The sequence below is a fragment of the Thunnus maccoyii genome, chromosome 11, assembly GCF_910596095.1.
Source record: "Thunnus maccoyii chromosome 11, fThuMac1.1, whole genome shotgun sequence".
NCBI classification, from domain to species: domain Eukaryota; kingdom Metazoa; phylum Chordata; class Actinopteri; order Scombriformes; family Scombridae; genus Thunnus; species Thunnus maccoyii.
Window position 1 is genome coordinate 25,277,368 of NC_056543.1, and position 60,948 is coordinate 25,338,315.

Below are 60,948 nucleotides of genomic sequence, written 5' to 3' on the forward strand. Positions count from 1 at the left end.
TCTTTGCCATTTCTGCACCAGTACAGTCTAACTCCTAGATTCACACAAGCTCTTTTATTCAAATAAAAGGTAACTCTATCTATCTGTTACTGAAGGCATCTACATGGCTAATTTTAAAAAAATTCTTAAAACATAATTTTTTTCTGAAAGTTTGTAATTCTTTGGAAACAAATGTTCTAACAAATGGCACTGCAGCTGACGCCATGCTGTGAGTATGCTTGTCAGAATTGGGCAGCAGAGTGACAGTTCAGATACATTTTTGTTCAACGAATTAGAAAAACATTTTATATAATGTGTCACTGCCATTCTTTGACAGACTCTCATCACTGTAATCACAGGTCACAAGTCTTAAGTTAGTCTGTAGGCGAAGTAAATGCATATTCAAGTGCTTGTCTCTTGTTTCCGGGATTCAGAATGAGGTTTGACTGGTACAGGTGAGGCGGCTGCTGTGCCTAAAAAAGCAAACAAATGATGGTGTAAAACATGCGTGAAGACACACACATTCACACAATGTTTCTAAGAGTCTGCAATGCAATGCATGTTGACATTACTCTCTGAAAAGGCACACAATGACACTGAGGTTTAAGATGGATTAACAGGGTTGTCAGAGGAATAACTGGACCTCTTTTTTTCCCCTATAACTTAAACTGCATTATGTGTATTTAGAATTTAATTTCCGGTCTGCATTTACAAATTCATTTTTTATACATACATAAACACATGAAAAAAGAGACAGATACTTAAATAGAGCAACTCAAAAAAGCAGTACAATAACCGGAGTTTTTTTTCTGCAGTTTGAAAAAAAGGTGTAGGCTGAAGCCACAGCTTATAATGAATATTCTCTTAAAAGACGTTATGTTAGACCTCGAAAGGTGACTTCAATCAACCAAAACAGAACAATCAAAATCAGACAAAAGAAAGCAATCAAAAAAAATATCAAAACAAACAAAAATAATTAAGACAAAAACAATCAGAGCAAAACAAACAGAACAATACAAATCAACAATTTACATATTCTGTTCTTCTTTGCCAGTCTTTCTTTCTGATCGTCCATTTCATATTTGTTTAATGTTATTTTTAAATGTTCGTTTAAACTTACTAAATGTTTTACATGTTTTCACTTCCTCATTACAGTTGTTCCATAAATTAACTCCTTTGACTGTAATACAATATTTTACATCAGTCCTCACTAATTGTTTTTTGAACATACAAATTCCTCTCATGTCATGTTGACTTTCTCTCATTTGAAACAACTTTTGGATACTTTCAGGTAATAATTGATTTTAAACTTTGTACATGATTTGAACCATTTTAAAAGTCAACCAAATCTTTAAATTTTAGAGCCTTTAATTTAATAGAAAGTGGGTTTGATGGTTCTCTGTAAGTGGTTTTGTTTACAGCTCTCTTTTGAAGGATGAAGATTGGATTAGTGTTTGTTTAAGATGTATTTCCCCACACTTCCACACAGTACCTTATATATGAGACTATGAAGGAACAGTATAAGGTGTATAATGAAGCTTGATTTAGAAGATCTTTAAATTTATATAATATTACAATTGACTTTGATATAATTTATATGTGGCTTCCAGCATAATTTATTATCCATTCACTCTAAGAAATTTAATTTCAGACATTCTTTCTATTTCAATATCATTTATCATGACTTGACCTGTTTGAGTTAGTTAAATGATTTCAAAGATTATAAATGTAATTTTACTTAAATTTGGTGTTAGTTTGCTAGAATCAAACCAAATCTTTTGCATTTCCAGTTCTTTTCCACTGTATCCAAAAGTTGTCCCGAATCATTACCAAAATAAAATAAATTTGTATCATCTGCAAATAATATAGTTTTTGACATTTTGGAAACCTCACAGATATTATTTATGTACAAAATAAACAACAATTGTCTCAACACTGAGCCATGGGGAACCCCAAAAGTAACTTTAGTAGTAGTGTGTTGAGTTACAGTTATTTATTTGAACATATTGACACCTATTTTCCAGGTAACTGCTTAACAAAGAGAGTGCTTCCCCTCTAATTCTAAATATCTCACTCATGCCTCACAGGTATAAGATGCAGCACAGTAAATAGGTGCAATGTTAAACCTGAGTTGTAACTTCCTGGAAAAGGTCTTAAGTTCTTTTTAAGGGGTTTCCCACTGAAATTTCACAGAAAGAGAATAGAGTAGGATTCCCTTTCTAACCTCAGTCCCAACCAACAATCACCACACCAGCATATGGTGGAGTTCACCTGACAGTGAAAGGACTCTGACCTGGTTTTGAAACAAAGCTAGAAATGAGGGAAATCCCTAATATGGAAATCAGACACCTGTGCCAGAAAGCTTCAGGAGCTAAGGTGAATAAAGTAATCATTCCAAAGGCTGCGTGCCACACACTCCACCTGCAGTTTGCCCTGTGTGTGTGTGACTTATAGTCATCATTACCCAACCGTTACAACTCATTCCAAGTCCGTGACAGGGCAGAAGTGCAAGCTTTTGGCTGAAGTCCACAGTCAGCGCCAGCCTTCTACAGTACCTTCAACAGGAAGGAAAGTTGGTTTTTTTTTTTCTCTCAGAGTTGTAGTCCCTGGAGTCGGCAGGCAGCTTTGATCTGCCACCAGTGAAACTATATCAAAGGACACACAGGTGATAAAGCAGTGCACAGTAATGTCCCTCCCCTCTCAGTCTTCTCGTCTTCCACCTTATCAGTGTGGCCTACATCACACAACTTTCATGACAAGCCCACGCATGGTGTTCTGGTATACTGCACACTGTCAAGGAAATGTATGTGAATAAGTGCTGAGCAGCACTTTAAAGCATTCAGTCTTTCTGGGTAGAATGTCCTTGAATGTGATATTTACTTATTAGCTACCATTAGACCTCTACCAAAAGAGCAGGGTTCAGTCTTCACCATGAAAAATATAATATGTGACTGGACTGTAGAGCACCTGCTTTACTCAAAATCATTCAATAACATTAAAATGATAAGTCTTTGCTTCTCTTCAAGAAACACTTTTCATCCTGTAACTTTTTCTAGCCTCTACATTCATGTATAATATCATGTGAAAGGCACTTTCATGTGACGTAAGCACAAGCCGTTTTCATGTGCTGTATGGCACTCTATCACTGATAAGGATCGAGACATCAAATGTTTTTCATGAGGTAACTTAGCAACCCATGAGCCGGGAACAGTAGGCTGAGATTTGAGGCTAGCTAAAAGTTCGACCGTCTAATTGCTGACATCAAAGAGGACTTTCACAAGCCATGTGACATCACCCTGCGGTACACTGGTCACACGTAGATGGTATTGACCTAAGCTACATAACCTCCAAGTACTTGAGGCCAAAATAACAGAGCAGCCTGTGCTGAGCATGGTTAAGGCCAAAGTATGACACAGCAGTCTGCTGTGAATCTAAAGGAGAAAAAGAAAAATTTGGGACTATAATGAAACATGTATAACATTTATTTTTATTTTCCCTCTGCAGACAACTATATTCATAGAGTAAATCAAATATATATCCTTCATATATACAATATGAAAAGTAGAATACAATCTCACAGCTCTAAATGAAAAGAAAAACTCGAGCTTTATCTGGATGGATTTTTTTATGTCTATAAACCCACTGCCTTTCAAGGCAGGACCTTGAAAACACAAGTGTCTTGAAAGGTCTTTTTCAGAGGCACAAGGTCTCTTTCTGCTGTGGTTTTGTGTTGTGGAGAAAAGCAGTGATGGGAGAGGGAATGCTTCAGCTTTTTCCTCTAACAGAAAGTCACATATTTCTAAATGAAAGGCCTTTCGCAACAAGGCTGCAATCATGTTTCTCTGAAAAGCCTGTCTGCCCTTTGGCCTCAGATATCTCTTATAGGCAAGCAAGAGAAGGAAAGCAGAGGGAACAAATGAGAAAAGGTTTATTTACAACCTTTTCTTTACTCCTTTTTCTACACCTCACCTTTTCTTCCTAATATGGAACCTCTGTCTGTCTATGCTCTGTCTCCTCTCAAGGCCGTGTCAGCGTGTATCAGTGTATCCATCCATTATCCATCCAGCCATCCATCCATCTCAGGTATTTGAGCAAGAATTAGCTGGTAATGCTAAGGCATTGTTTCCCACGCCGAACATTGAAGGGTTAACAGAGTGGCGTAGGAGTAGTTTCGATCCGTCAGGTAGGTCAGGTTTCTTTTAACATGACTGCATACCTGTGTGAGACTGTGTGAGTATGTGTTTGTGTGTGTGCACATGTGTGCATGTATTTGCATGCTTGTATTGAGAGAGACATAAAAAGGCGTAAGAAATCCCATCATTCTTGGTATGGCTGGCCCAGAGAGCAAACGTAATTAGACAGCCAATCAGATCTGTGCATTTGCTTCAGCGCTGTGTTCACAGATTCACCCCATATAAGAGACTCCAATTCCTCAGTGACCATCAAACCAATATGAAGCATTTAACATGGCTGTAAAATCATTAGTATCCTCTTACAAGGACCAGACAAGAAAACATTTTAATATAGAAAGTTTTTTTTTTACATGAAAGTTCATTCTTGGCCTTGGAAATAGAAGTTTGGACAAAAAATAAATGAATAAAATTAAAAACTCAGAGTCCAAATAAAAACCTAGTAAGTTGGCCTCGAGTCAAGATTTTTTTTTTTGTTAGACTAGAAAGTTGTTGTATTTATCCTCAATGAAATACATTAGAAAATAAAGAAACACAATGTCTTGTCTAGATCATTGGCCTTATGGTATAAGAAGCATAGAAGCATACTTGAATGAACTGGAGTATTCAAAGGAGGAAATACAACAGAGATGCTGAGAGGGAGAGAGCGAGGTCAACAGCAGATACTAACATTACTGTGGTCTTGGTCATAAGCACAGATGTGACTTTGGAGTCAAAACTTGGATTTTTTATTTCCTCCATCCATCAACAGCATAACACGAGATCTGAAGGGAAAAACTGGAATTTCTGTCCTGGGACCTTTACCTGGGATTTTTTTTTCTATTCCCAGGTACAGAGCACTTCATTTTCTAACAAAAACTTCATACAAGTTGAAAGACATGGAAAGTTATCAGTTGTTTACAATACCTAAGGCCTCTGCCTTACACGGAACTACTCTCCAGAGACTGAAAATGAGATTGCTGTTGTTACTCTGGAGCCATTTCTAAAGAACCTAATGTGCCCAAAGCCTTCATGGTGTGAAACATATCACCACACAGTGTGGCTCACTGAAGTGTTTTTAATAGTTTTTGGACAATAATGGAGGTCTACGGGGGAATAACATATATCAGGCTGTGGACACACACACACAATACTTGTAAGTAGAATCAATTCATTGTTGGTTTGGCTCTGCACATGAAATTTGGTAGCAATGAGAAAAATATAGCCTCATATCCAAGGAAAATCCTTATGCTACAACATACAAATATAATTTAGACAAAATTTTGTTTCCAGATTTGTGGCAACAGTTTATGGAAATCCCTTTCCTGATTCAACATGACAGTTCCCCCTTGCACAAATGTAGATTCTTAAAGAAACTGTTTCTTGTTGAAGATCTTGACTGGCTCTTAGACAGCACTGATCTCATCCCCACTGAACCCCGATGTGACTTGCAAACCCAGCCTCATCACCCAACATCAGCGCCCGACCTCACTAATGCTTTTGTGGCTGAATGGGAGCAAATCCTTGCAGCCAGGTTCCAAAATCTAATGGAAAACAGTCCCAGAAGAAAGGAGGCTATCATTATGGTTTTGGAATGAGATGATCAAAAGTCACATTTAGGTGTAATGTTTAGGTGTCTACATACTATTGTACATCAGCTGCATCCCCTTGAGTGCATAGTTAAGATTCAGCCGCACACAGAGAGGCATGGCTAAGAGAGATACTGAGATTGTAGAGCGTATTTTTTAACACATGCATACCTGGAAATGCAATGAAGGCACCATGTATTTTAAAGCATCCTTGCTCTGTTGCCATGCTTTGTGCAAGGCAATGTGAGTACGAATTCAGTCTGTTTCACACTAACACATGCATGCATTAATGTCTTGTACTAAATATGACTTTAGAGCAAGTGACAAACATCAAATTTCTTCAGATAACTTCACTTGCTTGCATGAGTTTAACTTGTTATATAATTATATTTTGACACAAGTGCCAATATATTTTAAAAATTAATTTAAAAAATGTGCCCAGTACCTGACTCATAAGTTATTAGCATGGGCATTTTTTGCAGTGTACATACATATATAAGCACACACATGCGCACACACCTTGTTTAATCCCTTTCATGGCGGGTGGCTGTGCAGGCGGATGCTGTTTAAACAGAGCGGGCCCTTGATGTGGGGCCTCTAGGGGCTAGGGTTTGTGTGTGTGTCTTTCACCCTGGATGTGTATGTGTGCCTCTCCGAGTTTTCTGGCCATGGGAACAATGGTCCTTTAGAATGTGAGGTTACTGGTGCGCTGACCCCTGGCAAATAAGAGCCATGTTCTGGCATTCCAGGCCTGATTGGCACTTTGAGCCTGCAGAGAGCTCAAAGGAGACACAGGAAATGTGACCAGTGTAATTGGTTATATATTAGCGGAGCATTCTCCCCCGTTTAAATGATGGAACATTCTTCAGTGACACTTAGGTGGATGGGGCTGGGATTCCACCAGCTATGGGGAGAGACGGGGGGGAGGGGGGGACAAACAAGGGGGTAAAGAGGGGGAGATGAAGGAAGGAAAGAAAGGCGAGATGTGGGCAAAAGGAAAATGGAAAGGTTTAAAGATTTGTTCCAATCATCTTCAGCGAAGCAAGATCTTTTGTGAAGGGCGAGGAGAGAGACCATGGAGAAAATATTGGGGTGGGGTCATCTCTCGTGCACCCTGTGTATTTACCCCTGTGGTGGTGAATGGGGCTGTCAGGTCATGATATGTTCAGTACTCTCCCTCTGAAGCGTGGCGAGCGGGGAGGGCTCCATGTGTGGATAGGGTGGAGCGTAGGCCAAATCAGTAGCTTGACCTTTGACTTGGGGTGCTTGGTTGCAGTTCATAAAGGCTTCATCTCACAACCTGTGTGTGTGCCTGTGTGTATTTGCGCACACATACGTGTTCTGAGTGCTATTGTATTTTGAATCCCAGCATCCCATTCCTCAGAAAACCCATTTGTGCATAACAGGTATCTGTCAAAATAACAGTACCCTTATTGACTGGTGAAAGTAGCTTGAAAGCCCATGCATAGATTTGTAGCCGTGTGTCAGAGCGTAATGAGTTATTATCCTCTGAGGCTCACCCGGGGGAAGTCACAGCACCACCCTGCATTCCTTCCTTATACAATGACTATAAAGATGGGTACAGATGGGTGATAATGTATTCACTAAGGCGATCCTATCTAGATCCTGCCCATTCAAAACAAAAAGCTTGTTGGGGTAGTTTAGATAACATTAGTCTGGCAGAAACCCCCACAGCTCGCAGGCACACTGGATGAATGTGCACGCACACACACGCAAACACACACACACACCTTGGTATGTGGCCTTAGGGTAAATGCAGAACACACAGATCTGGTTGTAAACTAACTAGAGGTTGTCAGTTTCTGTCTGTCAGGCCACTAAATCCTATGGGAACCATGAGAATCTTGTCAAAATGGACCACCCACTCCCATCAACACAGAGACAATCTTTGGATTCACTGAAGTTCACATAAAGCCGATGACAGGAACAAAACAGTTAGTGAAAGTGAAGAACATCTCGATTATTACAGTTCACTTTCACGGGCTTTTGACTAGAAAAAAAGTCATGAAAATGTGTTGAAAAATGAGTTTATATTGTTCAACTTGAGATCATTTATTTATTTAGAATTTAGAGAAAGTATTTTTTCTCTAGTAGCATAATTTCTTCTTTTTTGATTTGAAGACATTATTCATTTTTCTAACTGACTGGATAATATGGTTTAAATCAATATTACTGTTAAAAATAATGAAATGAACTGTGTTCTACTATAAAAAAAAAACAAAAAACTTAATTGACTGATTTTTATCAGTTAACTGCAATTTGCTTTGAATCATTAATTTGGACCAAAGAAATTTGAAAATAACATTTATTTTTTGAAGCTTTATTTATACAGGGTAGGTTGGCTGGGCATACATGCTATTTTACAGTGATAAGGAAAGTAACAAGGATGGACAAACATATTCATAAAAAAGAAATTATACAATATACAATGTGAAGGCTCACTGAACGCATGATCCTACCATCAAGATTTGATTCCTTCAGAGATAATACTGAATTATCACGGGTGGAAGCTGACACAAATTCTCATTTTATCACGATAGTTGAAATAATATAGTTGTTAATAATTTTGATAAAAAAAGAGAAACAACGAAATTACAGCACCACCAGCCTCCACCATCTTCAAACCCACATCTCGATCCGTTTGCCTAATGTGCCCAGCACGCATACACTTCTACATGTATCTGCGCTGCCTGCACAAACAAGCTTATTTTAACAGTTCCACCACATATTTCTGCTATACTGTACCATAAACACTGTCCTCATTCAAATGATGACTATCAACACCCCAACTATTTTCTACTTCTATTCACCAATGTGCACACATGCACACACTTTCTTCATCCTCCTATGGGCGAGTTGATTCATATCCTGGGTTGTTAGCCATGAGAACCGAAGAGCATTCCTTTGCATTCCATGCTGAGGTGAGCACCAGGGTTGAGAGGAAGAGACAGGCATGTCTGTGGAGCTCACTGACTCAGTGTCAGGCTGCTTTGGATCCTCTTTATTCAAAGGGGCCGCTACAGTTGGCACTCCTAGAAACTTGGTCTTGGACTTTTTCATCTTCCTGTAAACCCCCCCAGGGTGCTGTATTTCAAATGGGGAAAACGTTGGATGGTGAGATTTGTTGAGAGTATTGATCTGGCTGAAGGAGGTTGCCCCTGGCTTTAGGAAAAGCTTGCTGTTGAGTGAGGTAAACCTTTAGGCTGTGTGATCAATCAGGTTGATCTGATGGGTCAAGACAAGATGTCTCCTGAGTTACCGACCTAAGGATTACACACATGCACACACCGACATGGCACTGGCAAAAAAACGGTGAATAAAAACACACTCGCAAGCACAGACACAGGGATTACACAGACATTTAACAAGCTCTTTGTGCGGGTCAAAGTTGACTGCAGGCCCCTCAGGAAAAAGGAGGGGCGGAGGGCGGCTGGAGAGGCAACAGAGGGGAGAGCTGGGGAATGCAGGGGTACAGGGGGAACAGAGACACTGACTGAAACAAATAAATCTTAAACAGACACGGTGGATGAATTTTACTCTTCCCTCTCTAACATCTTTGTTTTCTGTGTTACCTCACTGCCGTTGATACCTTCCCCTAAACTTTAAAATACTTAGCTGGGAATAAAATCGAATAAATACTGGTGTGTATGTACATATCTTTATTTTCAATCATAAGACAGAACATTTTCATAGGTTAAAGAGAAACAAAATTCTGTTATACAAAACACATCTGAGAAGGATCAAGTAAAAATGCAGTAGTGTAATCTATCATGTTTCATCCTGTCAAAGCAGCTTTAAAGAGGTATAGATAAGACAAAGACCATTTCCATTTAATGCTCCTGAACTGTGTAATAGATTGTCAAGAGTCCAGGGGTTGGGACCACCCAGGAATGCTGGACCCAATATGAACATTTATCTGACAGGGATAAATGCTAATCTACTAAAAAAAAAAGATTACTTTATGTATATATACATACTGTATATGTTTTGCTCTAATTTATGCTTTTTTTCTTTGTAAAATATTGAAATGATCAGTTTTCTGGCTTTCTATGAACAAATGAAATAAACAGAAAATGAAATAGTTCTGTTGTTGCATGGGCATCTCTTAATTTTACCGCAAAAAAGATTGAGAACCTCCGTCACAGAACCTTTATGTGGTCATTTTCAAGTCATATCCATCCTCTCCCTGCTGATTTATTTGTACAAAGGTTTTCCGCTTTTAGAAGACTGAAGCGCTCTCTCAAGGACATGGAAAATTATAAACCATAGTCCACTAAATTGCTGAACAACTGAAAAACAGGTCTTTGAGGCATGACTAATTTATTTCTTCCACTGTACAAACTCTCATGGACCTGTACTAAAGCAGAGATGGCTACAAAAAACCTGCTTAGAGCAGACATGCACGAACAAGGAACAGATCATTTGTAGAGTTCAAAGAATGATCTGTAGTTCTCTTCAAAAGCTTTTCTGACCCAGTCACAACCATTAAAGCAAGCTTAGTCATACAGCCCCATTAATTAAGCAAATTGCCATTTAATACGGTAAAACATAGCTGAAAGAGTATCTAGAAATTATCTTCAAAAGATACACTTATATATATAATAATTACCCAGGTTAGGATTTGAGAAGGTCTTCCTGAGGAGCCTTGTAGTTATTTAACAGGTCACTCCAGGTCAATGAGGAATTACTGGACTAATGGCTCCCTCTTGTGTCTACATGTCATTAAAGGCAATATTTACCATGAGGCAAGAGTCTAATTCTTAGTATCACCAAGAGGCGGCAGGCTACTCATAGCATTTAACAAATGGTCATTTGGGGTTTATCTGGCCGGGGTCAAACTGAAGCTGTAACTGGAATGACAGCAGTAATTGAGTCAAAGCCCAGCAAGGGCCACAATGTGTTTGCTAATTGTGGCCAATAGATGGCAGTGTTGCATATTTTACTCACAGTGGCTCTGCCTTGAAGCACATGCACACATAAACAGACACGACTATGTGGAAACAAAAACTGATGTATCCCAGTTTTCAGCAGCACTTACACCACAATGCGCAGTTTCTATGATCAAATCTAACTCTTTTTGAGATTAAGTGGATACAGAACACTTAATGTTATGGACAATAGTTCAATTACTATGACCTCACTTGTGGCCTGTGAGTAAGTGAACAGAGAATTTACCTGCAGAGAACAGCAGTGTATATTATTAATTATGCATGAATTTGTAGCACTTGTGTGTGTGCGGTGAGAGTGCATTTACTTGTGTGTTTAATTTGTGTGAATCTTTGTGCGCAGCTATACCGCACACTTTCTTTTCTCTCTGTGGCTTTTCACGTTTTTATTTTGAACACGTTCTGACCTCTGCGTCTCAGCAGTGCATTCCTGTGGTGATTGTTTCTGTGAAAAGAAAACAATCTTCAAAAACCTGGTGCTCCCAGTCTTTGCCAGTGCTGAAACCTTTCAGCATAAGTTCAGGTGTGTGTGTGGGTGTTATGCTTGCTCAACTATTTCAAGAAAACAAACAGCCAGGAAAAATATTCTGGTAAGCAAACAAGACAGACTTTCTTTATGCAGCGTCTCATTGTACAACATGAAAAATGGTTAAAGAAATACTTTAAAATGTTGGGAAATCTGATTATTCACTGTGTTACCAAGAATTTGATGAGAAGAAGATCAATTTTATTTCTGTGTATTCAATTTATAGGGTGCTCTGTCATGTCCTGGCTTAACAAAAACACAGGAAACAGAGAAAACAACTAGCCTCACTAAAACATTACAAAAACAACAACAAACAAGAAATTAAACCCCAAAATCCAGTAACATCCAAACTCTCTTATTTACAGGGTTTCTTATTCGCCAGCAAACAACTTACTAATACAACAAAGAGCCAGCTGTGTTTTGTTCAGAGTTGCCAAACTCTGTGTATGTCCAAGTGAAATCACATTTGGTCATCCCTTTATGTAGTCAGAGATCATTTCAATTGTGTGTTTTTTAAATGTATTATTTCTGTATATTTTTTTGTTTTTTATTATTAAAAGGAAGAATAAAAGGTCTATAGGGAAATATTAGAAATGCTTGTTCTCCTCTCAGCCACAGGAGGGGCGTGTAGGTGTCTGTGTTTGATTGACAGCCACTGGCAGGCCAAAGTGTCATTTGCAGGTATGTTTACATGCTGTTTAAGCTGTGCTGCAGCTGAGCAGCTAATCAGCCTGCTAACTGACATAAGTGGTGCACTTTTCCCCGTTGAATGTTTGGTGGCTCATTCAACAAGCTAAGGTGCAGGACAAGACGTGTTCATGTTTGTAAGTTAGATAAGAAGGAGACTTTATCAGGAAAGCTAATGTGGAGCTCTCCATTTTCATAGAGAGACACCAGATGGTATTCCATCAAATTAATGCAGATAAACAGTGTTAATAAGTTTCAAATTTAAATTTCTCCCTTTTGGTTTCTGATTTCTTTTAAAGGAGAACACAGGACATGTGATTTAAAGAGCAGATATTAATGTTGAAGCAGAAAAAACCCTGCAATTTAATTTGGACTTACAATAGGCTAACTAGCCTATGAGAACAGGACCTCTGGGATGCTGCTAGCTGTTTTGGAAAAAGTAGCTCTAATGTGTCTTCATGTCTGTACATTGAATACACATACAATGTTGAACTAAAACAGCTTAGCAGTTATTGAAACACATTTTTGACAAAGATAGGCTGGTCATTTTCCTCTGCTTGTTGGTACAAACTTCCAACCTGATCTGCACTATAACATCACACTACTTTGTTTGTGACAGACCTCAGTCATTATTCACACAACCACAAGGAGGCCTTGTCAAAAAATGTTAACATTTCCCAGAAGTGATGAGAGAACAGTCAGTCAACAACCAAGAAAATACTGCTATATAAACTTGAAAATAGGCTTACAGTATGTTAGCCTTAGTCTGTGGTATAATTATTGATTCCCATAGACAGAAATATCTTCACAAGCTCACAGTTAGACCTTTTTTAAAGATCCAATCTAGACATGTTTTAAAAAATATAAAAATATACTGCTTTGAATAATAATTCATGTCTGATATGTTTTGTCCACAAAAAAATAAATTACCTAGTCAGAAATGCTCCTTCTCCCTCATTAAAAATCCAATCCATTTTTAAAAGTTGAACTGCTGGACACTACTTAACTATAAAGTCCATTCTCAGTGTTTGTGCACTGGAGGCTTCAAGTTTCAACATCACACTTGTGTAAGTTATTCATGGGACCAGGATTGGCTTCAAACTAGTTGTGATGTCACAAATCATGATTGTAGGCTCGCCCCTTAAAATCAGATTTTCAATGAGCTCAGAGAAACTTTCCTCTTTCAGCAGATGAATGTGAAAACAGCCTTCTAGTGTCGAACTCCGCATATACATCACTCTGCTCAGTGGAGCTGAAACATCCAACTGAAGTAACAAGAAAAAAACAAATTTTTGAGTGGAGGTGGACTTTAAAGATAAAAGCAAACACAATTTGCTTTCTTGACTTGATAATGCTTAATGGGGGATAATAATAACATCTGATTTCTTCAACAGAATTTCCCTGCCTCATGGGTTAGTACTGTAGAAATGGAATTATTTAAGCAGTTGGAGTTGCAACATCAGGTCTGTGATCACTGATCCGTAGCACACTACAGGGTTCCAGGCAACAAATGGTAGCTTTCATGAGTGTGCAGTGGCACTTCATAGCTTGAGGATGCTGTAATAGTTCCGTTCACTCGCCCACATCTGTCTGTCTGAGAGTTGTGTACGTACGGTGACGTTAGTGGAAACACTTGGAGGCAAGTGGCTGTCAACTGATTCAGCTCTGTCTCAGCTGGGGCTCGGAGGCCATGGGACTGGGATTCCTGAGGTGGCAGGATGTCTGCTCGTAAAAGCAGGAAGCCTGTTACTCACATTAACTGTAGATATTCATGATGATGTCACTGCTGTAGGAAAAACTCAGTAGAAAATGTGTGTTAAGACTATTAATGTTTGGTTAACATTTCAGAGGAATAGTTGCGTTGATAACTTTTGTGAAACTGTGTGACGACATAAATTTACTTCATCATTGGAATATACTGGAGCAATGAGAAAGGCAAGTCATACTTCTTCCCTAACGTGTGGTTCTCCTTATGATATAAGCAGAACACCCAAATTCCTTTGCCCATTCCAAACAAGGAGGGCTTTTTTCGAAAAGTACTGAGAGCTTTTTGGACACAGGCCTGTTTCAACTCACAATGGGGAGAAATAGCCTTTTCCTATGTTTAGCCTTGTGTTTGTTTCCAACACATCACAGTACATGCATGTGTATGGTGTGTACCCTGTCCAGATTTGTTTTTGCAGGTTTTACACATATAGTCCAAGTTCTGTTGATTCTGCAGATTAAATTTAGCTCATGGTCTCTAAAGACCAGGGTGTCGCAAAACCTGAGCTCAAATAGAAAAGCAAATGCTTCAAGCTGCTGCATACTGCAGGTTATAGAGAGTGAACTTGGAGACTGGGAGTCCACAGCCATGCTAGCGGGTCTATGAGACACTTTGTTGTTTTGAGCTAAATGCTGTGGTCACACTGACACTGCTGATGTTAAGCAGGTATAACGTTTTCCATGTTCATCATCTTAGTTTAGCCTCTTAGCATGCTAACATTTAGTACTAAACAAAAAGTACAGATGAGGCTGATGAGAATGTTCTTTCTGTCATTTTGGACAAATTAAAAGATTTGACCTGATGATGATGACAATCTATCCAATAGTTATTGAAACAATTCACTAAAAAACACAAATGTCAGCCTCATGGTGACACTTGAGGAAAAGTCAAGGAATCACCAATGTCAGTAGGATTCATTCTCTGGGAACCATGAGTGTCAGTACAAAATTTGATGTCAATCCATCGAATAGTTGTTGAGATATTTTATTCTGGATCGGAGTGGTGAACCAACCGATCGGCCGACAGATGGACATTGCTGAGGCCAAACTGCCAGCAAAAGTTCTTCTATTCATACAGTCCAAATGTTAGCAATTACTGACATAATGTTACTGTTCTAAAACTTGATCACAACACAGTAGATTAGTCAAGACCTTATCAGTTTTTAAATACTTTCAGACCTATTTTGAGACCATCTTTGTGTGTTTCTTGCTTCAGTTTCAGCAAACGATCGTGGCCATCTGTGCCATTTATGGAGCATAAAGCAGCAGAATCAGCCAGAACCATCCTCCGCCTCTCCTCCATCTGTCAGTCCACAACATGCAGTCCCATTATTGAACAGTTCTCATAGCTCTCATTTGCCAAACCAGCTGTGGGACTGGCTTACTAGTTCACCAAGATTTGAGTCAGGCACAGAAAAGACTGTGTAGAAAGCATGTTGAAAACTTCAGTTAACTTATTGGACCTGATTTAGGAGCAATTTTTGATTTTATTGTGGTGAAACGCTTTTCCTAAATATTTCCTCCCATGATCAAAACCGTACTTTTGTGAGACACTGTTTAGGCTCATCTGTCTGTAGTACCCTGATTTTTCTGTTTCCTGTCCACTTGTTTATTGCATGTCACCCATCCTTCCTAAAATTTTCCATTTCACCAAGACATTACAAATACTTCAGGTGCTTTTTGTAACTTTTTGGTACCAAGTACTCTAAGCCTTACCTATTAAAGCACTTGATTGCTGCTCATCTTGGAAATAGAAAACGTTTTCTGCTGCCACCCCCTCCTATCTGTGTGCTTCAGTGTTGAGCCCTCCTCATCTCAGCAGACCATCAGCTCCAGACTGCATTCTTTCAGAGATGGATGCCTGGAAGAGAGGGATGAAAGGCCAGGAAATGACTGTGAATGGGAATAACCCACTCACTGGTGCCACTCCATGAAATCCATCCTCAAGAATCTTCTCATTCAAACTAGAACTGCTATGTTGTGCAAAAATGAGGACCTTGAGGGGATAGTTGAACTGGATCCACTGCAAATCATTTAGCACGGTGCTTGAGCAATCTCAAATGACTGTCAGCTAGTTACGCAGACTTTTGTCTTTGTTGGTTCGAGGCCTGAAAATAGCTTCCCCCAATTTTCCCCATCATGCACTTTGTCTTTCTCTCTCTCAAAAGTGCTCCAATACTGGCGGTGAGGACCACCACGCTGACCACTTTTCTATAAGAGACTTAAATTCTCTTCACATCCTTTTTTTGTATGCATACATTTACATATCAAATTTGCACTCAACAGTGTTTAAATGACATTTTTCGGCAGTTATTTGTGTAATTGTGTGAGAAAGTTACAGTCTGTGATGAAGGGACTTTGTGCCCGTTTGATCCCTCTGTATACCAGTAACACTGCTGTTGTCTCTGTGAAATGTCAACATTAGTACAACGCAGACTGTCTGCCTCTCTGCTCCACAATGGGACTGTTGTGTCAGTGTCAAAGACACGACAAAGTATTTAGAGGTGGAACACTTGGGAAAGCGTAGCTTGGCTCTGTTTTGGATTATGCCGGTGTTTTGTAGAAAATATAAAGCAGCAGCAGCAGCATCTTACATTCTTTCCACCAATAACCAGTCTCTCCTTAGGTATTTACCATGTCCTAATTTCTCTGCTATGATTGCTAAAATGTGCTTCACGTTTACACGAGAGATATCAGATAAACACGAAAGAGAATTTTCGAGCCTTCTATCCGGAGATGTTCAACAACTGATAATGATTATTCAGTTATACACACCCTTCTCTTCTTTTTCTCTCACGCACATCTTATTGCATGAGGGTATGACACTGTACTTCTTTGAAATCTTGTTATTGAATCCAAGCAGCAGCTGCATCTCGTGTTGTGTCTCTCAGACTAAGACTAAGAAGATCAATGGCTAACCTGAAAATGTTAGCCCACATGTTTGATATTAGGATTTTGTTTCCCGTATTCCCATTTACATCTCTACATGAAGTAGGATTCATCTCCTCCCTGTACTACTTTGATATATAAATTGCTTTTTAAGGTCTTTTTAGTGCAGGAGAGTACCTGTTTTTTTTGTGTGTGTGTTTTTTTTGCACTGTGGATTTTGTTTCCCATCTCTCACGTTGTGTCAGGGAGGGATCGCTTCTCAACCAGTATGGATAGGATGAATATTCACCAGTAATTTTCTCAGTGTACATATGGGCATGTGAGTATTGTGCTGTATATGTCTGAACCTATCCTTTAAGAGCATTTTCATGTTCCACTGTCACACAGTGTGTCTCTGTTAAAAGAGAGATCCTGTCTCAGACTTGATAGGTATTTGAGGTTGAGGTTGAGAGAACAACGAGGCATATTTATCAAGCTTTAAGCTGGCACTCAGATGACTGAGGAGAGAAGAGTCACGCATTCTCCGACCTGCATGCCTCTCTGCCAGTCGAGCTGCTGAAGTGACCGCACATCCCTGGCACCATGGTGGTTATGACTGTAGCGCTCTGATCTACCTCTAAATGAAAAATGTGCCTCTCTGCCTCTTCATCGCTTCTCCAAGCACCACAAGGTAAAGTAGAAACTAAAGGAACCATATTTCATATAGCACAGTGTTTTTGTTCCTTAGCAAACTATAAAGTTTCAGTCTGCCATTCACTCCATCCTCTAATTTCAAATTCAAGTGAATTAAAAGTGAAAATCAAAATCTACTCAACAATATCTGCACAATATTTACGTTACAAAACATTAACATTTCAATATCTGTGGTGTAAATATCTTACTCTGCCAGATGACTGGAACCTGCCACAAAAATAATTCAGGGTTTTCGATGATGTAAAGGGTTTGTCTACATCAGTAATTTTTCTAGATAAATAAGGATTAAAACAGGCAAATACATGTTTTAATTATACTCACTTAAGAAACTTCATTTGTAAGTCACACTCTTGCAGTGAAGGCCTGAGGTTTGTTTCCCAAATGTTGCAATTTGTTATCTGATTCATTTCAAAACATTTTGACATGAACTGAGTGAAGCCAGTTTAGATACTATACTTCACTCACACACAACATGCTCTTATTGCAGCATATACTCAACACACACAGAGCCAAGATGCCAAATATTAGCATATTTTCCTTTCTCATTAAAATCCATTCCACATTAGTTGGCTGAAATGTCTGTGTTGTGTCTAAACTTCAAGAAACACATTATCTTATAATTACCACTATTTCTCATCTTAGATAACTGATTTATTTTAAGGGTTGTGTTCCAAAGAGAGGGAAGAGGAATGTAAACAGTGGTCCCTGCTTCAATATTACAACAGTTTAAATGAAAATGAACGTGCACACACACACACACAATGGAAAGAAATGTACTATTCTTCAGCTTGTAATAAACTGCACTCATTTGCTAAGAGTCTGACAATTAGGAGTCTGATAATTTGCTCATGTGGTTAAGCAAAACAACTTAATTCTAAGTGTGGAACAATTTTCTAAAACATTTACTCATCATTACAGCTTGGGAAGAAAGACATTGCTTATATTTAAGCATCCAACTCCTAGGTGCCTTGCTGCCAGTGTCTTAGGTAATAAAAACCTTTTTTTACAGGATCTATGGTACAATTTCTCTGTGGTCTTTGGCTGAACATCTAGTTTTGACTGCTGACCTCTTTAAGTCCATGTGCGTGTGAGCTCAGTGTGTGTGTTTGTACAGGTGTGCCTGCAAGTCTGTGTGTATGCGTGTTGTGTCGAAAGCATTAGCGAGTTTAAGTCTGCCTGGGAGTCTGATCTTTTATATGATACTCAACCTGGTATTAGGGGTCTATTCAGCCCACTCCAGACAACAGAGATGTTTTGGTGCCCAGTGTTCGTCTGTGCTGTTAGCCGCAGGGAGACTTGGCACCAGGAGACGTCGGCTGGCGTGAGTGGAGACACTGAAGGACTCTAGCCATACTTGGTGAGAGCAAACATTCTCATCCTTAATCCTCCCCAAAGTAAACTTGACCACCAGATTTGCCCAGGCCTTAGGACACTGTGCACCAGACAGGATGTTGATTGCCCTTTCTACTTCCTCAGATAAGTTAATGGAACTGGAAATGTTTTTCAGCTGTTTTTTAGTGGAGAAATTGTTGATTATTCATTTCCCCTTGTGTAGAGGTTGCAGCATAGGTATGGAAAGATTATAAGTTCATACAATATGTCTACTTTTACCATATTTGTACAGTTTGTATCCGTGCATGTATCTAGGAATGTGAATGTGCATCTTGTCTGTGCAGCTATGTGTATTTCACACAATATGGAATCATGCAGGGCCAACGTGATGCAGCTGAGATGGCCATGTACAGCTGTATGTTTTTTCTCCTCCAATGACAGTTTTTAAGGTCCTGAGCAGTGACCTGGGTGGAGCATGCTTGGAGCAGCAAAAAGCAAGCTATCACAGAGTCACATAAACTGGTGATATGCATACAGAGGAGAGCTATGATTTTGCAGTTCTGTTCCAGCCACCATCTGTATGTCATTTGGGGTGTGATAATAAATCATGGCACAATATGTGAAAATAATGCAAGCAATTTTACATTTATTCATTTGGCAGATGCTTTCGTCCAAAGAGACGAACCACTGTGGTACAATCCACGCCACAGTAGATCAAGGAGAAGCCTTTGAAAATAAGTGCCTGAACACTCACTTCCATGTTGCACTTGACACAAGTGGCACAAGTCTTAAGGATGCATGAAGTAACATATACTGTACACTCAGCAAGCACTTTATTAGGAGCATGTGTGCAATCTAATGCAATCCAGTACAACAGCTCAGAGCATTACATTGAAAAGTGTTCCGAATATTTTATTCCCCCTTCGTGTATGTTAATGGGGTGGACAAAATATTGGGAACACCATTCAATATAATGCACTCCAGTACACCATCACACATTACAACCTCAGTAATAAACATAAAGTAGAATAATCACCTTTCTGACAATGTCAACAAAAACTGAAAAGGTATAAGTAAAAAGTAGAATTTATGGCAGAGCTGTTGTATTGGATTGGATTGCATTAGATTGCACAAGTGTGCCTTATAAAGTGCTTGGTGAGTGCAAGTGCCTGGCAGATTAGAGAAATAGATAAAGCACATTAGGTGAGTAAGTACTCTTGGAAGAGTTTGGTTTTTTAGGACAGAGAAAGATTCTGCTGACCGAATCCCATTAAGGTAACTTGTTCCAGAGATTTTCTGCCTCACAGTAACAGCAGGACTAGTCGGCGTTCATCTGCGGATTGTTTTGAACAAGAAGATGCATAAACCTGAATGAGGGAGTTCAGGTAGGTGAGTGTTGTATTAGTATACATACTGTATATACTAATACATTGCAAACAGAACTCAACACTTGACAAGTTTTTTTTTTTGTTGTTGTTTTTTTTTTTTACCAAATCCAGCATTTGTTTGGAGAACGGTTAATTTGCTTTTCTTAAAGAGGACATTGAAATTTCAATGTTTTTATTTATCAGTTTACAGTACATTTACACTCAAAAAAGTGCTGGGTTGTTTCTGTTTACACTTTGATGATTATGCTTGGTCATAATTGTGGGTTGTTTGGGGTACTGTAAACACACTGTTGGGTTGCTCATGCTGGGTCAAACGGTTCATTCGCAGCTGAACAGCTAGTTGGGTTATTTTGAACCAGCTACTGGTTCATTCATTTTCCTGCTCATCCATTCACTCTCTGGATCCATCTCTTGTGGTCAAATGTTCGCACAACACATAATGGGCAGGGTTTTATGGTAGGTAAATATGAATAGGGGAGAACGGGGTAAATCAAGCCGGTGGGTAAAATGAGCCACCCCTCTTATCTAGGTAACCATAAACAAAAGTAATCATGTGACCACAAATTAAGTATAGTTCACGTTACTTAATCCATCTTGGACTCAAGCACATGGAGAGAGTGGTAAGCAAAACAAAGCAAAAAAAAGGATTTTTGTCATGCCAAGTGAATTCATCATGTTACTAAAGTTATCAGTCTTGTATCTTAATTAAAATAGATGAGTTTTGGACATTATTACACGTTAATTTAAGTCAGTGTAAACTAAAAAACAAGGTCTAACTTAGCATAATTGTGAATCTGAGCCACTGTATGAAACAGTTTTGTCAAAATGGAGGTTGTGGGGTAAAATGTGCCAGTGATGTTGGGGCAAGTTGAGTCAATGGTTCATTTCCCCCCCAAAATTATTTTCTGATACTCTAGAGACTAGAGACCCTGTTCATGTTCATGTTTGATCACTCTTACAAGTGTTACAATGTTGATGAATAAATACCTAATTGCTGATTAATGTTAAGTTTAAGCCACACACAAACATGCTGTACATACAAACAGGTGACAAATTAAAGGAAAAACCAACATAAAGTATCTTAGTAAGGTATTGGGCCACCACATGTCGACCGAACAGCTACAATGCGCCTTGACATTGATTCTACAAGTCTCTGAACTCTTGTGGAGGGATGAACATCATTCTTCCTAAAGATATTTCCTCATTTGGTGTTTTAATGATGGTGGTGGAGAGCGCTGTCTAACACATCAGTCCAAAATATCCCATAGGTGTTCAGTTGGGTTGAGATTTGGTCACTGTGTAGGCCATAGCATATGATTCACATCATTTTCAGGCAGCGGGATCTTATAGTAATATGTCATAATCTATATAAAAAACTAAAAGACAGATATTTTTGAAATTAGACTGTATTTCAGACTTCTCTTACACGGTATCAATTGGTGAATACAACTTCAATGTTTAGCTCAGTATTGTTAAACTTGTTGCTAAAAATTGGGCTGTGACCTACCCGGAGCATTTGAGCCTTCCATTAAGTAGCTCCAAAAAATGCCACTAAATGTCATTTTTGGATTCACAATGTCCAGTCTTTACTCCATCATCCTTGCTGCTATAGGTTACTGTATGTCTCCTCTGCTTCCCTCTCCCTCTCTCCTTTTCTCTCCATGCTCTGTCTACCTCCAACTCTCTTGCAGTTCCAAACTTATGTCCTTCATACAGGCTAAGTAAAGTTTTTACAAATTCAAAATAGTCCTCATGAATGTAAGCACTTGGCACTGGGTATTCACTATCAGTCATTTTACCATGATAAAATAAAAAAATTAAAAAGCTGAAATGTCTCTGGCTTGTTGTCTCACGTCCTTTTGAAAGTAAGCCCTCCAGTGGACAGTGGACAGCAGTCAGCGTGGAACAAATATGTTACTTTTTAAATTTTAAACAGAATTTAGTCCATTATAAGATGTTACAACACTACCTGTGATTATAATAGGCTACACAATCAACACACTTGTAGTTACCAATTGACACCAGGGCAGAAATGTCAAAAATACTGCTTCAGAAATATCAATTGTTATATAGCATTCTATGTTAATGCAACACTAGGTTTTATGCTCAAATTGTTTAGTAGCTGAAGGTGAGAGAGTTTTGAAGGTCCTGCCAACCTTGCTTCCCCCATCTATCTACAAGAGAGACCCATCTCTGAGGAGTCCTGCAGGAGGTCATTTATTGACATGCAACCTGTAAGTTTTGCTTTAGTTTTTCTTCTTCAGTAAGGGTGGACGTTTTTACTGCTTGATATGTTTGATAACTATGAGGGTTATTTATGGCCAGAATGTTTGAAAAAAAAAATACTGTGGATGTAAAACGAAACCCATAAATGAAAAAATTAAACTGTAATCGTAAAATCAAACCTGTAAACGGGAAAACCAAACTGTAAATGAGTCCAAAAAAATGTAAATGGGAGACCACAACTGTAAATGAGAGAATACTACCGCAACAAAAAGAAACAGAAAAAAAAAACTGTAACCGAAGAATAAAATCTAAAGTAGAAACAAGACAAGTGAAATCAGTTGTCCTGTTTTGCTCTTTGACTGCTTAGCAAGTGATTGACATGTGACTTTGGTCATCTCCGATTCACCAGTTGGTGGCAATACAGAAAATCAAACACAGCAGGTGGGTAACTCTTTAGCAGTGTTTTCTTTAGTACATGTCTGACTGCCATAAGCTACAGTTTAATGAATTATATTTTTTATGTTCATCTGTTTCACGGGAAATAAATAAAACAGAGCATTTCATGTTATCAAGTTAGCTAGTTAGCCGCTAATTATTAGCCGTGAAAGTGCAGCCCTACGTGGCTCGCCCAAACATAAAAACAAGGCCAAAAAGTAGAGATCGAGAACATTGACCTGAGAATGAAAGGATTGAACCGAAAGCAAAGAAGGATCCAAGAGTGAAAAAAGCCTGACCGTGTTACATAATCATAACAGGACAACTGATTTCAATTGTCTTGTTTCCCCTCTAATATTATTCTTCAGTTACAGTTTTTTTGGTTTGTTTCTTTTTTGTTATGGTTGTGTTTTCTCATTGGTAGTTGTGTCTTCTCATATACATTTTTTGGGTTTAGGTTTAGGTTTATAATTTCATTTTCTCATTTATGGGTTTACAGTCACAGTTTGTTATTTTTTGCTTCCAAACATTCTGGCCTTAAATTACCTTCATTGATAATCCTCTGGTGATTACTGGAGTTCGGTAGCCAACTACTTGATTTGGAGCTGATTTTTATGACAGCATGGCCTAATACTCTTATACACAGGGGCATGACTGAAGTTATTGATGGCTAAATTGGTTTGGTGTTTTATCTACAGCCCTTCTAATTAGCACCAGGGATGTTTATCATATCCTGTGTATTAATGAATGGGAGTTTCCAAACAATGAAATTTATTCACATAACACTATGTAAGATCTGATGTGTGCAAAATGTCTAATGACTGAGGTGTAATTAACAGTTGAGGATCAACATGGTTGAGTATTTACAAAATGCAGAGACCAATCAACCGTTCCTGCACATTTTGTGCCCCTGGGGATGAGATGACTACGTGCCAGGCCTTCATCATTGTTTCAGGCCACTCCATCGAAACAGACTCTTTGTCGGGGCTGTAGATGTTTGCTTTCTTCATGTTTGACATCAATTACAGCAGTGCCCCCCACCCCCCCACCTGGGAGTTTCTCCAGCATGCAGTGTATCATATTGATGGACATGAGTCCTAATCTCAGAAGTTTTTGAGGACAATAGTTTTTTCAGCCCACATTGTGTGTATAAAGGTTTTTTTGGACATGTGTTGAAGGATTGTTACATTTGTTATTTTTTATATAATTATGTTCTAAAAAGCTGTTCTATAAACTGGTGTTTTTATCTACAGTCCTTCTAATTAGCACCAGGAATGTTCATAATACTGTATGTATTCATGAAAAGGAGCTTTCAAAAAATGAAATGTTTTTTACTACACACTGGTTTGTGCAGGATAGCTGGTGTCAGGCGTATGTGTGGAGTAGTACATTTGTATTTTTACAGTAGTTTCTGTTTCTATGATTATGGGAAATTATTGTAAATTACACAACAATAGTTATTATATATACATATATTATTATTATTATTATTATTATTATTATTATTATTATTATTATTATTATTACTATTATTATTATTATTATGTAATATAAAAGTAGCAAGGCAATGACAGGAAATGACCCAGTGCATGGGTAATATTTAACCCAGCAATAGAGTTAATTTCACTCACTAGGTTGGGTCAAATGAACAAGCCAACATTCTGGCTGTAATGGTAAAACCCAGCACGTGTTCTGTCCCAAAGTTAATATGCAGTGGGGTTAAAGTTTGGTTATTTTTTAACCCAGCAGTTTTTTGAGTGTATGTACAAAAGGTTCCACATGTCTTTTTACATTTGGAAATCTACCAAAAAAGCAGAAAAAAATAAGGAATCCTCCAACTGTCTACTTCTTGAGTTCAAGAATATACATTATGGTGTGTGTGAGTGTGTATGTTCTTACACGTTGTACTGTATTAACAGAGTGGACACATGATTGTGTTGGTGAACATACTGATCATGCATGTCCTATATGTGACTGTACAGGTACAGTGTGAGTCTATAGGCTTGGATCATTAACCAATAGGGCACTTGGAGTTATTTGTACCAGTAGCTGTGCATGAAGGGAATGTTATTCTAAAGCCTGACTGTGGAATGCACTACTCAAACACTATAGTCTGACCCACGCACTGTACTATGTTCCCTTCACATGCTGATTGAAAACATCAGTGTGGCACCTCAGTGGGATAAAATGATACCCTTCATTCATGTCCTCTCATATGTGTTTCTGGCACAAGTCCATACAGCGAATGAAAACATCACAAATGCCTGGAAGTGTTTACCTACCATTAAGTCAAAAAACATTCATGGGCATACATATTCATGCACGATGATAATAGCTGTCAAAGACAGATCTGCACAGTCTGGTGCACCCAGCTGTCAGCTTCTGATCGCTGCCACATATGGGAGTCTTGTTTTTATGATAGACGTCTTTCAAGTGCTGAGGATTTTTGGAGTGTTTTAAATTCTCTCTTGAAAACGTATCCATTTTTAATCCCATGCAGGCCAGGAGTGGTCAGCTCAGACCTGAAGGCTGGATGAGTAAGAGCATACAGAAACAGGTGTTGTGTGAGGAGGTGTTCATGCACTCAAACACTTCACCAGATGACAGAAAGACTGTTATGTAAAGCTAGCAACAAACTCTCTTTAAATAGAAAGAGAGACAGAAAGAAGGAAAAACAGAGAGAAACTGGTGACTGACAACACTCATAAATTCCATTCTTTTGCAACTTTTTAATTTTTATTGTTGTAGTTTTTGTTTTCCTACATGTTGTGATTGAATGTTTTTCACATATTCATATTTTTAACCATATCTTTAATCGCTAAGTCCTCATGAAGCAGTTACATCATTTAAATGGGGTGCAGGAGGGCAAACAACACAAGCGATCACACAAGTTGTAGACAAACCCTAACAACAACATCTAAACAACTTAATTAGAAAAGAAAACATTGGCGAAATTGTTATTAGTCTAACCCTTATTAGATTGTGCAGAGTTATGGTGCTTCCTGGTATAACTTTGACCGGCCATACAGTTTGCAAAAGATGCTTATAATGGACATTTTTGGGGATTTGTTTTAGACTTCACTTACAAAGACATGGTTAGATAACAGAGATCAACTTCATTCTAGTGATTTTAACACAGCCCCACATCTAAGCACTGATACTATGAACAAAATACTATCATACCAAGCACAAAAAAAAAAACAAACTAAAACAAATCTGGAGTAGTTCTCTTCATGAATGTGAAAGCTACAGATTACTTTTCTATCGGCATTTTTGTAATGTATATATAGGACACGATGCACAGGTTAAGGAGTTTTTCTAAAGTTGTTTCCGACACAGGGAATGTTCATTGTTATTAATTTATTTAAAATGTACTGAGGCACGTTTCTGTTGGATTTATTGATTGACGGGTCAGTATCCTTTGATCTTGACAACTTGAAACTCACTTTAAAGTCAAAAATCTATTTTCTGAACTTCTTCAGTCTTCCACTTAAGGCCAGTTTGAGTTTACATGAGTGTGTGTATTATTTAGTGAACATTACAGTATGCTGACTAACTTAACTTTTGCAATATGTGGGTTTCTTATCTTTTGCAGCCACATCCTCCCAAACATTCTCAGGGTGAAAGCCAGATCCTGCTTTCAACACATTGGCTACATCTCAGGTTGGGAACTTTCCTGTAACTCACGGTGAGAGTAGTATGGAGGGTTTTAAGGGACGAAACTAAATATATAAATACATAAATGATTATATAATTAAAGGCTTAAATAAATGAAAAAATACATAATGATGTAATTTAATGCTCAATTGTCACCTTTAATAAATAAATCAAAAATTAAAGAGACATTAAATATATAAATGTAAAATTTGTATATATGTATATAAATTTGTACTTCATCCATCAAAAGTCAGGGGGCGGACTCTGCCCTGTGACTGGTGGTTGAATGTGAATCTACTGCATTTAATTATAGAATTTTTTTATGTACTTATATATATAGTTTCGGCCCTTAAAACCCTCCATAGAGTACAGTGTGTTTAACATCTTGCTTTAACTGTGAGTTTGGTATTTCTCTCACACTTACTTTATTTCAGTAAGACCTTGTCCTCTGACCTACAGCCCTCTCAGCTCAGCTCAGGGAGGTTTTCTCTACACTTGGTTGACCATGACCTGCACTATAGTTTTTCTACCCCCTCTCCCACTCAGAGAAAAAAATCCCTTCCTCAAACAGAAGCATTCATGGTTTGGTTGTTATTAAACCCATAGGAGAGACAGACAGCTTGGAGCTAGATCAGCGCAGAAGGAGAGCTCTTTGGCCAGGAGGGAGAGTACAATATGATATAGTGTTGCATGTGTTACATGGTGTATTATGTTTCAAGGATATGTTTATTTTTATGAAGAATGACAGCCTCAGGGGAAAACCTGGATATCTCCTGGATACATCCGTAAAAAAGATATAACCTTTGAATATTTGTCATTTTGACACTGATGTTCGCATTCTTTTACTGAATACTTGTTGAATTTTTTGACAGAATTATCATTTGAACATGGTTAAGTTTCCCGTGAATGTCAAAAACATACACACACAGTCCAGTTTTTAGTTTTTGAGAACTAAACCATTCATAGGTATTTATTAAGGATGTATTTTTTTTCATAACTTTAACAATAACAATAACAGTGATTGTTGCTTATTTAAGCATGAATATTTAATGTTGTAGAGAAATATGAAGTAAGAAAAAAATACGAAGTTTTCTGTGCCTTTACTGTAAATGCCAATGTGGCTAAAATGCACCTGCACTTTTATTCTGTAATTAGAAAAGATGCATGCAAGTACAGATTGATCCCAGCCTTCACTTAAACCTGCATGAGTTGTCCAGTAAGTATATTATACCATATCTATGCAGGCATTATTGTAATCTGGGGGTATTGTAAATGTCTTAGAGTTCATGAGACTGCAGTGTGATGCTGAAAGACTTAGGAAATCAAAATTGCTTGTTGTAATGAAAAAAACAAACATGATTAGATGAGGAAATGCTTTTTGATAGTTTTATCTTTTAAACAAGCTGATATCATAAATTATCCAAACAACGAGGAATTATTGAATCAAATTTAGGAAGAGGGACATTTCCTCCTCAGTTAAAGTAATTCAAAGACTTAACAAGCTTAGAAGGCTAACACATTTACACTTATTAAAGATGCCTATCAAGCATGATCAGCCTCAAAATCCAACAAAAACATCCGCTGTCCAGCCTGGATCTGATTGTCATCTCTGGATCTCTTTATACTGCAACATAGCCAGATTTTATTATCATCCTCATCTGTGCTTGATTATATATCTGCTATTTCCTTCCACAAGGCATGGGATTTCTATTTTGATATGTGTTTTAGAAATGTAGAGTTACGTGTGTGTGCGTGTGTGTATGTGGCTTGTAGTCAAGGTTAATAGTCCCACTGCTCTCTCATCATGGAAATCTGCAAGTCATTATCCAAACTGCGCTGTAGTATAACTAACAACAAGACTCCTGAGTACGGAAATGGCACATGCAACTGATTTCCACACATTAAATACAGTATATATTTCATATTTGTGGTCCCTTTTCTCATCATATGTAGTCTGCATTTGTTTCCATTCTCTATTCTGTTTCTATTATCTCAGTAGGTTTTTATATCTATGTGGGGGCTATTTGAAATCTCTTTGCCACGTGGATTCATGTTAACACTCTGTTTGTCTTTGCTGTATCCTGGTATTTTTCACCACTGAGATGACTCAGTTTCCACATGGGATTTATTAAAGATTCAACGTACTGTATCTTAGGATGACCTTTTTTAGGCATGAGGCTGAATAAAACATTTCAGCAGTGACTGACAAACGGAATTTTCAGCTTGTATTGTATTTGATGTGTCAGACAAAAAATAGAAACAATGCTAATGTCTTCCATTTTGTTCAAAGATCTCCTTGTCATTCTTCCGCAGCTTCCCTCACACGTTCCCAGGGTTTCACTGCACTACAGTACAACCATTAGCATACCAGTAACAAAACTGCACATGGAATTGATTTGGGTTAGTGCATCGCTCCTATCTGAACATTCCTCTCCCCGTCTTTATTCGAAAATAATGCAATGCAGGAATGTACTTTGTCCCATTGAGTTTGGGGATGCACTTCATTGCAAATGGCTCTGCTGAAGTAACCACAACTCCACCCACATCACACGCTGCTTAAATCAATTGCATTTAACAGTATATCTGCTATTCTCTGCAGTGTTTCTCTCTACTTGCTTTTAAACATAAAACACTGGGATGTTATATATTGATTTTCTACTTTTTATCAACTTTCATGTTCTGTAATCAGTACCTGTTTGAGTCATTTATCAATAAGGTCATAATACCCTAAGAGTGGGTAATAGTGAAATGTACATTTATTGTACTCCAGTACAGTTTTCTGTGAGTTGTACTTAATACTTCTACTTTGTACTTCTACTCCACTCCACTCACTCCATAGAGGGTATTGTACAATTCACACAAGTACATTTATTTAACAACTATAGTTACTAGTTGCACCATTATGGTTGCACCATTTAATGGGTCAGGGATAAAATCCAAAAGTATAATATAGTGTTTTAAGTATTTTGGGGCAAGTCCAACTCAAGTCATTTAAGACAAGTTCATATTAAAAGATAATTTCTTTATTATCAACTAATCTCAGTTCACTAATCAGTTCTTGATACAGAGCTTTGCTAGCTAGTTGTGCTACATATCACAACCTCTTGACTTTGTACCATGTTGTACATTGTAAAGAACCTTAGTACAAAGTCAAGAGGTTGTGATATGTAGCACAGCAAGCTAGGCATACAGGAACTACTCTCTGGAGACTAAAAACATGATCGCCATTTCTAAACTAAAATGACCATACTGTTCATAATGAAGGAACATGTCACCTAGTGCAACAGCGTGGCTCACTGGTGTGTTTTTAATAGTTTTTGGACAACAACAGAGGTCGATGGCACACAGGAGAAGATATATCAGGCTTTGGATACACACACAATACTTGTAAGTAGGATCAACTTCAGTACATTTTCTGGTAATACTTGTCTACTTTTACTTAAGCAACATTTTGAATGAGTTTAGTGTTTTACATTGTTGTATTGCTACCTTTAGTACTTGAGTGCGTCTTCCATCACTGAGAGCTGGAATACATGTGTGAGCAATTCCTCATTGTCAGTCCATATCCCTCTCATCCATTCAGACAAATCTCCCCACTAGCTCTTAAGTCTCAAGTTCACCCCTAAACAAGTTGCTCCTGTAACATATCTGCTATGCTGTGCAGAGCAAATAGAACAAGTAGGATTTGAAAGCCCCACAACTCAGGGTCATTAGATTGGAAGCCATGGCCTGGACAGCACCATGTGGATATTGACTCATAGGCTGTCCTCCTACACCACAGGCCCTCTATGATGTTTCCTCCTATGAAAGGCTCCCTATTGACATGATGAATGGGCTCAGCTTCACGGTGCAGTGCTCGGGGAAATTGAGTCACAGCCAGGAGGTCATCAGTCCAAGCCTGGTTTACACATGAACATAATCATCCTAATATATACCCATATGCATCGGTGGGTTAACACGCTAAGAGGCTACTTAGCTGAGCAAACTTTACTGAAGAATCTATTCACATGTCTCAATGGGTAGGTTGTCTGCCTTGGTGGTTAATTCAACTAAAGGCTTTTCAGAATGGTGAAGATCCAGATCTCAGTCTCCACCTGAGAACTGAGACTGAGAATTAATCTAATGCATTTTCTCTGTGAAAAGAGTATTTGAATGTGTACCAAACATATTTTTACTGCTCATGTTCAGATATTCTATATCAGTTTTCTCTCCCAAGTTCATTCTCGTACATTGGGCAGCTTTAAAAAGTCCTATGAAGGCCCAAAAATGTACTTTATCCTTTTCAAAAAATGGCATAAGAGGCAAAATATGTAAACGTACTTATAAGGAGGCTTCTGTGTTTTTATAAACAGATTATCAACAGGTAGTGCTTCAAGAATACACACGTAGTTCATTAGCTTTAGTCTGGTTCCAAACCTCTGAATCACTGTCCACAGCTGTGATATTTTCAGCAATTCAGTAAATAGACAGTGAAACCAAAGTGCAGTTCAGTTTGTTTATAACTCAACTTCAGCTAATCTCTGACGTAAAATGCTAACACATCCATAAGCAATACTCATGTTTTGTTATGGTTCTAATTACATAATTAGAATATTTTGTTGCTATGACCTGATGTGCAGCATTTGTTGTTTTTCTGTTTAAAACTTCAGGTATTTTTCATGGTTTGTGCCCTAATTTTTTTCTTTCCATCTGTATTGCCACATAAAATGTTAAAATGCAAGAGAAATACAATAAATCAGTCCTTTACTTTCCAGTGGGTTTTCATTTTGTTTGCACAAGGTGTGCACAACCGGTGTGGATGGGGTCTCCAGTCTCAGCAAAACACTTGTGGTTAGGATTAAGGTCCACACCCAGGAGCAACCAACACACACACACACACACACACACACACACAAACACACACACACACACACACACACATATATACACATGCATGCACGCTCACATACTTTCACAGCTGCTCTGTGTTTTCACATGTGAAGTCATGTTCTGTTGAAGTGGAAAAAAAACAGTAGCGCACATCTACATGGAGGACACAACCCTGAAAAGAACAATGAAGTGAGGGTGAGAAAGAGGGCGGTAGAAAGTGACAGCATGAGACAGAGGATCAAGGATATGAGGAAAAAAGAACAAGGCAACTCCTCCTTGATCCACTCGGTGTCTGACTTGTATTAACCTCTGCACGTTTCTCAGCCAAATAGTTTTTATGTTCCAGTTCTGCTGAGCTCCACTAAATGATGACATATGAGAATCGTTAGGTTATTTCAGTCCCATGAAAGCAACGCCCTTTTATTTCTAATCCAGGTCCTCTCTTTCATGTGCTTCCAAGCTGAAAACGTTGTGGGTGGATGTGGTCAAGGAGTCTGCTTCAGAAGCATGTTGGTACCAATTAAAGATACCACTTAAAGGACGCTTCTTGATCTCTTTAATCAGCTTTTCAAATATATATTTTTGTGTATAATATTTTGGTCTGCAGTTTTGGTCACCTGTTCATACAGCTACAGATGTCTGCTTATAGCCTGTAAATAACATTGTGTCAATAAAATATTCCATCTAATATTCTCAGTGTGTCTGTTATTGCAGTTGCTTAAAGGGTTGAAATGTGGGAGTCAAGGAACGCAGCAATCATCTTTTAAAGGATCCCTCCTATGAAAATGCACATTTGTGTGTGTGCACTCATGTGTCATGTAAATGTGTGTAACATGTGACAGGTTTCCCTCCCACTGAACTGTCAGCGGGCTGATAAAACAGACAGAGAGTTCAAAGGTCACGGGCCAAGGTCAAAGGTCATTGTGTTTATGAATGCAGCCCTAGACTGGACATACTGCGTCAACAAAAATTCATTAGGGTCAGGATGTCACTGTGGAGTGAGACAGTGTTTCCCAAACAACGTCTCGTATTTCCACCAGGTTGGTCTGTAGCAGAGTGGATGTGCAAGATTTGTGAATATCAAACAGTGATGAGCAGATTTTCTTCTCAGCTTGAAGTGATGGTTGATATCTTGAGCCGAAACCTGAAAAATACGCTATACTTCACATGTGTCTGCAACTGTGTCACGTTAATGACAAATAGACATTCTTTCATTTGAAAGTGGGCCACATGGAAACTGGAAGTGTGGCCACATCCTCTGATTCTTGACCACCTTAAAATTATCAGTGTAGCAGCCTGCCATTCATCCACACACCGCTGTTTTATGGGGCACATGAGAATTATCAGGATCTTTTCAGCCCTAAATCTCAGAGAGACTGTCAGTCCAGTTTTAGATGTGTTACACTCACCAAAAAAGTCTTTGAACAGAACATGTGAGGCCCAGATGGCTGTGAACTTTGTGTGGGATGTCAGACTTTGTGAAGAGTTTGATTTGAACAGGAGAAGGGTGGTGCAGGAAAGCCAAAATGTTCTTTCTAAAGCAAAGTTTACAGAAGAAGACTCAGTACTGAGCTGCGCCCTGCTTCCATCATACAAATTAATACCATACAGTTTGTACTGTATACACATTTTCATAGTCTACTATTTTTGAATTTAGTACATGAAGTTAATTTACTTTAACAATTTTTGAATTTTTGTGTATGTTTTCCAAGATCCTCCTGGAGCTGTCTCGCCACCATTTGCAACATTATTGTTGCATTATTATTCAGAATTTCTTCCAGCTGTAAGTAGCTCTACCATTTCCATTTTGCATTTTGGGACAATAGTGTTCACCAAATATACTTAAGTTTGTCACTTTTCCAGTGTGAAACATTGTCAAAACCTGTTAGAGTATGTTTCTGTAACAGTGTCAGACATTTAATGACAAACAGACATTATTTGCGGATGAAAAATGAAGATATAGAGATGTACAGTAGGTGCACCTTTCATGACCTGTTACCTGTTAAGAAATCATGTCATCAACCTCAGAAAATGAATAAACACCTATCATTTATCAGATCTGCTGGATGCTGAATGTTGGATGTTGGGGTCAGTGGGTCAGTATCTGTCGCACATGTGAACACCACATGCAACATATGTTTTAAAAGAGAAATCTAAAACCACTATGGCTGGCACATCTGCTCACCTCATGTTCAATGTAGTGAATTTGTGCTTGCATATAAATGTGAAAGAATTACTGTATATAACTTAACTTTACTGGTCTGTCTGAGTTTAATACAGGTCTGTAATAACCAACTATCCAGATGGAAGTAAAATACATGGTTCAGCTGGCAGTCCTGAGAACGACTTGCGTTCCGGCATATTCAGAGTGGACAGTCTGTGTAGTGGGCAGAAGAATACAGTAATTTAGCATATAGAGAATATAATTACGGAGTAAAACCGTGAAGATTTCTGTCGACTAGAATAGGACACCGGCAGAAATCAGTGCTCTGTGTACTGCTGGCAGCACAATGAGGTACCAGAGTGACAGATTGAATATAGCCAAGGTCAAGCCGCCAATGCCAGAACACAACCTCTGTCTTATTGTTGTCTCTTAACCCAAATAAATTGATATCACATGAGCAATCACTCTCTGTCCTGCAGCTGTTCATATCTGCTGACATCAGGAGGAACACAGGATGCTTGAGGCACATCATCCAAAAAAATATCAGTATTCAGTGGTAGTTTCACTGTCTGGGGGAACCTGCATGTAACTCTGATACCAACTGAGTAGTGTCTATTGTTTTCTAGACACGGCTTGGTAGCTTGTAGTGTTTGTTGACTTCCAACGTGTTGCTATAAATACACAACTTACATCCTCTTGTTCCTGTTGGAGATGAGAGGGCAAAAAAAGCATATGTGGTCAGTTGGTGATTGTTTTGTTCATGAAATGTATTTGGGTTGAGGCAGTCTAACTGGAAGATGATGGTTCTGATTCACTGCTGAGAGCCGTCTATGAGACTTTTGATCATCATTTTTTAGCATCATTTTGCCAAAGGTTGAGCAGAACTGTCTATTATTTCCAGCTGCTTCAGACCAGTATTGCACCTCAACACTGACAAATGTGAGCTGTAACGCTTTGGGAGAAAAGAAGAGAAGAATAAATACAGGTGATGAAACTGTTATATAAAAGTATGCCATATGGTCATTGCATTACATAATATATTTAGCACAGGCAGAGATAGGAGGAAAACTTTGTTCATTTAGATATATAACAGTTTAACTGCAGTAGCTGTGGCATATACTGTATAGTATTTTGCATTTGCAGTGAGAGTGGATGTGGTCTGGCGGTTTACTTTCTTTACTTAGGCCCTAATTACAAACTAAACTGGGGAACTTTCTCAGAGGAAACGGAGAACGTCTGATTTGGGCTAAAAAAGCCACCATAAAAGAGCAAAGATAGTCATTACAATGATTTTATTTTGGCCATAAGCATGTAAAGACTACATTCATTTTTTTCTCATATAAACAGTTAGGGAAACAGTAAATGGATGGTCAGCCTCTGAGTTTAAATATACAACAGCACTGTATTTCCCTCTAAATGATCTGTTTTGTTACAGTTTCTGTGCACTACAATAAGCGGCTGCAGCTTTCAGGAGGTAGAGGGGAAAATATGGTCCACTTGGAGCATATCAAAGGCATGGGACGCGGGGCGTTTCTCTGTTGGCTTTAAAGGAGGAACTTGACACTGAGTCTGATTATGGTCATTTCTCTTCCCGGTAATCTGGCCAGCAGGGGGGCAAAATGTTTAACTTTTCTGACATATTTTGAGATTTACCGTATTATAAAGAGTTACCAGTTTACTTTTAGTCAGCTAAAATGTTTGCGCTTCAGTGAAACTTAAAACCATCTGAGCGCAGGGACAGAAAGTTTGGCACAAAGGCATTTTGAAAGGGGTGTTGCAAGCTGAACTGGCAACCGACAGTCCCAGGGCAGGTCCTGCCATTGCGTCGCCAAGAGTCCGGAGGCTGAGGTTTGTGTGGACATTTCTGGGAAAGCCTCCACGGCTCCGTTTTGCCAAGGAGAACCTGGGAAGAAGCACGCTTTTTTCCTGCACAGACTCAGCGCAGGTTTCCAGTGCAGCTCAGAGTCAGCCTGCTCACATTTCTTGCATTTTGTCGGAGGTTCCTCCTTCGTGCACCCAGACGATCTCCTTACAGTGTGTTGGAAATAAAAACCGCCCGAGGATTAATTTGATAGGTTAATAAGTTAATAGAGTGAAAGCGTAAGAGTGTATTTTGGAGATGTGACGTGGTCCAAAACTTTTCGCCGAAAGACTTCATTCATTTTGTCCGGTGATTGAGGATTTATTTCAGAATTTTGGATGTTTGTATAACAGAGATGCTATATACTCCTAATCTTCCTGGGATTATACTTGAAAACGGAAGTGGTCCGAGATGAAATTCTGGGTATAACTGTTTACGCACGACTAATTCTTCTCTTATTCGCAAAAACAGAGCAGTGAGGTGGTTTTCGTCAGCAGAGAGCATGCTCTGAAACATCACTGGCAGACTATTATGTGCCGATCCTGTACCTACCCTTGTCTTCATCTGGAATTAATTGATTAACAACCTCAAATGCTCTAAAGACGCGTAAGGATCACGGGTCCACCACTGGATCTTTTTCTTTCCCTCGGTGAGTGTTTAGCCTACTTTATCTGACATCTCGCCAAAATGTGGAGGGCTTTTCTACTTAGTTTAGCTCTGATTTATCTGCTGACCTGCACAGGCGACGCCGACAAACAGACTTACCTCAGGCGTCTGCAATTGCACCGATTAGGAAGGAGAACTGGGCGTTCTCAGCTGGGCGCAACGGACAAGGAGCGCCTCGCCGGGCGTGTGCGCCCTGGATTTGGTTCGGCAATCTCGGTGCACAGTTACAAAAGGGGGGAAGATGTTCAGGCTGATGAGGGTACCCCAGTTGCAGGGACTAAGCAGGGCAGGAGAACAGGAGGTATGGGTCTGGTGATAAGGAGAGGGGCGGCTAGGCAGATTGGCCTGCCCCGTCAGTCGGGCATGCTGCAGGATGAAGGCACTCCAGGAGCGAGAGCCAGGATTGCCCGGATGCCCGGCGGCGCCGGGTCACCTAATCTGCTGGCGAGTTTTGCAGGGAAGAACCGGGTCCTTGTGATCTCGGCACCTCACGAGTCAGAAGGCTACTACCGAATGATGATGTCTCTACTGAAACCAGATGTGTACTGCGAGCTCGCTGAGCGACACGTCCACCAGATTGTCATGTTTCACCAGGAGGGCGAGATGGGGGGCAAGGTGAGGAGGATCACCACAGAGGGCAAGGTGATGGAGGAGCCGCTGGACACCGCACTGATCCCCAGACTCATGAGCTTCCTCAAACTTGAGAAAGGTAAGTTTTACTTCCTGCAGGTGATAGCACTGACACTTGTCACACAGACACATCTGTAGCCAGCCAGTCACACACCTCTCACTGGGCTCCTCATTCTGATGTAAATATTACAGAATACCTTACACTGTTCATATATTATCTGGTCAATGATGTGTTGACCTGCAGGCAAGTTTGGGATGGTGCTGCTGAAGAAGACCCTACAGGTGGAAGAGAGGTACCCCTACCCTGTGAGGCTGGAGGCCATGTATGAGGTGATTGACCAGTCGCCTATGAGGAGGCTGGAGAAGCTTCGCCAGAAAGGCTTCGTCCAGAAGTGCAAAGGAGCAGGTGTGGAGGGCCAGGTGGAGGAGGGCACACTCACAGGTGAGAGGGAACTAATTGCCATTTAAGAGACTGTCTTACAGTTTCTTAATACAAATGACCAAACAAAGTTCTGTCTGACCTCTAGTGGTATACAGCCATGCAGATCATAGAGAAATATTTGTGTAAAACTTCTGGCGTCACCCCCAGTGCAATGGAGGTGAACGTAATTTTGTTTGGTATTTCCAAAGCAATAAATAATCACATTTTTAAAAATTCAACAACAAATTTCTTTTCAGAAACAGTAATTTCCCCCCATTATTCAGCATAAACTGCAGAACATGCTGTAAATTCCAATGAAAGTTCCAATGAAAACTGTTGGCAGCGTGTTTTGTGTGTCATCCAGAGTTCAGATCTCTGGAGAGAGAGGTTGATGTTGAAAATTTTTATATGAACTTTTTTTAAATACTTTCAGCTCCACAAACAAAATCTCTTTCACCTCCATTGTTTTAGAATGGAGGCAGAAATCTCAGAAACAGATATTGAACGACCTTAAATTATCGGTATGGCTAGACATCAGAATTTGGGTGAAGTGACCCTTTAAAGTTTTGGTCAGAAGCCTTACAAATGCAAAAAAATAAGAGATTTTATCAGTAGGTATTATGTATTATTAAAGTCAACATTGATTAAGCATGTAAATGCTTCAAAAAATAAAACATTCAGTGGTTGGATAGTGGTTCTCACACTATATAATGCTCAAAAATATAAAGGTCAGACTTTATTAGACTAACATAATGTTGTTGTAACAATCCATTGTCTCAAGGTAACTGCTCACAAAATCAGAAGGTTGTGGAAGTAAACTTTTTGCCAACATGTGTGCTCTTTCTATGTGTGTGTATATTTGGACAGTAGACACACCAGTAGAAAGGAAACCATGGAAGAAGATCCCAAGAAAGCCCGGACACACCTCAACAACCACAGCTGCCACAACCACCACAACAACAACTACACGACCTACCACAACTACAACTCGGTCCACAACGACTACCACAACAACCAGAGCGACAACAACCACAACCAAAGCGACAACAACAACAACTACCAAGCCCACTACAAGAAGAACCACCACTACTACCACAAAACGACCAACTACCACCACCCAGGCACCAACCAGGGCCCACACCACAGCCCTGTGGCTGCCGGCCCCTAGAACCACTGCTGATCCTTACTACTACAACCGCAGAGAGAGGGAGAGGTACCCAGCCAAAACCACCCCGGCTGGAGATAACCACACTGACAAGGACAACAGAGATCCACACAGCCGCAAGCAGGCCGGGCTGGTACCTGCCACACGGAGGATCAAACCCACCAAGAGGAAGAATGGAGGAGAGAAGGTGAGCTGGTGGAATTTAGCTAAAATGTTACACATATTGATTGAGTGTATGATTGAGTTTACTGTGTTTGGTTTGTGTCAAATAGAGTGTGTTTGCTGGCTATGTTAAATGAATTACTGTTGCCATTATTTCCTGTGTAGTAGAGGATTTTTTTTTGCCAGGAAAGAATCTTTTCTGAATCTTAAAATTGGGAAAAAACCTAATGTTTGAATGATGTGAGCATCCTATATCTAATCATTGTCATGTCATATGAATAATGAAAATAAAAATAGATTAACATAACAGTTACCAACTATCCCATCTGTGCAGGTGTTGACTAATGAGTACGAAGACAAGTATGAGCCCAGCAAGCCAACAGTCAGTGACCCTGAGGAGGCGGAAATCTTCACTGACGTCAGTCCCACCAAGAGGGTCAAGGGCAAGCATGACAAGCATGACAAAAAGAAGAAAAAGAATGACAAGGCAAGCAAGAAAGCAGAGAGGAGAGGAGGAAAGGCTGGGAAGGAGGGGAAGAACGGGTTGAAGAAAAATGGAAAGAAGCTATCAAAGTACGCTGAGAAAGATGACTACCCGAAGCCCACTAAAAAGCCAACGCCCCCTCCAAAGGGATCGCTGGCCTCCTTCCTGGAGTACTTTGAGAACAGAAGGCGGCTGCTGGTGAGAGCATGACATAACACTCACAGTTCATAAGAGGCTCACCCCGTCTCTCACCTAGCATATCTCATGTTTCAGGCTTCAGCTAGAGGGAATATTACTGCTAAAATAGCCTTATTAAATTGCAACCAACTCCCAGTCCAGCTCCCAGTGCACACATCTTCCAGTTTCCTCTCAACCATTTGTAATTGTTGCACCACTGATAGAAGTAACACTAAGTAAGGCTAACAATTATTGTCATTATCTTTTAATATGCTTGTTATTCTCTTAATTATTCAGTTATTTCTTTTGTTTTATAAAATGTCAGAAAATTGTAAAAATGTTCAATAGAATTTACTGAAGCACAAGGTTACACCTTCAAATTACTTGTTTTGTCCAGTGAACTCTTTAAAATCCAAACATATTCAGTTTACTATCACGTAAGACAGAGAAAAGCAAATTTTCTCAGTGAAGATTCATCATTTAAGTTCTAAATAGAAGTTATTATCGCCACCTGCAGACCTCTCTTTTTGTACTGTCATATCATGAAATTATCTTTTCACAATAGGAGACATAAAGTAGACCAATACCAGACCAGTAAGCTAGCTAATTAAGAGCAGAGATCCAACAGAATGTCTGGTAAAACCATTTTACACTCACAATTGTAAATACGTAAATGTTAACACTGCCTATATTTGACTGGCTTGAAATGAGGGTTTTGGACAATCCAGCATAACCGAATAGTTGGAGATGTGGAGCAAGAGGAGGTGAACCGCAGTGTATTTCAAAATCAAAGAGAGGGATTTTGTTTTCCAAAACAGAGGACTGGAAAGTTACTTTTAAAAGCCAGAAATGTCAACATCTGGATAAGTAATCCATTGTTGATTGATATTTACTGGTCAACAGCTCAGTAAACCCCTCTGTGCAATGGGATGTCAAATCATCCAGTTGTTCAGCTGCTGTAAAATCACACTGAAGCGCTGTTCAATATGAGTGGTCATAAAGTATGGAGCAACTATCCTCCAGCTTTCTGACAGGCTGCACAGCTGTGTGCTAACAGACTGTGTGTCTCTGTTTTGCAGCCAGTATAGATTCTTATCACAGCAGTGCTGTGGGCAGGCTGGGAAAATATGCCCCATCCTCCGCCTGTAGGTTAATGTAAACACCACCTCTGCAGCGCACTGTGTATGCATGTATGTGTGCGGTTGTGTGTGTCTCACTGCGTATAACTTTCCTCCCCTCCTCCAGCTGATTACGTCCCCCAGTGAGGAGAACAGTATGTATGTTCAGCAGAGGGATGAGTACCTGGAGTCTGTGTGTGAAATGGCCATCAGGAAAGTCTCCATCATCACCATTTTTGGCTCCCTGATCAACTCCACCATGAAAATTGACCACTACCAGCTGGGTAAGTAGCTCCCATAGACAGTGCCAGCACATGATGTCACTTCTCCTTACATTCAATTGGCATTAACTCAAATAGGCTGTGCAGGAGATGATTAGTCATTCTCTTAACTCTTCCTACACATGATTGGGCAAATGCATCACTCACTGGTACTTGCAGTTGCTGAGTCATGCACCAACTTTGAATAGTTTTTTCATCTCAGTGGATGTTCACCAGACTTGTAGGGAACGTGTAGATGAAGACATGTACTGTAGTTTGGCTTTGCTTTACCTTGCTCTCCTTCTCTCAGCCTGTAAAAATCTTACATATTATAATGTGAAACCCTCCAACAGTATTAAAATGTGTTAATATAACAACTGACCGATCATAAAATAGTAGAGTGACCAAGTATTGGAACCGTCACTGCCATACAGTAGTTATAACAAATCAGACTTTAGTTGGGACTTAAATGAATATCCAGATAGCTTTTAGGAGCTCCTACATTTGGTAAAGACATTTGTTTTTTGTCTTTAAAAACGTTACTCCTTCTTAGTTTTTATCTTAACTTTATTCTCTTCTCTTCTCTCCTCTCTCAAAATTGACAGTGTAATGTGTTATGTCATCTTCCTACAATGTAAAATATTCAATTCAGTTCCTGTAATTCAGTGAAAGCAATCTGCCTTATTTCGAAATATCATGATGTTTTCCTTGAAAAATGCTTCAAATAAGTGTAACTGTAATATTCTCAGCCTGATACCAGATTTTCTTTGTTTTTGGAAAAATATGATTTTATGGACATTTTTGCAGTGTTGCTCACCCAAATTTCATTCTCCCCTAATTTTTGCTACATGATGTATCACTATTGGTTTTCTAACTAAGTTCTGGGAAAAATGTAATACGAGTGTTCACAATATGCAGAAGGAGGCCAAGAGAGGTGTCTCCTGCCACGTCTGCTGTCCTGTCCTTGTTTGACCGTCGTTGCACGATGTCAAACTCAATGGTTTCAGCAGCAATCTCTGCTCTAAGTATAACATTCTGAATGTTCTGCACACTGACTGCCAAAGCCACAGTATAGTGTAGTGCTCTGTGCAGGTGATACTAAACTTTTGATTCTCTCAATCTTGGCCTCTGTGGTCGGAATTTATTTAGCATGTAATCCTGTGGTGTTTGCAGTCTTACCCTTACAGTATTTTTATATTACTCAAATAACTTTTTATATCATCATACTGTTTTTAGTGATGAGATAGGAGTGTATCAGTCTTCCTATGAGATGAGCTCAGCAGCTGTTAAAGAACTGGAAACATAATGTTCACACAAACACACACACATCAGGGAAAGGGAGGAAGAGAACTGCTGTCAGAATACATACCTGCCTTGTGTATCATCCTAAATGAGGGGGCACAGTATGTCTACCTCCCCTGGAGCTGATGTGTAAGCTGGAGACAGTGAATTCATCACACACACACACCACACACACACACATAGAGCTCAGTGAAATTATGACAGCTTTTGAAAAACTCCCTTTTATTAAACTACTTACAGCTTGTTCAAAAGGAACAAAACCACTGCGGTCTTTATGACATATGCTGTGTCACTGGTGCTTGGCAACCCCCCTCATATTTTGAGACATTTTATAGCTGTCTCAAACCCGAGGCTTTGGTTAATGTGTGTTAACGTCAGGATATGCAAAACCATTTTGTAAAATTTTATGAGTCTGTCACTACTCATGACAATGAGGTTTTATCCAGACGGAATTTTGGAAAAAGTTCTGAGGCGACGTCACCCGCCCCCACCCGCGACAGGACGCTGACACTTTTGTTCCACTCACCGGCCAGAGGGTCGGTGTGTGTGTCTGTGTGTGTGTGTGTGTGTGTGTGTGAGCACATATTGTATACAAACAACTGGTTCTTTGAGCGTTGCCTCTCCCTCAGTTTAGGGTGACCTCATAGTGTTTGAGTTTTAAGTTGATTGGTCGGTCAAAAGAATGCGTGTGGAACTTATTTGAGTTTGTTTGTTATATATCTGAGTCTGCTGTCTCCAACACGTGCTGGGCTTTTCCTGATTTGATTGCTCATACACATCAGTCAGCACAGAGTCGATGAAAGAACCACCAAAAAACACTGTCCTGTGGTCTGTGTGCGTGTTTGTGTGTGTGTTGTGCACACATGCACAGAGGGAGTGGTGATTAAAGGCTTTTGCTTTGGCCTGTATAAATGCCAGCTACAGTAAATTTCTAAGGCATCCGACCCAGCCAGATCTCAGGGAATAAAAGCTGCTCTTTGTCGAGTTTGCCCCTGATTCACTCTGCGTGTTTCCATTCTGCGCTTCACTGCAGGGTCTAGTTCAGTGTCTTGTCAGACACATTTTTCAAAGGAACATTGTTTTGAGCTCAGCAATGGAAACACATTTACTCCTAATGTTTCAGAGCCGAACACTCACATTGTGTTTGTGTTATCATAGTTTATTTGATAGGAAAGCGTATCACAATGTACATCAATTGTCAAAAACGTAAAGAAGTCTGACAGTTATACAACAGTCTAACAGTTATGTAAGAGGTTTTATTTGTCCCATGTTACAGTTTATAGTCTCACAAACAATGAGTGTTGGCAGATTTACATTTTTCATTTAAATTTCTTTGGTGCAAAATGTCAGAGCAAAATCTGACAGAGAGCTGCCAGAAGTTTTTATATCTCATATGGCCCTATGTTTTAGTTTAACATTTTTCTGTTTTGTTAGATTTTTTTGCTATTAAATAAAGGCAAATATGCCTTTATTTAATAGACAGACAGGAAATGAGGGGAGAGAGTGATGGATATTACATGCAACAGGTCCCCGGCTGGAATACAACCAAGGACATTGCAGTTTTGTGGTATTCACCTTAACCATTCAGCTGTCAGGATTTCCAGGCTTCACTGGTTTTTACTGAATATGCTGCGTAGTGCAGGTCTTTTTTCCCACAAGAAATGTTCAAAGAAGTGTGAAGTAACATGTAAAATGTCTCACAGTATATAACCACTGTCTGTTCCTTTCTCTAGAGAATGATAAGCCTATGAAAGGTCTTCGTCAGGAGGACCTGGTGAACCAGGATCTGATCACAGAGCTGAGGAAAGAGTTTAGCATGACGCATGATGACTTCTACATGGTCCTCACAGACACCGACATGAGAGTCAAGGTAAGGACTCGCATTTCTGGAACAATTAACAGCCCAACAAAACTTGTCCAATTGTTTGCCTGAAACCACTGATGCATCCTTTGCAACCTTCAATGTACGCTGGTCAGATGTTTAAAGAAGCATTCATGTAACCCTCATCGATTCATAAGGTCATGTGACCATGTCATATTCACAAAGTATTTGCACTCAGATGACCATCAGTCACTGGGAAATATATCACTTGAACTAGATCAATGAAATGGCACTGCAGGGTGTAAATTTTGGAAGTCATGTATAAACTGTTGTTTAGGTTTCATGGATATAGTTATCACTGACTGTTTAGCTGTAACAGATGTGTTGATGTGACAACTCGTACTGTAAACTCCGATATCATGGGTGTTCCTCTGGTGTTTCCTTTTTGTCAGCTGTTTCTAAGGCAACTTTGTGGTGATAAATTTGAAAATGTTATGACTTGATGAGGTAGTTTTGGTCACCGTGAAACCAGACCAATCTTATTTGGGGAGGAGGTGCATGTTCAGCTTGGCCTTCAGGTCCTCTTAAAGACCCACTTTCATGGTGCACAATCTGAACATTTTAATCTCACTTTCCCTTTAAGGTTGAAATACTTTTTTGTGTCGTGCTGCTTAATTCGGTTCACTCATATGAAATTTTTTACGCATCCTGTTGGTCTTCACGTTCCATTTAAAGGTTCACCACCACCCATCTGCCCAACATTTTCACCTTCCCTTACTCTTTGAAGGTAGTCGTTGCCACTGGCCTGTCCTCATACTGCTGACATGCTGCCTTCACTAAAACACTGTTTTAATTCACACAACATGACGTTTGCCCAACAGCTGTGTGTGTATGTATGTGTGTGTACGTGCCAGGGTAAATCGCCAGGTTGTTCTTGGACAGATTCATCAAAGAGGCTAGTGTTCACCCCTCTGCTGACAGAGGCAGAGACAGGGAAGTCTGTGAGCGTCCGAGGATGTGGGTGTGACTATGAGACAGAACGCAGCGGAGGGAGGTGTGAAAGAGTTTGGACGAGCTGTGCAGCAGATTCAGTGTACCCTGAGGAAGGTGTGAGAGTGTGTATGTGGCTGGGATATATTTTACTGCATGTGTTAGATGTTCATACTGAGATTGCTTAACATTTCGTAAATTAAATACGATACTGTGTTATGTTTAACCAACGTGCCCTGTATGTGCTCCTTCCCAGAAGTTATTATCAAGAACGCTAGAGATGTGGCACACCACATCTACAAACATGTTCCCAAATATCACTTTACTGGAAACAGTTTCATCACTGTTGCAATGAATTTCTATTTTCATATCCTCTGTGTCAGTTGTCTCCGCAGTCATTATGATATATTCATTCTGTGGTTTCACCACATTGCAAATCAACCTTTGGGGATCGTATGACTGGTTCTTGTTGGGTTTTTTTGTCAGCAATCCTATGAGGTTCCCATTGCAATGAAGGCTGTATTCGACTACATCGACACTTTCTCCTCCCGCATCCGAGAAATGGAGCAGCAGAAGAGAGATGGCGTCGAGTGTAAGAAAGAAGACAAGCCCAGATCGTTGGAGAACTTCCTCTCCAGGTAGGGTTGTTTCTAAAAAGTTTCAAATACATGGTGAGAAGTATGTGGATGCTCAAATTTTACACCTATGGGTATTAATATGCTGCTATAACAGCCTCTACTCTTCTGGGAGGTTTTTCCACCTGACTTTGGAAACTGGCTGCAGCTGCTCCCGTTCAGCCACAAGAAAATTTGTGGGGTTGGACACTGATGTTAACCAATAAGATGTGGCTTGCAGTCAGTGTCCACATACTTTTGATTATATAGTGTATCTTTGAACATGCATAGCAAACAATTATAATGTCTTAGTTAAGTGTTTTTCAGGGGAAATATTGGGTGGTCCCATCAGGCTGTTTCCTCTTTCATCAAACATCTGCTCCTTTGCTCAATAATCAGTGGACCGCAATTCACAGCGTTTATAAGCAGCATATGTCAGATTGTGGCAGCCCTTTTGTGTGTGTCCAACAGATATTAAAAGTAACATAAACCCCTGCCATTCCTCAAGGCTGAATCACTGCAGTCACATATTTTCCCGTGATGTCTAAACCAGACAGGCTGTCTTTTGTTGCCATGGAGATCTAGATTCCAGCTCCGGATCACAGTGCAGAGATCTGGCAGGTTTTTGACCATAATTTGGGGTTGTCACCCTCTGGCAGTAATAGTATTGGAATATGTTAGTGTACAAGTACAAACTCCTTGTCTTAGTACCAAGCTTTCACTGTTGCACCAAAGTGCCACTTAAATCCAGGCTGAAATTTTCTGTGATTGTAGGTTCCGCTGGAGACGTCGCCTGTTCATCATCTCCGCCCCCAGCGACGAGGAGTGGGCCTATCAGCAGCAGCTCTACGCCCTGACCAGCCAGGCCTGCAACCTAGGTGAGTCACCTGAAATAAACCTTCAGTCACTTTCTAACCAGTCTGTGAGTGGCAAATTAACCTGAGGTCAGAAAAGTGACTTTAAAGATCAGTTCACCAAATTAACAGCAACAACAACAACAAAAAAGACAACTCTTTTTCACATTTACATTTCTTTAGCCATATAGTGAGTGTCAGTTGCAGAGGTTTTGAGACAATTCCAATGCAGTGGAGGTGCATTAAACCTGCAATAACTGATTTTTTTTGGCAATTTGGGGGCAGCGGAAAACAGCTGTGAACCATGAACCACAATGTTCGCATCTGGCCCCATTACTCGCTGCTGTGACCAAAAATGACGCTATGAGAGTGGTGAGACTGAACCAAAACAATAAAGATGTGAGCCAGAAAGCCAAAACGATGATTTAAATGGGACCTATTATGTTCATTTCCAGCTCTATATTTTTATCCTGGGACTAGAGTAGATTCACAGTTCAAAAAACTCCTTATTTGTCTTATACTCACCCTTTATGCAGCCCCTCAGTTCAGCGTCTGTCTCTAAAAGGCAGTCTTAGCTCCTGTCTCTTTAAGGCCCCCCTCCCAGTGATCCCACTTTGTTCGGATTGGCCAACTTTCCAGAACTTGCTGAGGGAAAGCCCTATCAGAGTTGCCTTAAGTTACCGCCAATGAAAACTCAACATTTCTGTCTTTCTCTGCTTTATATTAAAAGCTTTTAAATTACTAAATAACGGGAGACTTTTATTGTGAAGAATTTATAGGAAATTAAATGTGTTCATCATTGAATTAGCAGAGCTTCATTAGCAGTGCTAATGTCGACTCAACAAGCTCTGGAGATATTTGGAGCTCTTTGTTCAGCAGATCAGTTACAAATAATGCAGGGAGGAATAGTACAAGCAGAAACAGCCGTAGCGATGATGATGTTTGATGAGGAGCTGCAGACGACCAGCACACCTCCAACAGCTAAACAATTTATTTGTCACTTTTACTTTGCCACGTAGTGTAATGGAAAAAGACACAGTGTGCCAACTCAACCCGAGTCATGGCTTGGCGTGACTACCCCCAAAACAATGGAAAAATGCCACAACGTTAGTGGAGCGGAGCAATGAACTCCAGCACTAACACTGCAGCACTTGTGGGAGCTCTGCCTGGAGCAGATGACCATATAAATAAATCCGCCATGAGCTGACATCAGCTTGTCTTGAAAATAGAAAAAAATGTTTGAAACCTAGTATTCAGAGTAGTCTGAAGCCTGAGCTTTTTGCTCACATGGATTACTTTTACATACATTTACTTCATTATTTGACACATTTTCCACATTTAACATTAACATCTGACATTGTACCATTATATATATGACAGAAAATATGGAAGATCATAATAGGTCCCCTTTAAAAGATGTGACAAAGCTCAGCAGAGATGAGGAAGAATTGAGTGATAATTCTCTGTTGGTTTATCAGTACAGACCAGCCCCCTTGCACATGAACGTAGTCATGTGATCCATTGTTAATATAAAAATATTGATCATAGCCACTGTGGAGCTCAAAGCATAGAATGATTAGATTTGAAAAACTCAACAGAACTAGACTTCACTGTGGACCATTTTCTTTTTGTTCCTTTGTTAAAATAGTTCCCAGGCAAAGACAGCCCTCCACACTGTAGTTTATAGGTAAAACTGAATAATGGGAGCATCATTCAATACTATAAATGGCATTACAATACAATATTTTTGAGCACCACAAATGAAATTGCAATCTCCTGCATTGTATTGGAATGATCTACAAATAAAGTGAAACCATATACATGGCTATATACCACCAAAGCCATTTTTATAAATATGTTTTTGTGTCATTTAAAGTGGAAATCTCGAAGATCTCCGTTTCATTCTCTTTGGTGGCACCGTACAGTGTTAAGTGGTAATTGCAGGTGTGTTTTTTTACCTCACACGACCTCACTCCCAGGAATCCAAACAGTGTCGCTGTGTGACGTCACGCTACAATTGAATAGCGAGTCTGTTGCGTTAGGTCCGCCTACCCTCTCTAGCGAATCAACCACTGGGGGATGGAAAACGTGTCACTTACTGCACTATTTGTGATTTGAATGCTTGGCGGGGAAGTCGTCACCGACACCCGGTTCGTAATAATCATAATACTGCAAATGCAAGAGCTTTCATCAGTGAGCCATATGGTCAATAGATAGTGACTTAACAGACATGTATTTAAATGAAAATCTTTGAGATTATAACTATAAAAGTGCCTTTAATATGTGGGGCCTTTTTGCTGATATGTGGTCATTTTATCAGTGTGGCCAGTTGTACGAGGACTTTTCCTTTGGATTTTCTGCTTCTCTTTTCTGTCCTCTCTGTGTGTGCTCAGCCAGAGTGGCTCTGTCTGCTCATGCTGACTACCCTCTCTGTGCTCCAAACAATTTCCTGTTGCTGCAGCCAGGAACAAACAAACAACAACAACAAAAAGCTTCTCTTCCCAGAAAAGACCTACCTGAAGGAGCAAGCATAAAATCCTTCATTAAGTGACCACAGATTGAATCCTCTTCGTGTTATATTATTTCAGATTAGTAGAATGGATGTTAAGTTGTATGAAAACGTCTCAAATACAGTACAGCAGTAGTTCAATCCACATATTAAACTATACTATATGCTACAGTTACATTAGATGCGTATTATGGGTGATTAGAACTGAACAAAATCTAATCTTTCCTCTGTCTTTCCAGTCATTTTTCTATGTACTTTTCAACTAAATACTTTCATGGTGACCTTAAATGTACCCAAGCATGTGTCCTGACACTGCCGGCCAAAGTATTAGTCAGACTACCTCTGAATATATTAATCACATGAAGAAGTTGATTACAAGCGATGTGTCTGTTTGCTGCATCCTTCCAGATATTATCAGCACATGTCTATGTTTGTGCATACTGTATGTGTGTGTGTGTATGCGTGTTTGTGTGTGTGTGTGTGTGTGTGTGTGTGTGTGTGTGTGTGTGTGTGTGTGTGTGTGTGTGTGTGTGTGTGTGTGCAGAGGGATCCCAGATGACAAAACTGGCAAAGAGCTGTTCTCTTCTGTCTGGAGCTAACAAGCCCCTTTTTGCATCACTGACAACAGTCTTTTTGGCCTGCCAGTTAGTCAACTTTTCCACAGTTACTTAAATATTATTTCTGTATATCTCAAAAAGAGACGTTTATCTAAACTTAACAAATCTCAACAACCTGATGTGTCTGACATATTTATGTAAGATAAATGTAAACTCACAATGAACTCCCTTTCTCAGTAAAACCAAATAAACGCTGTCATCAGGAGACACTCCTCTACTTGAACCTGATGTTCCAGTCTTGTTTCTATTAATTCAAGATTTCTTAATATTTCTCCTTAGTTCTTTTCCTAGAGCTTCTTTCTCATAATGCTTACTATAGTCAGGAATGTAGATGAATATGTTACATTTATGACTTTGACTCTTGTACTGACTACCATTCAAGAAGAAATGACTACACATTCAACTAGATTTAAGATTTTACTTGGTGCCAAATGTTGAGCCTAAATTATATATTGTTTATATGCTGAGCATTTCAACTTATTCTACTGCTGCACTCAATAGTCACGCTGAGTAAGACTGTTGGCTTAATGCTAACATCTAACAGTTCCACTTTCCAATGGAAAATTCAAAGAGGAAGCCGTAACTAAAGGGTTTATAAATGGTTAGGGGAACTTTGAGGTTGCAAAGTTGTAAAACAAAATCCTTTTGACTTTTGTCTGTGTTTACCCTCCTCTTAGCTAACCTGCTTTGTCTGTTTAGTTCAATCTTTACTTTTTCTTTACTGAACTTAACCTTCATGGGTTTCTCATGTCCTTTAGTAATGATATTTTCTCTATTACTTTATTACAAACCACCAAATTTGCATTTGATGTCAGTACATCAATAATTCTCTTTAAAGAGTAACTTAACACCAAGCTGCTGTTGCACTGATCTCTCTGGTTGAAACTTTTAAGCCTGACTACGCCCCACCACACCCAGCATCAAAGCATGCTTTGTTGCCCCTGTAACCACACCCAGCAGTGATGTCACAGGGTCCCGCAGTACACCTTTATATCAGTGCAGCAAGATGACAAGATAAACCACAGGAGATCAGAAAAAACAAGATTTTTAGGGGGTGTCAACATACTCTTTACTAAAACTACTGTCGTCTTACCTTAAAAAAATCAATGAAATCTGGAATTGTAATAGTTATATTATTGAAAGGCACCTCATACTCTGTGGCTTTGTTCTTAAAAGTACTGTAAGTGGTCAAATAGTCTTCTGAATTAAAGACTGAGTTAAAAAGATGAATCAGGTTTGGCAGGAAGAGGAAAAAACACCAAAAGTATCTTTTCAACCAGGGAACCACAAACATGTTCTTATTAATGGCTCCTTACTGATCTATAAAGCTTTAAGAAGTTATTAATCAACCATTAACAAAGCTATCTGTTACAGCTCACACAGTAAATGTACAATAATATAATGTCTGTTTATTCATATGAGTGAGTCAGGTGACTGGGGAAAAATCACGTCTTGCTTATCAGCAGTTCCAGACCAAGTCTGTGAGGATTTTTCTCCCCTTCATGTGTTGCTCTTGGCTGGATTGGCACTCAGGGTTGTTCCCTCCCTCCCTGTCCCAGAAAAAGGCCTGTCCTGCTGACTGGGCTGAAGGCCTGAGAGGTTTGATCCTGGTATCCAGTACTTGGCTCTCACCAAGTAAAGCCAGCATTCTCCTATGTTTAATGTGGGTTTCCTCGCTTCAGAGGAAACAGCTTTTTGGCTGAACTCACAGGACCACCCCGTTCTCCCTTTATCTAGAAACCACTGCTTGAGATGGCTCCAATGATAAACAGCCACAGTGAAATCAGTCAGCAGAAGGACTGATGGATAAGAAACAGTTGGTCAGCATGTTGCAAACACAGCAATGTTCCTTGAGTTGTGACTTTTACTGGTATCTTTCTAAGATATTTGCTTTTCTCTGATCTGTGTTGTCAATGTGGTTTCTGTTGCCATGGTGAAATAGGTCTGAGGCACATCGCCATTCTGAAGTTGGTCGGCACGGAGCCGACGGATATGGGCGGAGTGTTGGAACTCTATCCTATCAATGGTAAGAACTTTCTTATATAAAGTAATGTATATGTTTTTCAGGCATGTCTATGGCAAACACACACTGACACACACCTAATAGTCCTTGTCTAGTTGCTAAGACCATACCTACAGTTTACCAGTTTTCCTCAAGCAAAATCTTACCCCAGATCTCCCCTGCTTACCCAAAACCAGAATCCTAATCGATCCAGAAATCCCCCTGCACAGGCCAGTGTTTCTGTGTCCCTGTTCTCATCATTGTTCCACCATATGGTAAAGAGAATCTGAGCTCAAAGGTCTGCTTACTATTCCACCATGTCCCCATAGGAACCTCAAAGATTTGTTACTAACAGGGACAGTCTCCATACAATTTTACAGCTGCGTAACCATGCGTGCTGCTGTGACAGGGGACTCTTTATCAGACTTTACTTAGGAAAAAATAAACAGGAGTTATGCAAGACTGTAAAAACTAGAGCTGTTTCCAGGGGGCTTAAGTTGTTTAGGTTTCTGCTTTTGGCATTTGAGCTCAGCATGTGGAGGTACAGTAAATGTCAAATGATTCTACAAAGAAAAACATGTGCATTTTTTCTGCTGTAGAAGTTCTGTCTTAAATACTTCATTCCTAACTTGAATATCTGCACCATCCAGGAACTGCTACAGTGGAGCGTGAAGGACTGTCAGCCACCCTGGTGAAAGACATGAGGAACTACTTCCAGGTCAGCCCAGAGTACTTCTCCATGCTGCTGGTCGGGAAGGACGGCAACGTTAAGTCCTGGTACCCTTCACCCATGTGGTCCATGGCTATCATCTACGACCTGGTAGACTCTATGCAGCTACGCAGACAGGAGATGGCCATCCAGCAGTCACTTGGCATGCGCTGCCCTGAAGATGAGTACGGTGGCTATGGCTACCATCAGCACGGTTACGAACACGGTTACCAGGATGGCTATCACCAAGGCTATGGCTACTAATAGGTTTATGGGTGTGTGCTAATCATGATTGCACAACCTAACTCCTCCATCTGCCTTGCAGCTGGTGCTTGGCGCTATCGGTCCTCTTCCTTTGACCCATAACCTTTTTTCATCTTTTCTACCCATCCTCCAACAGGCAGTTGGCTCAGATGAAGTGAGGTTCTTGAATGTTTTGTAGCACTTAGTGGAAGCCTCAAAACTGTTGCTTTCACCTATCCAGTTCTTAAATATATAGAATAGTATGCTGCAAGTAACGGTCATTTGCAAGAGGCTTTAATCAGAGCTGGTTAGTCAGTAAATGTGTAGAGGAGCCTGGAGGTTCAGGGATCTGTTGTGTACTTAGTTTTTGTTTTGTTTTTTGCAGTTCCAACTTCAAACAAAGTGTGTTTTGCACATCATAGTATCTGTCTCCTTCACTTGCCTTCCAGGTCATCTTCATGTTATCAGCACAGACCTTTTTATTTTGTAGATAATGGGCTAAAATAAGACATATATGTATTTATTGGACATCTGTTGCATTTCAGGTACAGTTATCGATTATTTTATGAAAAGCTGTCACATTATTGCTCTTTTGTAAAGTTTCTTATTTATACTCTATTGTGCTATATGACAAATAAACATTTGTTTAATACCAGTATTGGTCTTCGAATTGCTTTCAATACTCACAAGCAGAGTTTCAGTGTAAACTTTCCCAGTGTAAGAATTATTTGAGCTACGTCGCCTCCTAGTGGCCTAACAAGATGATAACTGGAAATACTTTTCTCGACAGTATATTTCAGTGGCCATTTTATAATCAAGACCACTCTTTTGTGTATCACTAAAAATATGGGTTGTACTAGAGTACAAATAAAAAATAATTGGTTTTGGCTTTTAACCTCCTCAACCTCATCCACCCGTCAGCAGGTCCATTTTTATAAGCAAATGTGCAGCCAAGCATTGCTGAAATCCACTGAACTTGAATTTGACTCCAGGATTTCCAAATACAGCTTAAGTGTGCATAAAATGATGCGAATGAAATCTAGAAATTTTCATTTGATATGATGATGATGAAGCTACCTTTGCATATTAATATTTTCCCAACATCATTACTGTGCCTTCCATCCCCATCCTTTGTCCCCACACATCCGTAGTCCATTTATTCCCTCACATTTCCACCTCATCTCCTACTGCTATTGTTTCATGTGATCTTTAAAAATCATTTAAATAACTAACTTTCATGTGAACAAAATTAAGCCAGTTTACTTGCAGTTTATTTCAGAGCAACTTTAGCATTCATACATGTTAAAATTTTATGGCACAAAAGACAATCTTTTTTATAGAACGAAGAAGACAAATACTGTAAATTTCATTGTATTTCACAGTTGTAATGCCATAATGACAAAAAATATACAGTATATATATTCAAGGCCAAGTAAGAGAATCAAGAGCCAGTTTGTTGTGCTTTCAGACTGACATTAAAGTGGTCTTTTATGTCAATGCTTATGATTCTGGTTCAGGTGTAAGAAAAAAAACTCTTGTGCACTATAATGAAGCAAACAGTTGTGTGTGTAAACTTCTGGTAACGTAGAGTTCCATGGTAATTTATGAAGGTATAGTTGGTGGATTTGTCCTGTACTGTGTTGCTTAAGTTGTCCAAATTGTTTAAATATGGTCTCAAAGATGATCACAGAGTTGAATCAACATTTCTTTTACACAGTACCAACAACAATTAAAATACTGTATTGCCTGATACAACCGTAAAATTGGCTGAAATGTGGCTGCTGGTCATTAATCTTATCCAATTACCTTCCAACAGTCAAATAGCTGCACATGTAACAAAAATCATTAGAGGAAATAAACAATCCCTAACAGAAGCCCTTAATGATCCCAAACGGCAAATACCGTGACACAATAATTTCCCTGCACATGACAGAACTCGTACACAGACAGGCACATTTCAAAATATACACAAAAGCCTTAGTTGTTTTTTTCAGTCATGAGGAAAGTGCAAACATATGTCTGACAGAGCTCATCACACATCCCGTCAACATTATCAGTCACTGTTTTCTTACTGACGGTCATTCAAATAAATGCTTTAACAGAACGTGTGTGTGTAGACAGTCCTGCATCCAGGAGCACAAGTCTAGTGAGCAGCTTAATATGAAGCGGCAGTGCAGAAGAAAATCTGTCTTGTAGCAGAACCGTAAGTCATCACTACAAAGACTCTTCCTCGGAATCACTGTCTGTGTTGGGCTTTGTCAGGAGCTCCAGCTCTTCCCCATCCTGCAACACAAAACACATGAAGAGCAAATCAGAATGAAATGTAGAAGTGGTGGAATCCAGTAGACAAAGCAGACACTGAGGTGCTTCTCACAATAATATTTAGTATTATCACCAACATCAACTTTCTAAATTGTTGTCAGATAGTGAAGAGGACAATGTAATGGGGAAATACCTTGCATATTAGAGCAGCAGCTGCTTAACAGTGACATGTTTTTGTTAGTGCTCTACCAAAGACACAAAGATCTGAAATCTGGTATTGTTGTATGCCACAAAGTCCTGCTAACTCCACAATAGTGTCTTCATAAATCCCCCATAGACATCCATTCAGTCTAATAGCTTCCTCTTTCAAAATCCAATAGACTACATTGACCAAATGAAATTACATGAGGTAAGGCCGCAGCGTGCGCCTGAATGCTGTTTTCATAGCAGGGAATCAGGTTTCTGTCTCCATTGAAGAAATTACATTACAGAGAAATGAGAGCCAAGTTTCCTACAGAGAACTTGGTATGTGTGTGGGAGGACAGGAAGGGGCTTTACATGGGGTTAGCCGAGTGACGCAGTGTTGGAAAAGGAGTGTGTGGGCTTGTGTTTGCGACTAGTGAAGATTTGGTGGTTTTTGTGGTTTGCTCCCTACCCCTCTGGACCTCTCGAACACCTCTCCGTTGATGACCCGCAGTTTTTCCTGCTGAAGGCTGTATTCCAGGTCCTTGGGCCGGCTGGCGTTGTAGATAAAGATGGCCAGCAGGACCATGGGAGCCTGGAGGAAGAAGTCCAGCGACGGGTGGAAGTCGAAGAGGAAAAGGGAGAGGGCGGTAACCAAAACAGTGGTGATCTGGCCCGTCAGCACATGGAACATGTTATCTCTGAATTTCAAGATGAAGGCCACAGATAAACCGAGAGAAGCTATGGAGAGAGATAGAAGAAAGAGTGTAAGTTCTTCAAATGCACGCTGCAGATATTATTATGAAGAAAAAGACTGTCCTCACTATATAAACAAAACACATACTGTAAGCACATTTTAATACCTTTCAATCCTTTCAATTAGTTTTTACAAGAACTGTGGCCAAGATATAAACTAAGCAGGACTTTTTACAGTTGGAAAATAAACTTATCACTAAGGAAGCCAAAGTACATGATGCTGAAACTCTTTCTGAATTACCATTTTTAATTTTAAAAAGTCTCTGTACACTTGAATATACGACAGGTGCAGCGGAGGAAAGCACAACTCGCATAAAAATGAGAAAGACTCCCACACACTGCCTCGCTTACTGCTGGAATATTGCATGCCAATTCTGCATTAAATCTTACAAATCTTCTTCAGTACTTATCCCCTTAATTTACATGTTGTCATTTTCTATCTGTGATCTTTGAATTGTCTGGGGCAATATGGATGTTGCTATAATATTTTATGTGGGATAATATTATAAGATTTATGATTGATTGGAATTTCTGCCTTTGTGTTTTTCTATTCATTTCATTTTCTACTTTTCTAGTCTTTGCTACAGTAAGTGTCCCTCACTTACTAGCCTGGATGGTAATGTTTGCCATGCTTTGCTCATCAATTTGATTTATTTCTGTGGTCGTCTGATTGGATGATCAAGGCAGCTTCTACGTGTATATATGAAAGTGATTCTTACACATATACCTGATGAAGGTCAGACACACCAAAGAGTTGAAAGCTAATAAATATTCCAGCAGTAAGCAAAACAGTGTGCAGGAGTTTTCCTCACTTTTATTATTAGTTTTGTCATGTTTGAGGTGATTTTTTTGTTTGGCTGACATACATACATGCTGATATCATTATATATATCTATATATCTACTAGCCTATATATCATTGTTATATCATAGGGAAAAATCTTGTGCAGGAAGTTGGGGTGGAAAGACATCAAAACTAAAACTTCCAACAGTCCACGTTGGTTTTTTTGTAAATATGTAGGTGATCATTCCATACCCAAAACCTTGATCATGATCCTTCCCTAACCTTCACTGAGTGGTTTCAGATGCTCAGGCTGAACCACAAGGGGATCAGGTAAGAAAACACTCAAATCAGTTCTTTTAGAAAACATTAGGAACTGCTATTACTCACCAGTGGCCAGCACCAGACCCAGGGAGTAGATGTTATGTCCGTGGAGGAGGCCACAGTGGATGGTGAGGCCTCGTGCCTCGCTTCCAAGCCCAAGGGTCAGACTATTAAATATCACACCAAAGGCATACCTACAACACCATGCAGCAAAGGAACCCAGATTAGAAGGGGAGACTCAAATTCATGCCTCGTCTGCCTTATTATTGATGTGATGAGTGAGCAGCTTCTCACAATTTACTGTTCTGGATGAAGATGCTCTCAGTGAGTTGGTCTCCTTCTTTGAGGATCTTCTCATTGTAGATGTTTGCCATGGCGGATATGAAACACTGGAGGAGGAGCAGGATGTGACCCACACCCAGAGATTTAAGCTTCTCTACTACCCTGTTCCTCCAGGCCTGACCGGGCAGGGACGACACCCATGATTCACTGGCACTGAGGAGGGAACAAACATACAGTATGAACAAAAGTAAATAGAACATATCTGTCTGATAATAAATGAACAACTGTTTTCGAAAGGCTATACTTTATGTAATGTGTGGCCCTTATCCTTATCACCTCAAGTAAGGATTGCAACTTCAGCAGAATGTCGATGCTTGGTCAGATGCATGTTGACATCCAACCAACAGTCCAAAATCCAAAGATATTCAATTTGCTATCAAATGTGACAAAGAAAAGCAGAAACTCTTCACATTTAAAAAGCTGGAATCAGTATATCCATGGCTTTTTGTTTTAAAAGTGATTTGAACAGTTAATCAATTATCAAAATATTTGCAGATTAATTTTCTACTCATCAGTTAATCAACTGGAGCTGCAACGATTAGTCGATTAAACGATTAGTCGATCAACAGAAAATGAATCAGCAACTATTTTGATGAGCGATTATTCATTTAGGTAGTTTTTAAAGCAAACGTATTACTTTGCAAATTTGCTGCTCTTCATGTCTTACATCAAAGTAAATTGAACATCTTTGGGATTTGGACTGTTGGTCAGACAAAACAACACATTTGATGAGGTCACCTTTGGCTCTAGGAAATTGTGATGGGCAGTTTTCACAATTTTTTGATGTTTTACAGACCAATCGATTCATCTTTCGATTGATCAATAGTGAAAATAAACGTTAGTTGCAGTTCAATAATCAATTAAGCCTTTCACGTCTAAAACAATGTCCTCCTCTGCTACACAATCCTGAAGCTGACACATATAATTAAGCTGCATTTGTTTCCAAAGCAGAACCAGAAAACAGGCTGTGAAACGCACAAGACTCACTGCAGCCTGGAGAGTCACTGAATTCTGAGTATTAATTAACAACTGTATTAAACGCTGATATATAGACTGTAGATACTTTGTCCTGTGTGGTTAAGGAATCTTCACCAATTTCTATTAATTCATCACCTATTAAAGTGTTCCTGCATTCATCATCATGTTACCTGCTGTTCCTCATCTGCTCCAGGAGCTGTGTGTAGAGTAGGCAGGAGTTGGAGGGGGTGGAGAGGGGGTTAGAGTGGAGACCTGGCACAGCTATGGAGTTTTGGCTGCCCCCTGATCCTGTCGTCAAGGAAACGATGGACAGGAAGAGGATGACTAACGCTGCCCACTGAACCCAAGACAAGCGCCTCCTGAAGGATGAGGGAAGAAACACAAATCAAAATTTTATCTGTGGTTGAAATGATAATCTCAAGGTTTCCAAAGGCACCAATATGCTGAATTCCATGTTTTATGTGTATTAAATGATGCAGAATGTCATATTTGAACTGGAAATGGTGCACCGATAATAAGTACTTTACTCAACATTAGTGTGATTTAGCTGTAGTGAAGCACCTAAATAAGTGCATACAATGTCCTACAGTGTAGACAATTTTAACTTTGAAGCTACTGAAGGGAAAAATGTTGCTAAAATGTCAAACTTGTGATCTAAACAGTAAACAAAAAGCAAATGGTGATGGAAAAGCAACAGCATAGACACAGGAAATAAGATAAATGGTATCAACAGATGCACAGCCATCACCTCTCATCTACAATCAGGGTCATGAAAACATACACGCTATCCTTTTGAAGAACAGAACATTACAGAGTTGTTGATTGAGTCGCTTACTTCAGAACAATTCTGAAGAGTACAGCCGTGGTCAGGATGACAAAGTTGGAGAAGAGCACTGCCATGGCCTGCGGACAAGAGAGAAGACAGAGGGCTTAGAGATCAAACAGCAGAGTGATAGCAGAACATAATGACTGCATCAAACACACAGTCTTTGGGCAGTACACTTTGTAAAAGCTGGTAAAATGACATTGATGGGGGTTGAATAATTAGAAATCATGCACCAAAAGTTCCCCCAGACATGCCAAGTTAACACACAACATATATTCCTCTGATAGTGGTCATACGACATAAGTAAGTCTTAACTAACAGGCTGCAGGTAGGTCATCACATAGAAGATGATGAGGTTGTCGACAAAGTAGAGGAAAGCAGGGACAGCCCACTTCAGGGAACTGAGCAGGGAGGAGGTGGAGGAACAGCCCAGGTCTCTGCATGATCGTCCCTCTGAAGAAACAAACAGAAAGAGCGAATAAACATACATAACCATCACACAAGCAAACACAATGAGACAGCCAGCTGTGACTTTAGTGTTTACCTCGGACTATGACCCTGACTGACATAACCAGACAGAAGAGCAGTTTGAGCGCCTCAGCAAGTAGGTTGACAGATGCAGGGAGGAAGTCATACTTGTTCTCTGCAAATTGGCAGCAAACAAAGAGACACAGTCAACAAGATGATTGGTTCAGTGGAACACATTAAAACCACATAATATGATTTTAAAATGTGCAATGCTTGAAGAGGAGTTTGTCAAATCTTGTTATCTGTCTGTTGAAAACATAAAAAGTAGTATCTGTTGCATTGTTATTCACCAGCATTGGCAGAGAATTTGAGCAGCAGGATACGACTGGTCCCCAAAGTTACAAAGCCCAGGCCCAGGGCCAGAGTGTAGGCCGATGAGCGGGAGCACAGCCTAGGGCAGGAATGGCAGCACACCATGGCTGCGACTGGAAGTGGATGCGGTCAAACCTGCTGGAACAAATTACAAACACAGAAACACACACACACACAGCCTGTTGGAACAATAGTGGTGGTATTGGGCTGGTGCTCAGTATCCAAGGTAACCCGAGTTTTGTTTTCAGTGATAGCAAGTGAAACAGTGAAATCAATTCCTGTCTACTTTACGATACTGAGATTCCCCTCAAAATCTGCAATCAATCTTGTGAACAAGCAACTGTAAGTAAAGAAAATATACTGTAAAATGAGGCAAACATGGGGCTTTGAAAACAACAGTGCATGTTCACGTGGCTACAAAATAACTTGGATTACGCTGTATGAGCAGAAATGTGATGGACATTTTATAACTAGATTATCATTGCTGACTGAACTCGTCCTCTTTTTCCACTGATAAAAGCTCATCAGGATCAATCAATATCTTAAAATAGTCCTAGTCATGAGGTTTGTTACTCCCTTAAGATCTGATCATGGTATATTAACAGGTCATTCACGAAGCCTTGTTTATTCGGCCTCATACTTGGAAACCCCATTGCTATCATCACACACACAGATGTAAACATTGAAAACATTTAAAGCTTCCAGAGACTGACAGTTCTTCTCTTTCCATAGAGAAAAGCCACGAATTACTTCAACTCTTCACAACATCTCACAACCAACTCAGACTGTTGTTCTGTCCTGGACTAGTATGATATACAAAATGTGAATTAACGTTAATGAATCAAACGAGCACCGAAGTCCATTAGCTCCGAGCTAGCATCACCTGCATGACCACAAACGTCATGTTTCTGCAGATAAACACCCCGAATAAAAGCAACACGTGTTCTTTTAAATATTCGGACATATATTTCTAAAGGCGTGGCCAGAAAAAAAGATTTGAAAAGTAATTAATATTAATGACACTTACTTGTTATTCTCCTATGCTCCAAAACATAAGTGAACCATCGTATTGACTCAACCAACCCTTCCTGGTTATCTGCGCATGCGTACTGGCACAGGTGCCGTACGTCATCTTGTACGCACTGTCTGCGGGTCCGTCCTGACTGTGTTCTTGTACATTGTCCTGACATGTCATGAAGCTGCAGACTGTATGTGAAGAAACACTTTCGTTTCTAATTTCAGCAACAGAAGGAGGAAATGGCGCTAACAACAGAGGGGTTTTTCTTTTAACTTTGGCTGATAGATTAACTGTGTTTAGTCACATAGTGTTTTAGTGGTGAATTGGCCAAATCTGTGGTGCCTCTGAAGTGCAAAACGCAACAACATTGGATAAAATCTTATTTACAGCACTTTGGTCAACTGTGGTTCTTTTTAAATGTGCTTTATAAATAAATTTGATTTGATTTGATTTGAAAACATATGAACTAAACACCAAACACAACATTATAGGCTAGAGAAAAATTAATGATATTTCATAAAACATAGCAGCACTTAAAGCTGCACTAATCAAAAATTTCAATATAGGCTCTTAAATGAAATGTGAAAGGTTTCACTCATCGTGACAAACTCACATAGAATCATCACCCATCTCCTCAGTTCCCCAGTTCAGACAGTTTTTTTGTTTGTTTGTTTGTTTGTTTGTTTGTTTTCAGGTAAT

General features: G+C 39.6%; 2 protein-coding genes and 1 long non-coding RNA gene across 10 annotated transcripts; 2 read left to right on the forward strand and 1 right to left on the reverse strand.

Annotated features, from left to right (window-relative positions):
• Positions 1 to 16,970: 16,970 nt before the first annotated feature.
• Positions 16,971 to 28,928, forward strand: LOC121907588. 4 transcript variants are annotated; one of them, XR_006098909.1, is made up of 3 exons: positions 16,971 to 17,240; positions 26,240 to 26,332; positions 26,908 to 28,928. It is a non-coding gene; the product is annotated as an uncharacterized LOC121907588 (long non-coding RNA). The 4 variants fall into 4 exon arrangements; XR_006098908.1 differs by lacking the exon at positions 16,971 to 17,240 and adding an exon at positions 22,025 to 22,217; XR_006098907.1 differs by lacking the exon at positions 16,971 to 17,240 and adding an exon at positions 22,025 to 22,217 and having other exon boundaries at positions 26,240 to 26,307.
• A 5,983-nt stretch (positions 28,929 to 34,911) lies between these two features.
• ccdc80 (coiled-coil domain containing 80) lies at positions 34,912 to 52,590 on the forward strand. Of its 3 annotated transcripts, none has more exons than XM_042427243.1 (10): positions 34,917 to 36,570; positions 36,736 to 36,933; positions 37,780 to 38,264; positions 38,574 to 38,921; positions 40,146 to 40,302; positions 43,314 to 43,450; positions 44,879 to 45,030; positions 45,781 to 45,884; positions 50,929 to 51,012; positions 51,639 to 52,590. In XM_042427243.1, exons 1-10 carry the CDS (start codon positions 35,883 to 35,885, stop codon positions 51,959 to 51,961), a joined length of 2,676 nt encoding a protein of 891 aa, XP_042283177.1. In that variant the 5' UTR covers positions 34,917 to 35,882; the 3' UTR covers positions 51,962 to 52,590. The 3 variants fall into 3 exon arrangements, with proteins under 3 accessions (XP_042283179.1, XP_042283177.1, XP_042283178.1); XM_042427244.1 differs by having other exon boundaries at positions 37,783 to 38,264; XM_042427245.1 differs by lacking the exons at positions 44,879 to 45,030; positions 45,781 to 45,884; positions 50,929 to 51,012; positions 51,639 to 52,590 and adding an exon at positions 44,317 to 44,856 and having other exon boundaries at positions 34,912 to 36,570.
• A 599-nt stretch (positions 52,591 to 53,189) lies between these two features.
• On the reverse strand, positions 53,190 to 60,333 carry slc35a5 (solute carrier family 35 member A5). Of its 3 annotated transcripts, none has more exons than XM_042427350.1 (10): positions 60,259 to 60,333; positions 59,210 to 59,369; positions 58,936 to 59,034; positions 58,711 to 58,844; positions 58,401 to 58,468; positions 57,736 to 57,924; positions 56,540 to 56,740; positions 56,312 to 56,439; positions 54,858 to 55,126; positions 53,190 to 54,223 (listed from the first exon to the last, which is right to left on the reverse strand). In XM_042427350.1, exons 2-10 carry the CDS (start codon positions 59,334 to 59,336, stop codon positions 54,155 to 54,157), a joined length of 1,284 nt encoding a protein of 427 aa, XP_042283284.1. In that variant the 5' UTR covers positions 59,337 to 59,369; positions 60,259 to 60,333; the 3' UTR covers positions 53,190 to 54,154. The 3 variants fall into 3 exon arrangements, with proteins under 3 accessions (XP_042283284.1, XP_042283285.1, XP_042283286.1); XM_042427351.1 differs by having other exon boundaries at positions 59,210 to 59,366; positions 60,259 to 60,330; XM_042427352.1 differs by lacking the exons at positions 58,936 to 59,034; positions 59,210 to 59,369; positions 60,259 to 60,333 and having other exon boundaries at positions 58,707 to 58,789.
• Positions 60,334 to 60,948: the final 615 nt, after the last annotated feature.

Bases quoted from the DNA above. Each gene is read 5' to 3' on its own strand.
- ccdc80 (XM_042427243.1), top strand. From the start codon at position 35,883: ATGTGGAGGGCTTTTCTACTTAGTTTAGCTCTGATTTATCTGCTGACC. The intron at 36,571-36,735 runs GTAAGTTTTACT...GTTGACCTGCAG, and splicing joins CTTCCTCAAACTTGAGAAAG to GCAAGTTTGGGATGGTGCTG. The intron at 51,013-51,638 runs GTAAGAACTTTC...TGCACCATCCAG, and splicing joins GGAACTCTATCCTATCAATG to GAACTGCTACAGTGGAGCGT.
- slc35a5 (XM_042427350.1), bottom strand. From the start codon at position 59,336: ATGGTGTGCTGCCATTCCTGCCCTAGGCTGTGCTCCCGCTCATCGGCC. The intron at 56,440-56,539 runs GTGAGAAGCTGC...ATGGTGTTGTAG, and splicing joins TTCATCCAGAACAGTAAATT to GTATGCCTTTGGTGTGATAT. The intron at 55,127-56,311 runs GTGAGTAATAGC...CTCTCTCCATAG, and splicing joins GGGTCTGGTGCTGGCCACTG to CTTCTCTCGGTTTATCTGTG.